The 70,316-nt window shown below is 36.7% G+C and overlaps 2 protein-coding genes and 1 long non-coding RNA gene across 3 annotated transcripts; 2 read left to right on the forward strand and 1 right to left on the reverse strand.

Annotated features, from left to right (window-relative positions):
• Positions 1 to 30,400: 30,400 nt before the first annotated feature.
• LOC149622082 (uncharacterized) lies at positions 30,401 to 31,475 on the reverse strand. Its single transcript, XR_016374991.1, has 2 exons — positions 30,727 to 31,475; positions 30,401 to 30,611 (listed from the first exon to the last, which is right to left on the reverse strand). It is a non-coding gene; the product is annotated as an uncharacterized LOC149622082 (long non-coding RNA).
• A 51-nt stretch (positions 31,476 to 31,526) lies between these two features.
• On the forward strand, positions 31,527 to 33,157 carry LOC149622083 (uncharacterized). Its single transcript, XM_089853667.1, has 4 exons — positions 31,527 to 31,803; positions 31,873 to 31,978; positions 32,046 to 32,260; positions 32,328 to 33,157. Exons 1-4 carry the CDS (start codon positions 31,527 to 31,529, stop codon positions 33,155 to 33,157), a joined length of 1,428 nt encoding a protein of 475 aa, XP_089709793.1.
• A 13,341-nt stretch (positions 33,158 to 46,498) lies between these two features.
• LOC149622084 (beta-1,4-glucuronyltransferase 1-like) lies at positions 46,499 to 47,210 on the forward strand. Its single transcript, XM_089853650.1, has 2 exons — positions 46,499 to 47,079; positions 47,154 to 47,210. The coding sequence occupies exons 1-2, from the start codon at positions 46,865 to 46,867 to the stop codon at positions 47,173 to 47,175; spliced, it is 237 nt and encodes a 78-aa protein (XP_089709776.1). The 5' UTR covers positions 46,499 to 46,864; the 3' UTR covers positions 47,176 to 47,210.
• Positions 47,211 to 70,316: the final 23,106 nt, after the last annotated feature.

Genomic DNA, 70,316 nt, shown 5'->3' on the forward strand with positions numbered 1-70,316 from the left:
CGTTGAGGGCTGCTATTATCTGGATTTGAAAACTACCGTTGGGGGCTGAAATATCTGGAATTTAAGAACCTGCCATTGGGGGCTGCAAATATCTGGGATTTAAGAACCTGCCGTTGTAGGCTGCTTTTATCTGGGATTTGAATCGTGCCGTTTGGGGCTGCTTTTATCTGGGATTTGACTCGTGCCATTTGGGGCTGCTTTTATCTGGGATTGGAATCGTGCCGTTTGGGGCTGCTTTTATCTGGGATTTGAATCGTGCCGTTTGGGGCTGCTTTTATCTGGGATTTGAAACCTGCCTTTCTGGGCTGCAAATATCTGGGATTTGAATCGTGTCGTTGGGGGCTTCTATTATCTGGGATTTGAAACCTGCCCTTGGGGGCTGCTATTATCTGGGATTTGACACCTGTCGTTTGGGGCTGCTAATATCTGGGATTTGATACCTGCCGTTGGGGGCTGCTTTTATCTGGAATTTGAAACCTACCGTTGGGGGCTGAAAATATCTGGAATTTGAAACCTACCGTTGGGGGTTGCTATTATCTGGAATTTGAAAACTACCGTTGGGGGCTGCAAATATCTGGGATTTGAAACGTGCCGTTGGGGGCTGCAAATATCTGGGATTTAAGAACCTGCCGTTGGGGGCTGCAAATATCTGGGATTTGATACCTGCCGTTGAGGACTGGGAATATCTGGGATTTTATTCCTGCCGTTGAGGGCTGCTATTATCTGGAATTTGAAACCTACCGTTAGGGGCTGCTATTATCTGGAATTTGAAACCTACCGTTGGGGCTGCTATTATCTGGAATTTGAAACCTACCGATGAGGGCTAGGAATATCTGGGATTTGAAACCTACCGTTGAATCTAGATTAATTATCTTGAATCTAGATAAATTATCTTGAATCTAGATAAATTATCTTGAATCTAGATTAATTATCTTGAATCTTGATTAATTATCTTGAATCTAGATTAATTATCTTGAGTCTAGATTAATTATCTTGAATCTAGATTAATTATCTTGAAGGTAGATTAATTATCTTGAATCTAGATTAATTATCTTGAATCTAGATTAATTATCTTGAATCTAGATTAATTATCTTGAATCTAGATTAATTATCTTGAATCTAGATTAATTATCTTGAATCTAGATTAATTATGTTGAATCTAGATTAATTATCTTGAATCTAGATTAATTATGTTGAATCTAGATTAATTATGTTGAATCTAGATTAATTATGTTGAATCTAGATTAATTATCTTCAATTTGCGGTCGTCACTTTAATTTGCGGTCGTCGTGAGAGTGAGTCGCACTGATTTGAGCTCCCGTTAAGCCTCGGCCTGTTTGTGAAACGTTCTTAATCTGATTAAGGCTTAGGAAAGGTGGATAATATATTCTTAATTTCATTATATTTTGAATGAGTTTATAAACTTAGTTACATTCTATTTTGAATGAGTTTTCAACAAATAATATACGGATGAAGAATACTGCCATGCCAGCCTGTAAAAATCCTTGTTCAAATTGTAAAGGCGAAGGTTACGATGGGCAAGAAATCATAAAATGTTCAAAATGTAACATTAGGATACATACGAAATGTATTATTAACAAAGAGCCGTCACATATCGAAAAGGAAGCCTTCGTATGCGCCGCATGTCCCAAAATGCCTTCGTTACCAAATACCAAGAAAGACGGCGCCGCTACTTTAACCCCTCAAACAACTAACATCACTCCCAGAAATCAACACTTGCCCTCAAAGACTACACCGACTACAAAAAATCCGCAGCATTTGAAGCAAATTTTTAAAGATGACCCTCTCACAGCTGAGGGAAGAGAAATTATCGCACAGTTAACTAAAGCTATACCTCAATTTCTCGAGTACGCACTCAATGGCCAACAAATGGTTATGACTGAACTACTGGAAGAGCTACAAGGAATGAAGTTAGAGCAGAAAAAAGTATCGGATGAAGTCACTCTGTTGAAGAATTTAATATTTCTCAACGTAGACAGAACGGAAAGTGTCGATCTAGAGGTAAAGATGGATAAATCAATTCTCACAATCGCATCACTTAGAAAAGAAATAGTAGTAACAACAGATCAGAATATCCAGTTACTTGAAGATATGAGTACTCTGAAGAATCATATACTCTCAAATGTTACGGAAAATGTCAGCGAATTACAACGCAATATGAGGGATGACTTGTGTTTCCTAATGCAAAAACAAAAACCGTAGCTAGTTGAAATCGTAAATTCAGTCGAAAATATGCCAACGCAAATGACAAAAACCCTAGACGATCTTAGAATAAATATAAAAAAGACCTGTTTCCCTAGAGGAGGGAATTGAAAACGTCTCAAGTGAAATTGCGGACCTCAAGACACAGAACCAGTCCATAAGAACTCTCCTGAAGAATATTAAAACATCGAATGACACCAGTCCAACCTCCAGAGATGATACACAAAAGGGAATAGACAGAGTAACGGCTGAACTGAAAGAGCCAAAAACACAAAACTCCGTCATAACAGGTCAAATGAGCATAATAGACGAAAAAATAGATAGTCTACAAACAAAATGAAAATACATCACCAATGATGTCCTACAGCGATGTAACGACCAGAAATGTGGATCAACTATCGGTATTGACTGCGAGGTCTCGCAATCAACCAGAATATGAAAGTAAACAAAGAACGAAAAATAGCAGCAAAAAAGCGCCAACGTTTGGAAAACGAATAGCTACAACGATTAAGGCAATACTACCAGAAGGCATAAAAGTTCTCAGAAAAAAAGCGGTGTTTATCACAAGACTAGATCCGCAATTAAAAGCGTCCCAACTTTGCAGTTGGTTGCTAAAGGAATACTCACTAAAATCAATAGTGGCAACCCGCCTCAAAACTAGGTTTCCAAGCTACGCATCATTCCACGTCGCAGCTAGCAATGCCGAATTTAACATTATAAATGATCCCGAAATATGGCCAGAAAATTCTATTGTTGCACCTTTCCGGGGATGGCTTCGAAGTAACCGCAAATACGGCGGACAAAAAGCTCAAATAATAACTTATACCGAAGAAGAATGCAATTGTAAACCGTAGGAAGATAGTGACCAGCAAGTCGAAGAGGGATCAAAATAGTAACTCTGACCAACGCAATGAATAGCACTATCGTAAAGATAAAATATCAAAATGTATGAGGACTCCGCACAAAGGTGCACATTTTAAATACATATTTAACTTCAAGCGATACTGAACTAATATGTCTCACGGAGACTTTCCTCAATGGCACTCACTTCGATGCTGATTTCCTACCTAACGACCTGGAGGCATTCAGAGCAGACAGGCAACAAAACTCTGACAATTCGACGAGAGGAGGTGGTGCTATTATTATTGCGAAAAAACACTAAACCTAATAAAACGATCAGATCTGGAGTTAACTAACGAATGCGTTTGGGTTGAAATTACTGGACACCGCGGTGGTAACATTCTTCTCGGCAATCACTATTTTGCACCACATTTTAAAGTCAGTATCTACGAAAACTATCTAACGCCTCTACAAGAGAAGCTAGAATCATATCAAGGAAAATAGTTATTGTCGGTGATTTCAATTTACCTCAAGTCGATTGGACAGTTTTGACATCTAATTACTGCAACAGAATGGTCAGACCAAAAGCCGACGTTCTATTGGAATTCATTCACGCACTAAATCTAACTCAGGTTAATTCCATTACGAACTACTCGGGTAATATCCTTGATCTGGTACTAACAAACTTGGAAAATATTAGCTGCAATTTGGACGTGACAAACATCATGCCAATTGATAAGTTTCATCCTCCATTTACCCTGGGAATCAAAATTGAACCAGCAAAAATCGCTCCGACTAAAACTAGAAAATTAAACAAACTTAATTTTTAAACAGGAGACTACGACAATATCTACAAATGCCTCAACGAGCATAAGTGGACGGATGTCACGGAAACTAAAGACGTTAATTCAGCAGTACAAATCCTACAAGAACAAGTGCAAAGAATAATAAGAGAATCGGGAAGGAGATGTTTAAAATATCCAATATGGTTCTCTAAAGAGCTGAGAAAAAGCCTCAACAAAAAGCATTATTACCATAAAAAATATAAACGCACAAACAACGCTGATGATCTTCTGAGATTTAAGGACAATAGAAGACAAGCACAGGGGCAAATAAAAATCGATCGTGAAATTTGGAGTTCCACAATAGTATCCAACATAAAAGAAAAACCGGGAAGGCTCTGGACATATGTAAATAACAGACTCAAACCTAAAGATAGGGAGTCTCTTATAATTGCGGACGAAAACGGTATATTAGTTACCTCAAATCAAGAAATTGCCAAGAACTTTGCAAAGCTGTTTGGAACGATAGGACGAACAAGTATTGGTGGCGAAATAACCTTACCTTCTGACTATGGAATTTGTGAATCTTTTCACCATTTAACCATTACTCATAAAGATGTTTATTCTGCCATTAAAAATTTGAAGCCCAATTAATCTACGGGTTTAGACCAAATACCAGCTTTCATTATAAAAGGCTGCATAGAAGTATTTACTCCGCTACTCGCGCATATCTTCAACCAGTCTATTGCCAGCGGTCAGTTTCCCGAAGATTGGATAACCTCCGTAATCTTTCCCATTTATAAAACAGGCCCTAAGAAAGACGTCCAGAATTATAGGCCAATATCTTTAATTTCCGTATTCTCCAAAGTATTTGAAATGGTGATGCACAAGTACATTCGTGCCTGGTTCAAGCCAATAATGCTTGCAGCTGAACAGCATGGATTTTGTAACTCGCGATCTACAACAACTAATTTAGCATCTTTTATAAATTACGTCGCACCACGACTTGAAAAACAACAACAAGTCGACGCCATCTTTATGGATTTATCCAAGGCCTTTGATAGGATGAGTCATCCGATGCTATTTAAAAAACTTGAACATTACGGACTACGCGGCAATATTTTCAATTGGCTTAAAAGTTATCTAACAGGAAGAAATAACATTATCAAAATCAACGGGGAATTAACAGAAGTCACATACAAAACGGAGCGTGGTGTACCGCAAGGATCATCCTTGGGACCATTGCTTTTTATAATTTTTATAAATGACTTATATAACCAACCAAGTTCGGAAACGCAAACAAGAGCATTTGCTGATGATAATAAGGCATTCCGCGAAATAAAAACCGTACAAGACTCTCACCATCTAGAAGAAAAAATAAAATTAATTACAAAATGGGGCAAGTCTCTTACTTGTATACTATTGTAAGATTCCCTCGAGTCTCTTACTTGTATACTATTGCAAGATTCCCTCGATTTTCTGTTGTTTAATTGCAAATTGCAAAAAAAACAAGGAAAAAACTATGCTGGTACACTCTAAGAATATGGGGTGTGCCTTAACACCTTTAAAAGTAGTTTATATGGGTCCAAATTTGACAACGTTACAGGTGTTCATTTACACCCCTAAAAGGGTTTAATAACACTTATTTGAGCAATTGGTGTCAAAGATAAGATTAAAATGGTGCAATAGAGGTGTAGTTTAACACCTTTTTAACTCTTATATCGAACTAAAAGTTAATTTTTTACTCTCATATGAGTGTTTGATTTATTCGCGAATAGCGCTATATTCATAGCAAGGTTCCACCTTGAGAGAACTTAAGAGGACAATTCTAACATGCAGAGCTATAACCCTTTAGACAAGGGTAGTTCTCTCATGCAATGTGAAACTTCACAAAATCCAGCGTGAAACTGCATGATATGTTGGTCATTTTCACTGACTTAATAACTTCTGAAATGGCAGAAAGTTTTAAATTAGTAAAAATGCATCGGGTGTTAAATTGGTTTAGGAGGCTATAATATCCCAGCAGTAGATACAGACGAACTCGTTAAATTTAACAATCTCTTTTCACGAAGAGTTTTTCTAACACCAGAAACGCGTTTGACCGAATCTACTCTAAAATATTTAAAAAAAAACCATTTTCTACTCTAATTTTACTCAAAATAAAGATAAGACATGTCACAAAAGCATGTGCCCCACATGTTGGCCTCTCAAGCTGGCGTCTATAGTCCATAACGGTGGAACGAATTCTACGCTACACCGTGGCCACAGGTCTCTTCAAGGCCTGAATATGTGGGTGCACAATATGCCTCTGACATTGGTGCAAGGATGTGAGCCCCCCTCTCCCCAATTGTAACAATAATAATAATAGTCGCCCTACTGTGAGGCCAGTACCTAACCTAGTTTCGTTTTTTTAGTGTCACACAATACTTTTAAGAGTATCGCGTAACACTTTCAAGAGTGCAATAGCGTTGCTAGGGCTTGAAATTTGAAGGCTTAATCTTATTATTCGTATATTAAAGATATACAAACTTTTATGATAAAGAGTACGGAACCGAGTTATTGACTATGAGACAATTGTAGATGAAAGAATTTCGCTCGTCTTTTTTAAGTTTAGTTTTCGTTTGCTTTTAGTCCCCACTACTGTTTGATATTGAAATTCATCTCTACAAAGATGAACCTTAACGAACTTTTCATTATAATTTATATACACTTTATTGTTAAAGAATTTTAGGGGGCTACGAGCAATTTTTTGGTATAGTTTACGGATTATTTTGAGGGGGCTAACTTTTAAATTTGGGGGCGCTATAGCCCCCATAAAAGGCCTAGCGACGCCACTACGAGAGTGTCGCATAACACTTTTAAGAGTGTCGCATAACGCTTTTAAGAGTGTCACCTAACACGTTTAGCAGTGCTTTATGAATGTACAATACCGTTGGATTAAGAATTTCCTTGTTAATTTTATTTAATGGATAAAAATATATTCTTTCATGAATATCATCTTTAAAAAAAAAACGTTTAAAAATTAAGGTTTTCAATGTTCGGATTGACTTTAATATTAAAACATTAATGAAAATGAAAGACCTTTTTTAAAAAACCCGCAGTATACTATAATTTTACATGTTTAATTTCAAAACGGTGTTTTAATGGTGTTATTTTACACTGAATTTACACTTTAAATTGGCCCCTAAAAACTAAACGTAATAAAACTCTCTTTTGGGTGTTTTTACGGTGTTTACACCATTTTAACACTTTTTTAACACTTCCATTTCTTAGAGTGTAGAAAGAATCTCTTTCCAATCTCAAAAACTAAGCCTTATTTGGTGAGATTAAAATGTGTCTTATAGGAGTCCTATAATAAGTCGCAGATTTGTGTTCTCAATCAATTCTAGAAAGAATCGCTTTCCAATCTCAAAAACTAAGCCTTATTTAGTGAGATTAAAATGTGTCTCATAGGAGTCCTACAATAAGTCGCAGATTTGTGTTCTCAATCAAGTCTAGAAAGAATCGTTTTCCAATCTCAAAAACTAAGCCCTATTTAGTGAGATTAAATTGTGTCTCATAGGAGTCCTACAATAAGTCGCAGATTTGTGTTCTCAATCAAGTCTAGAAGCAATCCTTTTACAGTCTCTATAACTGAGCCCGTTTATGTAAGACTAAATTTAGTCTCAAAGGAGTCCAATATGAAACCATTATATTTTTTACCAATTTTTGAGACAAGTTTGGTACCCAAATATCCTTGATCCTTATTTTAGACTTACTTTATACTAAAATAAGACTCTCATTTTGGTAAGGGGTAGGTCCGGAGTCAATCTCCGCTGCCTCTAAATTACAACCAGCATCTCATTGGTTAATGAAAACTCACGTCTGCCAGCGCGACGCGAATGAGGAAAATTACACTCATATTTTCCGACTGAGGAGAGGCTATGAAATAGCCCGGCCTCCTTTTACGTCCCCCCTTGTATTTTGAAAAAGGAGGGACTGGGACTATGGCGTGCGAATATTACTTGGGCATCTTATACCATCTCCCCAGTAAACTAGATATCACTACTTGTTTCTACTATAAGCTTCTAAACTTATAACTAAACAGAACTTTTAGAAAACTAAAGTCCAACTAAAACAGGTTGATGAAAAATCATTGATGTAAAACGAAACAGTTTTGAGGTGAACCTTGTACATGTTGTTGTTATGGTTTAAATTCGATACTAATACCAGAAAGAGTTAATACTTCTCCACTTCCACAAAGCGGCGTAATTGTAACATGATTCTTCCCAACATCATTAAAACATTGGTAGCAAGGTTACTTAACCGAATCACATACGCGATAAATAGTTCCCTCAAATCAAATTGCCTAAAAAATGCTTGTAAGTGAAGTCTTACTACCATGTCTTGGGAATCAACAAATAAACCAAGGTAAAATCAAATACACAGAAACAAATTACAATCCTCGCTTAAGTAAAGACAACCTTCAATTGCAGCATTGTCAATTAATTTAGCTCGGTTTAAGTTGGCCCCTGTACACTTGGTTTCACTTTCGCCTTAAAGCAAATTAAGCCTCAGCTGTGGTTTAGTTTGAACAAATGCTATACAAGACGCTACCATAGTCGAGGGGCAAAGTTGACTAAGCAAAGGCTAGTTTAACTAGTCCTGATTGGTTCCTGTTTTTGACAAGATAAAATGTGTGTGTAGAAGATTAGCCAGCGCCGACATTTGCTTTTACACAATCAAAGCGTTGAAAGATTATACTAGTATAATCCCAGAACACTACCCCAAAATCTTCGAACCGCGAACCCCATCCCCATTCTAATACCACCAGTAAAAGAATAACTGCATGAGTCTAAGATTCTAAACCCTTTTATTTACGTGAATCAAACAAAATTAAGTTTGGGTTGCTTGCTATGTTGGGCTTCCATTTGAAACACCACTAAGCAAAGGGCTCCCAAACCCCAGGCTAGCACCACCATCACCGCGTTAAACCCGGTTGGACCGTTGGGTTGGGTTGGTTATACGAGAATATTCCCAAGTGCTCAAATTTACCAAGCTACGTTACATGACAAGGAGATTTCATACTCAGTATAAAATTCAATCCCTTCTCCCCTCCCCCCGTCTTCCATTGTGGCCCCTCCCCCTTTGCTGGAGTAAATGAGATTTAACATTCAAATTTCTACCCAACCCTTCATCCAGTATGCGGACTGTACTCTATATTTATAGTTATGGAAATATATTCCACGTAACTTACTCTTCCCTTTTAAAAAAAATAGAGGATGGTATTTTTGACCATCTTGTTCTCTTAAGGCGGAGCATTGATGGGTGTGGGGATTCAAAGTTGTACCCTTGGAGGTGAATAAGTGTGCATAAGTTCATAAGATATGTTCACCATAAGTTTGTCACTGGTAACTTAGAAACTGAAGCTTGTCATGAAGTGAGGGAGGTAGGTTATAGATTTGAGGTAAAGTTGCCATGGTCATAATCCGTCACAGATAGCGAAAGCGATAGCATTTGGAAAAGAAAGAAAGAAGGGTCCTATAGGAAAGAGATTTTTTGATAACCCCTCGAAACATTTCAACGGTCTTACACTGAGAAAAGTAAAAGAAAACGGCCATTCCAGTTACGTAAATTCATCCCCCCTCTCTCTCTCTGTTTGAAATGGGGATGAGTTGATATATTTAAGGTTTATCGGGGTTGCTCGAATTTTAGGGATATGTCCAAAAGCTGTCGCCCGAAGAGATTTTTTCAAGGGGTTTATGGTTTTGATTTTGTTGGAAATACTAGTTTCCAGGCACTTTTTAGTAACTCTTTGGCAGTTTTTGTAGAATAAATTACGGGGTTGGGTGTGTCTCAAAGAGATGTATTCATAGAGTGCTTACAACATGGGGTTTGAATGAATACTTTTTAAAAGTGTGGGAATGTTTACAAATGTGAAGATTCTATGGGAATATTTATAGAGTAAATTATGGGGTTGGATTTTCCTCAAAGAGATCTATTCATAGACTACTTCTTACAACTTGGGGGTTGAATGAATAGTTTTTCAGGAGTATGCGAATGTTTGCAAATGTGAAGATTCTATGGGGATTTTATATTCATAGGCCTAGTACGGTAATTCTTTATAATAATGGTATTAGGATTTTTAGTCAAAGCCCTTTTGGTGTCTCTTTAAAATATATTCAAGAGGAACACAACAGAATACCTCGAAATAAAATTTATTAGTACTTCTCCCCATGGGAATGTTTGTTTCGAACCCTGCATCGGAGTTTACAATCCAAACCCCATGTTTTTTGTACTCTATGAAAAGCTGGCCTTATAAGGAATCCAGACCAATACCCCATTTGATCATAATTTGACAATACTGTTCTTTCTCTTTTTTGAGGGGAAGATGGGCATAGAACTAACTCGATACGCGTAATCTTGTTTCCTTTTAAATCAACCCCGCGAATCTCGAGTAAAGTGATCTGGAAAGTTAATCGATGAGCTATAAAACTGAGGGAGAAAGGAATATTTCAAGAAACCCAAGCGATAGTATGAAAGAGAGGATATTTTGGCGGGAAAAGGCGCGAGTTCAGCATCGTTCCAGCTCTAGCTTCTAATTGGTTGCTTCAGGATCATCCCGGAAACAAGATTTTTGTTGCTAAGCGGGTAAGACGAACCTCTTTCAGAAGGTATGTTATTGATTGGGCGTGTTATCAAAACAGCATTGTCCAAAACGGCTTTTTCATAAACGCGTTTGCCATTATAGCCATTTCTCGGTTTAGCGCATTTTGATTACAGCGTTTATATCTTGAGCGTACGAAAGTACGCCTTTTCCAAAATATTGTTGTTTATCTTCATTAACTTCCCAAAATAATATGCCTTTTCCAAAAAATTATATTTTATATTTACTTCCGATATAACATTACTCCTTTTTGCATAATATTGTTCTTTGTTCTATATACTTAATATAATAGAGATTTCCCTCCCTATCAATCACAGTTTGGGCGGAAACAGCATCCGCTGTTTTGGGAAATAGCGCTGTATTGAGAAACGCGGAAACAGAAACCGTGGTTTTGCTTGTACGCGGTTTTGCAAACCGCTGTTTTGGGAACCGCTTTATTCCAAAACGCTCTTTTGAAAACCGCTCAACTACCCGTGAACCTTTCAGAATCCCGTGTCCAAATTCCATCAAAACACGTGGAGAAAATAAAAGGGGATGCTCTACGCTTTAAGAGAGGAGCGTGGAACGCGTACAACGTGGGAGTTAGGTCTAACTTCACCTCCTTATTTAGTTAATCCATGATTCAAAGCCACTAAAGAGAGAGAGTGTGAAATTTACGTTCATTCTTAACCTAAGGAGTGTAGGTACTAGGTTGCCACGCGCCTTGAGTGTAAGGAAAAAGGCGGGAAACTGGGGAACCAATAGGAATCGACGCACCGTATTACGAAAGTAGCACGTGCGATGCGAAATTTGTTGAAAACTTTAAGTTCATTTGTGTAAAAGATTTTCTTAGTTTAAGGTGTGGGCTTTTAAAATTATTGATGTAGCAAAAGCAAATATACATAAAACTATATAATATTAATGGATGTATGTATACCAAGAAGATACACTTTGTATGTTACGTTACAAAATTAATATTGTATAAATAAATGTATCATACATAAAATATTAATTAAAATCCAATTAAAACGATCAGGTTTGTTAAGAAGTGTCAAGATCAAGACGGGTTCGATTTGAAACCTATAGACGTAAGATATATATATGTATACGTTAGTATTTATATCAAATATATGTAGGGGTGGGATTTAAATAACAACATGCAAGGTGCGACACGTGTAATTAATTAAGTACCTTGCTTGATTCATCCAGTTATTGGACACGATTGTTTAAACGCATATTTTCCATTGTTATATTATGCAATTGCTCTTCGCACTGCAAATATATATATACGTATTGCGTATTTTATATCATGGCCCAACAGTTGGTCTAAACCAGGGACCCTATTCTCTAAAGATCCTAATCAATTGGATGAGAATCCAAATCTAAACGTTTGGATCGGTTCCATTTGGATAGGGCGCTTAAAACCGTATTCTCTAACCCAAATCCAAATCGACATTTGGATCTCCCGCCAAACCGTTATCCAAACCAAATGTACGTAATTTTTCTTACTGTTTATTGGTCAGTTTTTTCGCAATGGTTTATATACAAAATTAATGATTTTAAGCCTTGGATTTTTGAATGTTAGATTGTAATAATTTTTTAAAATTAAGAAACCTCTTAATTTCATTAATAATTAATAATTAAAATTAATGGAGAAGTTAAATTTGAATGAAAAATAGGTGGATATCTTATATTAATTGAGAAATAATGCACACAATTTGCATTTAAATATGGATTTTGTCTTTGAAATTCACTCGGTTAAGTAACCTTGCTCCCATTGTTTTAATGATGTTGGGAAGAATCATGTTACAATTACGCCGCTATGTGGAAGAGGAGAAGTATTAACCCTTTTCTGGTATTAGTATCAAATTTAAACCATAACAACCACATGTACAATGTTCACCTCAAAACTGTTTCGTTTCACATCAATGATTTTGCATCAACCTATTTTAGATGGACTTTAGTTTTCTAAAAGTTCTGTTTAGTTATTAGTTTAGAAGCTTATAGTAAAAACAAGTAGTGATATCTAGTTTACTGGGGAGAAGGTATAAGATGCCTAAGTAATATTCGCGCGCCATAGTCCCAGTCCCCCCTTTCAAAATACAAGGGGGGACGTAAAAGAAGGCCGGGCTATTTCATAGCCTCTCCTCAGTCGGAAAATATGACTGTAATTTCCTCATTCGCGTCGCGCTGGCTGACGTGAGTTTTCATGAACCAATGAGATGCTGGTTGTAATTTAGAGACAGCGGGGATTGACAACGGACCTACGTTAGGACTGGAGATAAAGATAGAAATGTGGATGAATGAGATTATACCTTCTCGCTAGCAAACTAGATATCGCTTCTTACTAGAAAATAAAATGTTTTGAATATAACCAAACCAACCCTTACGCGTAAAAATTGAGGTTATCAGTTAGATTTCTAGTTGGGCTCATAAACTTTATTTAAACGGGCAAGCTGCGCCAACCAACGAAAGTTTTGGTAACATGGGAAATGATGACTCGCTTAAAAAAGGAAAAGAAACTAAAACGGCCGGCTTTGCAGCTGCGGTTTGGTTTTAAATTTCGTTGGAGGATGTTGGTTCGGTTGTAGCAGTGAAGAAAAAAAAACTAACTCCTTCCCAAAACTATCATTTCAAAGAAACCCTTTTTGAGGTCCATCGGCATAGCATCATCCTATTTCTCTTCTTTTTGATTCTTTTTACTGGCGTTATTAAGTTGGAATTGGAGACACAGTATAGTTAGTTAGATTTGTACTAAATTCTGTAAGGGGTTCTAATCTGAGCTCTGATTTGTAATAAATTTTAGTGATGGGTTAATGTTTATCCCCCCCCCCCCCAAGGAAATCGAAAACCAAGTTGCAGCTCGTTTTAAAAATTACCATCAGGTTCTCTGCGAATGCAGTTTCCGTATGTTTTTTTATAATTATAGGCGAGTTAATCTTATCCCGAGGTTTGGGAAGACCTCTGACCCATAAGAGATTACTGATCATCAAAAGGTTGGTAGAGTTAAATTAAAGGATTGGTCTGAAAAATAAAGGTGTATTATTAATTTTAATATTCATAATAACATACTTGTTTCCACGTATGTTTTAGAACTAAAGTTGATTTAAATTAATATCAATGTTTGGGATGACCCTCTGACCTTTGTAAGAGATTACTGAGTACGAAAAGGTTTGAAGAGTGAAATTTAAGGATTGGTCTGAAAGACTAAGGTTTACTATTAATGTTACGATTCACATTAACATAAGAAACAAGACACTTTAATTGAATTAATTAGATTAAATGTTTTCAAAGTTAAGGTCGATTTCAGCGGTTTCCAACCACGACCACCCATGCTTGCAGACTGCAGTACCGTGGTGTAACAGTAAGTTTATGCTGTTTGTTTATGTAGTTTACACCCAAATGTCACTCTCTTATAATATCACGCAATACTATCTCCGCCCTAAAGTCGGAAAACTTCCTTAGATGTACCAATAACTCTTTTTTGTAAGTTTCGTAAAGTTTTCTACATTGGTTTGCCTTTTAACACGCTGTAAAGCAACATTGGGCCCATTTTTTTGTACTATGCAAGTTTCAACTTGTAAACCTAAATAAGTATATAATTATAAGTCTTCACGCTAGTATAGGCGAACAGTTGGGTGGCAGAATTCTTTTTGACCTCGTCGGGGATGATGGTAAAGCGCTCCCTGATTGTAGGAAATCCAAGTATCTAAAACTATGAACACAGATATGACAAAAGAACGTATGAATAACTATCATAGGGATTCATACAATTATATCTTGGAGATGATTTGCCCAAAAACTTCTCTGGTCTACATAAATAAACTTCTTTTAGAATAGTTGCTACAGTCTGGCAGTGAGCATGTATACAAGAAGGAGAGGCTGAAAGCTCGCAGAGACCAAATTCTCCGTCATCCCCTCCCCTTTCATAACAGGTTCGGCACATGCGCGTTCGACGCCACAGAGAGGGAAAAAAATCAGAGAAATTTGTTTACGGTCACGTGACGTCTGGCTTCTCGGCGGTGCACGGAGGTAGGTGCGCGTGAGAGATAGAGAGATCAGGCTATCACAGTTTGATTCCCCTCCTTTTTAAGTGTTCACTGAGTCTGGCGCCATGTACGCCAGTTCTAGTCTAATAGAGACTTAAAGGGTCATTAGTTGCGCACTTATGTTCATAACCCTTTCTGTTTTTATTCGTCTGGAGCAGGAAGGAGGGGCCCTTTTGCTATTTTGATAATTTATAGACTTGTTTCTCATGAAAAAGAAACTCTCTCTCCCAGCCAGCTCCCTTAGATGTGGTATGGAATTTAAAGCAATGTGTTTAAATGGCATAAGCCATCATCTTTCAAAGATGGGGTTGGTTTCTTTCATTCTTAGCAATTTGGTATTCTTCATTTTCTCCAAAAAAGCTTAAAATCTTTATTGCACGTACTAGGCCTACTTCTTTCGTTCGCATGTGTATTTTAAAGCTCTACGAATTTAGCTAAAAATGGAAAGAACCCTTTTTTCTTTATACCATTTAGTTTATCTCTTAAAAGTAAAGAGTTCTTGAAATAATATTCCTGATTTTTACGTGCTTAAGTAGCGAATATTCAATGTTCTTCAGTATTTTCAAGGAAATTTAGATTTGGAAACATCTGAATCATCTATAAGCATGTTATTGTTCAAGTCTGAACGTTCGATACTTCGCACATTAACGAATCGCGTGACAGTTAATTTTGCAGTCCATCTAGTCCTATTAAGTCTGTACTACGCCTTGGACAGCGCCTCATCAGGCGTCTTCGCTTTACCTCGAATCTGACCTAACTCACTCACTTCATGACAAGATCCAGTTTGTAACCAGTGACAAACTAACGGAAGGAACATATCTTATGAATTTATGGTACCACGTACTGAGAAGTGTTGTTAATATTTTCTTAATTGAACTTCGTTTAACTTCTAATTAGTGATTTCATATAGTATTTTAGTGGCTTGGTTTCATTTAAAAAATTGCAACAACAGTGAATATTTTGCGTCAAACAAAATTTCATATAAAGACTTAATTTATTTCTATTAAGTTGATCGGTTTTCCATTGATTAAAGCCATATCAATCCCCAAATATACGAACAGGTAATGATTATAATTTTATTTTGGTTTAATTGACGATCCCCGAAGTTACGGAGGTCGAAATAAATAAATTAATATGACTAGAAATCTTTCATTTAATGAAAATTATAGTGGATCAATGATGCCTACTTTGTTGTTATCTAACGCCCTTTAAATTCAACGAGGCGCCCTGTACTTCGTAGCATCTGTTTGGGGCCCCATTGCGGATAAATAGTGGGAAAGTTCATTAGTTTGGCTCTTGTTTCTACGGCGACAATCAGTAAAAATGGGCCCCACGTTCGTTCATTGAAAAACCAGAAGCGGTGGGTTCGTTCAGCGGACGTTGGGTTTTATGGGAGCAGCAGATTGCTAGTTTCTTGACTCTTCCAACGGATTTTAAATAACTAGAGGTTAGTTACTACCGGAAACTCGAGATTCCCGTGGAGTGTAAGACACTTATATATGCTTGCAATAACTTTAGTTTCAACTTTAAGTATAGCGTGTACAATGATTACGTCGAGTGATTGTCGCCTTGTGAAATGATGATTAAGACAGGTCAAAATTCATATCCAATAAGTCTCAAGCTTTAATTTGAGTACAAACATGGCTTACTAACTCAAAATAGTTTACTAGAAAACTTGATTTAAGTTCTTGGTGGCTATCTTGGGAAATGGCGGCCAAATAATTTACCAAACCATTCAGGCATAACTTGAATTGTAAATTTTTTTGTTTCTTGTTAAAATACTTTACCTAAGTAATTTCGGTGAAAAAAAGTAAGATAAGAATATTTTAAAATAATTGATGTTTTATAATCATGTCATCAAAAGTGAATATTTGAATATCTGTTACTTCAGGCAGTTAATATTGTAGCCTTATCTTCTACACTTTCCGGTCTTTGTGTACAATGACAGTTTTATTAACTTAATATTGTTCCCTCAACATGTATTCCCTTTTAAATAATTAATTTAATGGTAAAATGTGTTCCGAAAATCTAATTTTAAATCGTGTTTTAAACAAAAAACACAATTTTTTTTTACTAAGTTTTTTCCAAAACCTGGCAAGGACCCTTTCTTACACCTTCAAATTTTAAATTTTAGGAGCTCTTGATTTTCGTACATGTTCTTGGTCCGTTGGTCTAGGGGTATGATACTCGCACTGGTTGCGAGTGGTACCGGGTTAAATCCCGGAGGGTCGCGTCTTAGAGCTTCATATTATAAATTTAGGAGTTTTTTTATATTCGTGTTTTACTTCTCAATACGTTTTCGTGGTCCGTTGGTCTAGATGTATTATACTTGCTTTGGGTTCAAGTGGTCCCTGGTTCTAATTCCACACGGACAATTTCTTACACCTTGAAATTCTAAATTTATTCAACATTGAACGCTCAAAATAATTAATATCATAAAATAATTTCGGAAAATCTAATTTGTTCTTGAAGAAGCGTAAATTCGTAATTTTTTCAATTAATTTGGAGGTAGTAAATCGATTAACTGTTAAATCAGTTGATTGAATTAAATATTGATGATGGATTAATTTAATATAAATAAAAAAACTGCAATATTGGGACTTCAGTCAATTGATAAACGTCACCCCCATCGTTTGTTTTTTCTGTCTTGGTCCAAACCAAGACCTTTTAGCCACATCGTAGTATACGATAGGCTCTTAGTTTGACCCGAGCCGTAAAAATAGTAGTAGTAGTAGTCGTAGTAGTAGTAGTTAAGGCCGGAGTTTTCGCTTCGTTATCGTCAGATTTTAGCTTAAAAGGAACTCTAAAATACTTTAAACCACCAATAGGGGTAACTGAGCTCGGAGAGAGATTTAATTTTATTAAACTTTTTTGAGATCGCAGCCGGGAATCGAACCCGGTTCGCCCACGCAGTAGTAATACATTCTACCACCGAGCCATGGAGACTTGATAATAGCCGCGAGGTTTTATCGTTTAGTTTTATCTCTAAAATGTCGGAATGATGTGGGGTGGGGTACCTCTTAATCTGTGGGGTCGGATACTTTTGAATTTTTTTCTGTGGGATCGGATACTTATGAATTTGTATGTTTGGGGTTTTTATATTTATTTTCTTTTTATTTATGTTCTAATTAAATAGATAACGATTTTCCCCGTTTCCAACCGCGCTCCTCGTGTGTTTCGTTCTCGTTCGGTTGCAATCGTCATCTATATTATGTTTGACTGGAACGTTTTGGCGGTTAATTGAAATGCGGGATTAGATTGAGCTAACATACTGTTAAATGAGCGTTATGCAATTGAACATTTTAGCATTGCTAATGGTAATTCGAGGCAATAATCACAAAAATGGGTTATCACTATAACTAAACTTTTTCTTTCAAAAGTTTCTGGGCATAAGTCCTTGTTAGAAATTTATAAGATGCGATAAGTGTGCAACGGCATAAGTCTATGTTGTAAACTCATCGAGGGGATTATCACTAAAACTATCTGTTCTTCGATTTGCCGGAATATTATAATTACAGCATAAATAAATTTATACGGTTATAATTTTATCACTGTTTAGAGTAGGGCATCGAGGGGCTATTAACTCTGATTTTATGAACGATAAATCATTTAAGCATTGTGTCACTCATTAGGGTAAGGTACAGAGGGGTTATTCACTCATTAGGGTAAGGCATAGAGGGGTTATCCACTCATTAGGGTAGGATATAGAGGGGCTATTCACTCGTACGATGTGGCTTCCATTACGAGCCCTTGGGCCGTCTTGTTTTAATCAAGTAGGCTGTGAAAATAAGCGCCCTGCGCTACCGGGAGTAGTGGCTTTAATGGAGACCCGCGATATAGACTATTAGATCTGGAAGAGGGATTTAAACATGTTTAAAACTAGTTTTTTTGTGTTTTTTTACTGTTTTTTCTACTTGTTTAAAAAACAGTTTAAAACAACAAATCGTGTTTAAAACAATAAAAAACACAACTTTTGTTTTTTTTTAAAAACTTAATTTTTGGCAACCCTGACTTCTTGATCCCGCGTCACCTAAACCTGTTTACGCTGTCACATTTCGTAAAACAAGATCTGAAGAGAGTAGATAGCCTAGTTTAGACATTCGTACGTCGTTTCTTACGGTTACCCAACTATTCACCGTTGGAGTTCTTTTATGCCAAGGTCCGGGATGGTGGCCTCGGAATACCTTGCTTCGCGACCAACATCCCGCTACACTTCGTTGCAAGGATCAAGAACCTGGAGACTTCGGCTAGCCCTGTAATAAACAACCTTTACCGTACTCATTATGTGACGTCTACGGTGAACCGCGTTATCAACATGGTCCAATCTACGGGCAATACCATGGAAGACGTTCAGATCTATTGGCGTAATCACTTGTACAATACGGTGTACGGAGCGGGTCTCTGTCAAGTTATGGATAGTCCGATTTCTAACTGCTTTCTAATGGACTTTCGCCGTGCAAAATCGTGTATGCAGTTCTGTGCTTGGGTCAAGACTCGACTCAATATCTTACCTTGCCGAGGTGCGCCATCTAATCAAGGGAATAAGATGTGCCGTGCGTGCCACACTAAAGTCGAGAGCCTGTCACATATATCTAATGGCTGCCCGCTCTCCAAGACCAAGATGATTGCCCGGCATGACAAGTTCGTCCCATTGCTTAAGACATCGGCGAGGCGGCCCAACACCCTGATTTCTATCGAACCTCGGTTAACTGACGCGGCCAAGAATGTCCATAAGCCCGACCTTGCCATCATCACAGACACCGAATTCCTGTTATGTGACGTTGTCTGCCCATGGGAAACACCTCGAACCTTGCAAGAGACTTACCAGCATAAGCTGAATACTTACGACATTCCAAAGGTCCGTGCTGCAGCTCAGCTTCTGTGGCCAGGAAAATCGATCCGGTTCTCGGCTTTCGTTGTCTCGGCAAGGGGCACATGGTGCCCTTCTAACGCCGAGATCTGTGACTATCTTCAACTTGGTCCGGGGTTCCGTCGTCTTAGTGTCAAGTTGAGTCCCATTTTTTTAAACCTAAATTGATCTTAATAATGGTTGCGGGTCGCGTCCCTATGGACGAAAATATCATGGGGAATTACCCCAGACGCTCCTCCGCTTATAATAGAAAAAATGGAGGATGATTTTATGCTCTATGAGGGAGTTGGAGTTATGATCATCATGATGGGAATGATTCCGTAAGCACGTTCCCAATTATCCATCCCGGGGATATGTAAGTGAGTTTTTCTGTTATTGTTGTTTAGTATCAATAATTAAGTTTTTTTAATGTAATTAGCGCCTACCTGGGAGATTTCGATGGGTTTAACGAGGAGATAATCTTAATTATAAACTATGACGGGTATAGGTAAATACATCCATAATTATACACCCCATCATAAGTAGCGCTAATTGATTTCGTTTAGCATCATGGATCCCGTCCGTATCCTTTTACTACCGAGTATGGCCACCCCCTCTATCCGAGCTCTTTAGGTCACACTCGAGGACATTATTACGGGATACATACGCCCAAGGTGTGTATTGAAAATTTAGCTAAGTTTCAGATTATTTATAAATATACCTTGTCAATATATAAATATAGCCCGACGAGAGATATCAATGGGTTTTACCCTGCCCCGGTGGATGGACACCCATCCCCAAACTGTGATGGCTATGAGCATGATACACTAACAAATATTTAATTATATTTACATTAATTACAATACACATATATTGTTTAGCATCCACCGGTTTTGTCGTTTGGCGTCCTGCGTTAGTTCTATTCCGGGGTAGGGCGCCATGAATGACCGCGACTCAACTCTGGGAGTTTTCTCAACACTTGTTACAGCTACCTCCTTCGCTATCTTTTTCCCGTCCATCACCCGTCGACAAAATCAAAGTCCACGACTATTGATTTCTTAAATCTAGCGGAGATAGTTAACAGTTAGAATTCTCGGCCCCCAACGACAGGTATCAAAGTCCACATATTCTCGGCGCCCAACGGCAGGTCTCAAATTCCACATATTCTCGGCCCCCAACAGCAGGTTTCATATGTCAGATATTTACTTTTTTCAAAACCGATTTCGAGTCCAAGATATTTCTATTATATGCAATTCAAGACATATATAAACTAGATTAAATTCCTATTTATTTGCAATATCAAAAGCTATTCTAATCCTTATATCTCAAACAAGTCTACTCATTAAAAACATTGCCATGAAACAAAGACTTTTAAATCGAAATTTATATTTTTCAATCAAATTGGAAGGGAGAAGTTTTAATGATTAAGTAGTATATAGTTTCGTGGAAGAATGAAGTATTGTTGCTTTCAAAACGGCAATAGTGACTCTAGATGCCACAAAGATAGTTTTTCCCTGTATCAAAACCTGGTAGAAACTTTGAAAAATACATTAAATGGATTAATGTTATTAACCGCCCCTATATTACGGTTGATAGTCTCAAACCTCATCACCGAGTTTGTGATTTACATTTTGTTGATGAGCGAGGACCATCTTTAGAAAATCCATATCTTATTTCATTAAACGCGTCTAACAATTCCACGAGTTCTAATGAAAGTGGGCCGTTAATCGAATTTAACTTAAAAAAACTTAAGAACAAAAATTACTCGAGAATGGAAAAAGAAGTGAATTGTTTTGGAGAGACGACTCTAATTACAACGAATTCATCGGTAAGAATTTTAAAATCGATGCTTTATTTTGAATGATTGTTTTATTTTCTAATGAAGGAGATTAAGAAGCCAAGTGAAGAAATTGCAATCATAACCAGCAAATCTGATAATGAGATGGTGATGGTAATAAATTTTAAATGTAAAAAACAATATTGGTTCTTAATAATTTTGAATTTAACAGACATTGAGTCCTCATAATAAAACCAACACTTCCCTTTTAAACGAACATCCTGCACAGTAGGTAAAAAGTGGGGCATCCAACTCACCCGGGAGTCGGGAGTCCAGGTTATTTATATGGGGAGTCGGGAGTTAATGTTATTTCTATGGGGAGTCACGACTCCCAGGTGAGCTGGATGCCCCACTTTGGTATACTATCTCTAAGGAGTTAATGTTATTTCTATGGGGAGTCAAGGGTTATAATGTTATTTCTATGGGGAGTCACGACTCCTACGAGTTGGATGCCCCACTTAGGTATACTATCCCTAAGGAGAGGAGAGGGGGGGTCAGACAGGGTGACAGACAGGTGGTAATATACTTCCGCGTTCTATTAGAGATTGAGTGTCCATAGGTGTATACTTTGCGTACGATCGAACAACATCTGTTTTAATAGGGGGGGGGAATGAACCCAAATCATTGAGGAGGAATGTCGTTTGTTTCACCTAATAATAAGGGGGGTGTATGAAATGTTTTCATTTAATTCGAGGTAAATAATCCCATCACCGTTAGTATATAAAAGAGTGAAAACGTGACTAGTTTTGCATTTAACAGTCGGATAAGTTGTTGAAAAGATGTCAGAATCCGGGGAAAACACTGCTGAAATGGAGAGGTAACTTTGTTAGCCTGCTGAAATTATTCGCGATGGTTTAAGTTATTATTACATTGAAATAAACACCTTTTTAGTAATGACGAATCAGCTAACACATCTCCAATGGCAAAACGGGTTCGATTTAATATATAAGGAACCTCTTGTTGACCCCTACAAAAAGGTGGATGGTACTACGACGAAATTTATAACTATCAACCGTCGACGTTGCACGAATGAATTATTTCTGAACATAAGAGTTTTTAGATATTCACTCCCCTTAAAAAAATACTTACCAACTATGGAGGGGGTTGTGTTAACTAAATTTCATGTCAATGGTCTAGTTAAATTGACGAGTAGTTTGTCCATTTGAAACTTTCGGGTTTCGTCAAAGTATAACCCCAAAGGAGAGAATGTTTTCTTTGTCTGAAAATTTTCTATCAAACGATGCGTGGGCGACTGTACTCGATGAATTGGAGGAAGATCAGGTGCTATTACTACGTCGTAAGAAGGACTCATCAAGTGTTTCCGGGTTAACTTTAACTCTGAAAGAGTGGGAGGCCCTTTCTCAGTCCATCGACATCATAGAATTTCTCTACAACCATGGCAATCTCATGAAGAATTTTGAGATTAAGGAAACTCTAACATATTATTTAAAGGCCGCTATCAATAAAATCGCGTCGAACGAGTGTAATGGTTGTCAACTGCAGATGGGGAATCAACTTGGCCACCCCTGTATCACCAATGATTGGGCTACTAAGGTCTGACTTTACTTCGAACCAGCCAAAGAGTCCTTAGAGTTAGAGGGAATATACGGCGTTATATATTTTTATCAGCATGCCCTTAATAGAACAGCTGAAGCTGCACGTTCATTCGTAGATGTTTCGACTATTGTAAAAACTTTTCTTTCATCTGGTAAACTTAAAGCTGATATCCTAAATCAGGAATCAACTGAGTGGGGTATTTCCCCTAGAATTATCGACTCCTATGTAAATCATATAAAGTCCTGATTGTAAATTTGTAAACCTTAATGCGAGTGAAAGTAAATAAAATGATTTAAATATCTTTATTTGTCTGATTTAGTTCATATATCAGTTAGCGGTTGGTTAAATAAGACGTTAACAATATGAGGGATTCGTTTTATTTGTTCGCTATATCTACAGCGAGTCTAAATGTATTTAAAGATAATACCCAGAGTCGTTTCAAAATGTTACTCCCGAAGGAAATAATTCTAAATGGGGAATATGAGGTGGGGTTAAAAGAGCTTATATTACCCACTGAATATGATAATATACCAATCACGGCAACGTCGTTCAATCTTTATAAACACCCTGTTAATCGTAGGAAAATAAGGACTTTCGAGTTACCTTATTCCGAGTGGGGTGATAGCGAACTTGATGGTTTAGATATTTATTATTTAATAGCAAATAGTTTTGTTTTCCATTTGGGGGATGACGGAACCGTTAACATAATTGACCATGGTGATGAAAAAAAGATGAAACTGGAGATTGAGTTAAAGCCGAATTTAGAACTTCAATTAGACAAACAACTAGCCGACTTCATAGGTTTCAGAGAGGAGTTGCTAACGGGAAATTCCAAATCAAAGCACTTACAGTTCATGTTTTTAAAACCATCCGGTGAGAAATATGACTTTATGAAAGCGTCAAACGTTATTCACGTTAATAGTATAAAGAAAGAGGAGGCAACAGTAATCAACCTTAATATTGATAAGGGATACTATAGAACTATTGAAGATCTGTTCAATAATATTAAGAGTAAATTACCGGACAATATCAAAAATCAGATACACTTCGAGAAAAAATTGGACGGACGAACACTGATGAGAGTTAATTCAAATTATTCTATTGAATTTCCCGCGGATTCTCCCGAACTAGGAAATATTTTAGGATTTACAGGGAACCAAATCGGTATAAGATTAACCGGCTCTGTTAAATCTAGAGGTATCCCCGACATCGCGAAAGGTGTTCAAAATTTATTCGTCCATTCATCATTAGTTGAGGAAACACCTGTCGGCGATACATATGCCCCAATATTAAAAATCATCCCATTTAATAATGTGGGGAAACATCGTGAAATCATGTCTTTGGAATATAATGAACCTGATTATTTTAAACTCAAGTCGAATATAATTGAAACGGTTGAAGTCAATATAAGAACTAGCGATGGGAGTTTCCTGGCATTTCACCGCGGACAGACCATAGCAAAAGTGCACATACAGAGACGGAACAAGGATGGAAAATAACCCATATGTTATATATTTCTCCCAAGTCGGGGTTGATCTACCTTATTTCTCCTCCCCACCTACACATTCCGGTGCCGGGTTTGGTTCCATTTTCAAAAATATATTTTCTTATCTGAAACCAATATTTGCACCCGCCGGACGTTTACTTAAAAACGAGGCTCTGAAAGCTTCAGCAAACGTATTATCGGATTTGGCTGAAGGTGCTAATTTTAAGGAGAGCGCTAAAACTCGACTCAAGAATGCAGGAACCAATATAATCAGTGGACTCCAATCAGGGAAAGGAAGACATTTAAAGAGACGACGAAAGACTAAGGAGTCCAGTTCTAACGTGAAACACAAGCGGGTCAGACGGAAAAAAGATTACTTAGATTAAGCAATGGCACTTTTGATGTCTAATTTAGATTTTTTCAACGAACCGATTACCAATCACTGCATTGAACAATCGGAGACTGTTTTATTCAAACCGTTAGGTAATTTATCGACGACAGGTGCGCCCATCGAGTATTTAGTTCATGGCACCCCGGATTATTATTTAGCTTTAGCTCAATCTTTAATAGAAATTGTTGTTAAAGTTACCGAGGAAAATCGTGATAATTTGCCAGCTGGGGAGCAAGTAGCCCCCGTAAATAAATTCATAAACGCGATTTTATCACAATTAGACGTTTATTTGAATGACACCTGTATATCTAACGGTCTCCCAACATACGCTTACAAAGGCGCGGTAAGCGATCTTCTTAATTTCGGTAGTGAAGCGAAGAAAACATACCTCGCTACACGTTTACTAACTGAAGGAAATGATGGTATTAACGTCAATACGGCATTTTCAAAACCGGAAAGCGGACTCAAAAAACGTCAGGAAGAGATAGCAGAATTAAAATCCGTACAATTAATTTCCAATATTCATCATGAAATCTTTAACTCTGATAAATTTCTATTGAACGGGGTATCATTGAGATTGAAATTCAGTAGAAGTAATCCCGCATTCGCACTCTCAACTCCAACTAATAATACAAAGAGTTATAAAATAAATATCATAGACAGCACACTGTATATCAGAAGGGTTAAAATTAATCCGGATATAGTACTCGGCCACTTAATGGCCTTAGAGAAAACAACAGCTAAATACCTGTTGAATCGAATAGAATGTAAACTGTTTATAATTCCCACCGGTTCCATGGAGACCCTACGAGACAATTTATAAATGGGGAAACTCCCTCAAAGACTGACCATAGGAATTGTGCGCTCATCAGCTTTCAATGGTCACTACCATCAAAACCCTCTCGCATTTGAACATTTAGGTTTAAATTACTTAGAGGTGACTATCGGTAATCAGAGATTCCCTAACGAGGGTTTCAGACCATCATTCGCGCAAAATATGTGTAAGAGGGAGTACTTGAGCTTGACTGAGGGATTGAATAATTATAAGAAGGACAGTGGCAATAATATAACATTCGATGACTATATAAACGGGAACACCCTTTACGTTATCGACTTAACTCCAGATCAATTATCGGGCGAAAGTCATAGAGAACCAGTTTGAACTGGGAATTTACGTTTGCATATGAAATTTAACTCTCCAGTAGCTCATAACCTATCCGTCATTCTCTTCGCTGAATTTGAATCACTCCTACAAATATCTCGGGATCGTGGTGTTATTTACGAACAGGGATGAATTCAAATGAAATAAGAAACATTTTAAAATGTACTGTCGGTAAACGCGCGATCGGTGTTTTTCCCTCTAATCATATACCCAAGTGTAACCTTAAAGAATACGGGTTGTGTCTTAACAACGAGGATTGCGCGAAACCCGGAAGTCACTGGTTAGGACTATACGTAAAAAATGGGAAAACAACTTTCTTCGACAGTTTCGGATTATCACCTGAAGTGTATGAACTAAGCTTTATAAGAAAACTAACCAAACATTTCGAATACCAGAAATATCACCTGCAAAATGTATCTACTAAAGTCTGCGGTTTACACGTAATATATTTCCTGTTACTAATGTCTAAAGGGTGGTCTTTAAAAAAAATTATTAATACCTATTGTAATAATACTATGTTAAATGATATTATGATAACTTTGCATATTTATCGGGAATTAAATAGGAAAAGAAAATGTATGCTTCGCCTCTAGTAAATAAATATTCTTAAACAAATACTGATTTTTTATCCCATCGGGAAAATATTTATTTTCTTAATTTGTTTTTATTTTTTATTTTATTTAATTTTTCTTTAAAAAAAACTTGAAATACCGTCACCGTCCACCAATCCATCCTCTAGGGACGGTCTAGAGTCCTCCGTTGGTTGTTGGAATCTTGGCCTTTTTTGAGCCCTAGACCGTCTTAGGGGTGGCGGCTGAGTTGGTGGTGGTGGTGCCATTGGTGGTACGGCGACTGCGAATTCCTGAGGTTGGGGAGGTGCAACAGGAACTACGGACAGGGATGATGTGGCTACATCCATCGATCCTCCGAAAAGGTTTAGGAACATCTCCCCGCGCGCTCGGTTCTCAGTGGAGATTCTCGGGTCCCTTAACTGCACCTAACGCACGCACACACACACACACACATATTTATTAAATTTTCATTCTCTTTATTTATAAATAAAAGTTTCTTATATTACTCACCTCCATCACCCCGCCGCAATTGCAGAATTTTTCCCTCAGTTTTCTTATATTCGGGAAGTATGGGAGATGCACCTCCACAACACCTCTTTCCTCCATGCATACCATTTCATTGAAAAACATGTTGTGCATGACTTGTATGGTGTTACCCATTTCCTGGTAGGTGAAATTTAACTCGGGACGCTTAGCCCCGAACCACGAGTAGATTAAAATGGCTTTCGTCTCCGTACTAGTCATTTTGCGCTTATGATTTTACTACCCAAAGTTCCGTATTTATATACAAAATATCCACGGCTTGTATAATATGATATATTATTTATCCCCACATGTGTTTCACGAACATTGAGGCTCTAAGTAACTATTAAGGATTGAATTAAATAAAAATTATACTAAGGATGTTATGTTTTGATGGGTGTATTCGAAGTTCCCCAACTTTCGATGTCTTTATTGTATTATTTATGTCATATTTATAACAAAATTAACAGGTGCTAATTGAAAGAATGAACGTTGAATTTCTGTTTTGTTCTTTTTCTTAATTCCCATCTTCTATAGTAACACGTTATCACCCTCCCCCTCTCGAATTGTATTTCACTGCTTCATTTAATTCTGTTCCCTCTACAGTAACCTAATATAATTTGCCAGGTGCTATATGAAAGAATCAAATATGTTTCCGCGTCTAAACATCAATCCTCCAAATTTTGTCGCGTTGTTTCCCTTAACATAGTTATATGAAGTAAACAAATATGTTTTGCGTGTAAACATGGCCCCTTCAAATCCCGTTTTACTTAATTTTTATCTTCTATAGTATCCTAATTCTTCTATACTCACACAACCTAATTTTGTCAGGTGTTACACGAACGAGCCATTTTTGTGGATCTGTTTTATTATTATTATTATTATTATTTTTTTGGTTTTTCCCGATCGTTTATTTTCAGGGTAATAATTACGTCAGACGTTTAATGAAAGGGGGAGTTTGGGTGTATATACTAATACGGGGTGGAGATATAATCCAATACTTTGTCTATTGCACACGTGAATCAAGTATTTTGATGTAGTTGACGTTGATTGATTAATCAGTTTTTTCCTATAAAATCGAATTCAGCTCCCCTTAATTATTTATATCCTGCAAACCATCCGGGAATCCCACAGCATCCAACCTAAGGTATGTCTCACATTTTCATTAGTCCCTCTGTTTCCAAAATCGCCCTAACCGGGAAAATAGAAATGAACCACGTGACATTATAATGGATGGATATAGGTAAGCCTGTATTCAAAACACTGGAGGAAAAAAAATGGAGAAATTCGCCTGCACCATTTGCGGGAAACCTTTCACCAAAAACTGTAACCGTCTACGGCATGAGCGAGAAACTCATCAAAAGTCGTCTTTAGTTTGCCAAATTTGCGGGGAAACTTTTAAACGGCACTATCTTTTTACAAGGCACATGAAAAAACACCCCGAAGTCTCAAATTTATCTACCCCTGCAACACCCTCGGTACCATATACATCGAGAACTTAACAGTAGGTAACAGCGGATGCACCAGTAACAGAAACGTCTTCCCACCCCTCTTCCCCTATTCCTAGTACCTCCCAACAAAACTCGAATACACAGCTGAACACCGACCCTCGAATAGAAACAATGAACGTTTTAGGGGGTGCTGCTTTCTTGGCGCGTTTTGACGGTAATGACGCGCTCGACTTTACATCTCTGATAAACGAGTACAGAGGGGAAATAATTAACTATCTAAAAAAACATTTAAAGGAGAAAAAGGGAATTAAGTGGTATTTAGTTGCTAAAGTCAAATCTTATAGACAATTAGCGAACTCGACTGATGAAGTAGAGTGTGAACCATATTTCCGCAGTTTAACCCAAACTACTATGATGATGGATGCAATCCACGGTCAATTAACGAGATGTATAGTAAAAATTTTAAACTCAATGAAAGCGTTTGAAAATCAGGGGTCAGGGTGGAAAATCAAAAACTTAATTTATATTCAATTGAACATTTGTTCGTATAAACCTCTTATAGGTGGAACGTACATTAAATTACCAAAAAAAACTTTCTGCTAAAAAGTGTTTAATAAACATTCAAAACAAAGACGGTAAGTGCTTTCTTTGGAGTATCTTAGCTAAACTCCATCCCGTGTCAGGGCATAACAAAGAACGGGTTTCTAAATATAAACGGTACGAACACTCGCTCAATACTTCAAATATAACCTTCCCCTTTGAATTAAACTCCGTGAGACTTAGAAAGTTTAAGGAATTAAATAATCTTTCTATAAATGTCTTTGGTTATGAGGAAAATATATTCCCACTATACATCTCTGACAATAAATGCGAAAAAGAACGACAAATTGACCTACTACTATTCGATGAAGGAAATAAGAAACATTACTGTGTAATTGACGATCTTGACCGTCTTTTATCCGGTTTCGCGAGACACAAGGGACCTTCATTTTATTGTAGATATTGTCTACACCGATTTAGCGGTATCAATGCGAAAGTAAGGTGCGATGAACATGTGAAGGTGTGTTCGGTTTATTAACCACAAAAGATCGAAATGCCTGAAGACAATATATTACAATTCGATAAATACGAGCTTCAAGAAAAAGTAAACTCCGTCGATTACTTTAAAGGACTGTATCTTCACCCATAATATTTTTAGGTTCCATGGTCGATATACGCCGATTTTGAATCGGTACTGGCGAAAGCGGATTTATGTGAAAAATCTCTTTCTGCTACAGTAAAACTTTCGGAGCATATTTGTTCGGGGTTTTCTTACATCGTTGTCCCGTCTAATGGTAGATATTTTTAATTCAGGTAACTCCGACGTGTTTTATTTATAGATTAAGGTTCGATATAGGTGTTCCGGCTAAACCCGTTACATATAGAGGGGAGGACGCCGTGCAAAAATTCATCGATTCCTTGCTAGTGGAGGATGAGATTATACAGGAGAAACTCCGTAATCCTGTACCTATAACTTTATCCCCTCAACAGGAACTCGCGTTCCAACTTTCTACAACTTGTTACATATGTGGTGAACTTTATGTTGATGATTTAAACAACCAACCTGTTCGCGATCACTCGCACATAACTGGTGAATATAGGGGTAGTGCACATTCATCGTGTAATTTAAAGCTTCGTCTGCCTAACTACATCCCCGTTTTACTTCATAATATGTCACGGTAATTAATACTCACACTTAAAATTATTATAAGCGTCTAATACATAATTCGTAGGTATGATGGTCATCTTTTAATGCAGAAAATAGGGATGTATAAGAACCAGCGTATACAATGTATCCCATCGAATTACGAGACCTAGGGTCAGCTGCCCTAATTTGGAACAGCTCTAATTTGGAACACTTTTTTTAAAATCGTCATAACTTAAGTTTGAGAGCTTCAAATGAATATTTTAAGGGCTCATTTGGAAGAATGAACATCCCTCTATCCATAAAACACGGCCTCAAGACTCTATCATAAATTCCAGATAAGATACAAGCATAATTAGACAACCTCATATTTTGCATAATTTATTTTTTCCAAAATGAAGGGAAAGTTCTCCCATGGGTCTCGGGAAATAAGCTTTCACGGCCAATGGGAGAAACATAGGCTTACGAAAATGATTCCATTGAAAACTTCGGATCTTTCTCTTCAAATTAAACACTTTAAACGCCAGGTTAGGCCCAAAAATTATTGAGAAAACTCGAATAGAAAATATGTCCTCATTTGCCTAAAATGGAACACCCCGATACACGAAAATTTAATCTATCTTTTTACATCCATAACTAATGTTTTACTCACTAAAGGACAACAAAAATACCTTAGAAGATGCGTTGATTCATTACCTGTTTAATACTTTTGGTCCCGTTAGCGTAGATTAAGATGCGGAAAAGATACGGGTATTATCAGCCCAGTGTCCAGATTTAGTCATAAACGTGATGCCAATTTTAGCTGATTTAGCATGTTTCGCCTAGTGATATTGGGTTTCAAACACCGTATCATGACTCATTTGATGTAAAATGTAGATTCGACACAATTACGCCACAAAAACATAACAGTGTAGGTTACTTTGATCTAACTTGGTAATTATTTCATTCGAAATACCGTTAGAGTGCATTTAATTTACAATGTTTAACCGTAGTGAACTGACAGCGCGCCAATTTTTGAAGCTTTAAGCAGATGACACTCAGTGCCCTTTAAAATATATGTACAGGTATAAAATGGAAAGCGTTGGTCGCTAGATGGTCGTAGCATCGCTAACAAATTATATTTGCTTATTATTAGTTGCAAAAACACGGATATTTTCGTATTTAAATTAGGGTGTTCCAAATTAGGACGGGGTGTTCCAATTTAGGACGGGGGCGTTCCAATTTAGGACGAACTGTTCCAAGTTAGGGCTGAAATCGATCTTTTTTAAAACCCATTTTGCAGGAAAAGTACGAGTCTTAGCAATCTGAAAATGGGTGCAATCGATCGGCAATAGTTCAAACTTATTGTAATGGTCTGCTTGTTCACTTCAGTAACTTATTTGTTACTGAAAAATCTGACTTTCCAAAAAGTTTGAGAAAGTGTTCCAAGATAGGGCTACTGACCATATATCTCCTTTTCTTTAGGGAATTTAAGGTTTTTAGATACGTATAGATTCATGCCGAGTAGTTTACAAACGTTAGTAGAAAATTTAGCGGAAGGTGGTTTAGCCTCCTTCAAAATTTTAAATTCAGTTTATGAAAAGGAGAAGGCTGAGTTACTACTACGTAAACAGGTTTACTGTTACGATTACATAAGTGATGTTGAAAAATTCAACGAAACCAGATTACCCTCAAAGGATAAGTTTTTTAACAGACTGACAGGAGAAAATATTAGCGATGAGGATTATAATCATGCATTTAAAGTGTGGAGTGTGTTTCAATTGAAAACCTTAGGTATAGACCGCTCTCTTCAGTTAAAAAATTGAAGTAATTTCAAGTAATTTTGAAACTTCAAACTCCTAGGTGATTATCATGATCTTTACGTGCAAGGTGATACACTTCAATTGGCGGATGTATTTGAAAATTTTAGGTCGATGATTAGCGATAACTACGGAATTGATTGTAATAGGTATATTACCCCTCATATTTTTGATTTAACGTATTATACCCCCCCCAAACCTTTCACCCCTCTACAGAACATATACCGGACCGGGGTTGTCATGGATGGCTGCCCTCAAAATGAGCAAGGTGAAACTGGAATTATTTAAAGATCCAGACATGCATCTGTTTATTGAATCTGGTGTAAGAGGGGGAGTGTCTGTGATTTCCCATAAATTTTCGGAGGCAAATAACCCTTACATTCCTGAATCTTACGACCCTTCTAAACCAACCAACTATTTGTGTTATCTTGGTACGAAAATAAGGGTGGACTATTAATGAGAAACAGATTTGCTGTAAAATATTTTATTTCTTTGAAGATTGTAATAACCTGTACGGCGATGCTATGTCAAAACCACTGCCTATAGATTCGTTTTCTTGGGTGGAAAATGATGAGCTAAAATCGCTTATGGATGAAATTAGAAATATACGTGATGATTCAGAGACGGGATACATATTACAAGTTGATCTCGAATACCCTCCCGAATTGCATGATCTTCACAATGATTATCCCCTCGCACCCGAGAAAAAAATTACTAGCTACGATGAACTCTCACCATTATCGAAAGATATTCTAGAAGCTACAGGGAGTGAAGGGGAGTTAAAATTCCCCAAGCTGGTACCCAACTTGTATGATAAAAAATATTACGTAGTTCATTACAGTAACTTAAAATACTACTTAGAACTCGGGATGAAACTTAGGGTAATTCATAAAGCTCTTAAATTTAGACAAGGGAAATGGTTGAAGCAATATATTGACTTTAACATCTTAAAAAGGAAGAGTGCGAATAACGCTTTTGAGAAAGATCTATATAAATTATTGAATAATTCAGTTTTCGGGAAAACAATGGAAAATCTAAGATGTAGGGTAAATTTCGAACTAGTCCATACACCCGCAAGAATGGTGAAACTAACAGCCTCTCCAGCTTTTGAGAGAATTACTGTTTTTAATGAAAACCTTGTCGGTGTTCATATGATTAAGAAGAAGCTAGTTTTAAATCGCCCCATTTATACCGGTTTCTGTGTTCTAGAATTATCAAAGCTCACTATGTACAAATTCCACTATGATTTTATCAAAGCGAAGTACAACAATAGAGCTTTGCTAAATTTCACAGATACAGATTCCTTATTGTATTCTATTCAAACTTAGGATGTATATCGGGATTTTAAGGAACATGTGGATAAATTGGACACCTCCGATTATCCAAAAAACCACTTCTTATTCAGTGAGTCTAACAAGAAGAGGTTGGGTGTGTTTAAAGATGAATTAAATTCCATCCCAATAATTTCCTTCTGCGGTCTTAAACCAAAAATGTATAGCATTAAATCCCTCGCGGGTGAAAAGAAAACAGCTAAAGGCATATGTAAAAGAATGATTCAAAGGCATGTACGTCATGAGGATTACAAAAAGTGTTTGTTTTTAAGAAAAGACACTACGACGGACATTATTCGCATAACGAGCCAAAAACATAAACTTTTTACAATGCATCAAAAAAAACAATGCTTAAATTCATTTGATTCAAAACGATATGTTTTAAAGGACGGAATTACGACGTTAGCATTTGGCCATTATAAAATTACGGATGAATTCGCTGATTATTAATTCGGAGGTGGTTCATTCGCTATTCCCCCCTCCCCCTTTAGTCCCATTATCTCTGTAAACTAAATCCCCCCTCTTTAGAAATAACACTATTTCAAATTTGACCAGGTTATTGTAGTTTCCGATGGTGGTGGTGGTGTTGGAATTTTTATTAATCTAGTTTCAGGGCCATAGAAAATGATAATGACACTCTTGAGACCCTGAAAAAACATGGATTCGCGCCAGTTCCTCGAACAGGTAGTCTCCTCTGCCCTCACTGCGAGGGGGGACTTAAACATACGCCTGGTGACGGCCAGTTAGATAATTTCTGCACCACTCGGAACTGCGTGAAATTTCGACGATGCGTTTTAAGCCAGACGAAAAAGGTGGTTTGGATGGCCACGCGAGCTACATCCCGTCGACTGTTGGATGAGAGAAACTTTTGCGAACACTGTGGAGGGTTCAAATATACAATTAGGGGCGAGTGTCCTTGTCATGAATGGCGAAATTCTGATTGCGATGATTCGCTGGAAAATGTAAAAAAATGGTTAAAGGAAAATATATGAAATTATGGATCATTAATAAAATATGGTTTATTTCTTGTTTTGAGAAAAAAATAACTTGTCATATTTTAATGTAGTTGTATATAACGCTATGGTAATTAGTTCTAGGAATCTTGTATATAATGTGATAGTAATTAGTTGTGGGACGCATTTCAAGAGAGGAGGATGAGGCGAACGTTAGTCATTCCTCTTGAAGTCGTGGAAAGGTTAGAAGCAGCTAGAAAAACTAGAAAACGTAGAGGGGTGAAGGGTATTTCTTTGGATTCTTATAAGTCCTTATTAAGAACATTAAGTTCAAAAACACCTCGTATTTTACATAAAACTAGAAGAAATCATAAATGAAGAATTTTCCTGAACTCGAGAAACTCTACCATGATATAAAGCCTACAAATCTCTCACTTTGTCCTATTATCTCGCAAGACGGTACGTTGTCAATAGATGTGGGCGGGTCCTGGGCTCCTGCTCCCCATTGTACATCAATTTCTTCGACAGAAAGAGCCGCTGCAGAACCGTTCTCCCTCTCCAAGGTATCGTTCAATAGTATCTCCTCTACGGGTGGTCGTTGATCTTTTCCGTCTAAAAACGCGGCTATCTCTTTGTCATATTGTGAATTGTTGAAGTCGGCGATTAGTGTTTCTTCTCGTATACCACGCTCAATTTCTGCTTGTCGTTTCGCCAGGCGATCTACATATTCAGTTCTTAAGGGACTCGGAATTAGATTACTTAGGTTTTCCAATTCATCTATAGTAGTACAGTCCTCTGGTGTTCGAACAACTGTTTTCATATACTCAAGTAAGTCGAGGCAGGCTTGAATGACATTTAAGTCAGCCTGTACTACGAGTTGTGGTAGAGTCTGAGGTCCGTACATCGGATCTATTCGCAGATAGGCGCATAGGTAGAAATAAAACTCATATATTAAACGTAACGGCCAGGGTCTATTTATAGTCAGTTCGTTCAAAGTTGTACTAAGAGTTTCAGGATCCATGTTTAGCTTTCGGTGTTTGAAGATCGACTGTGTATTTTGATCATTTCCTAAGCCGCTTTTATACTAAATTTCTTAATAGACACGCCCACATTCCTCAATAATTTAACAATAGCCTGATTTATTGCCTCCTCAGTCACCAGATGTTTTCTCACAATGCATTTCTGACACACGCCTGTTAATAGTTTTCCGATTTTATAATAAAATAACGATGGATTTGCTTTATGTCAAATAAATTGTCAAGAAAAGAGTGGCCTATAAATACATTTTTTTGTTACAAACACAGCAAATAAGGGACAATACTTGTAATAAATAAAAAACAGGGTGCGTAAAGCGTTTCTAGAGATTCTCAATTGTGAAAATATCCTTTGTTATCTTCACGTCTGTTAAATAATATGGTTCCGAATTTCCTTAATAGGTCATAAAAACCATTGTACACTTTTCAAAAAAATTCTAGCCTATGAAAAGATAGTTTCTCACGGTCATGAGTCACACTATGGTTGTGTAGGAGAGAAGTCAGCCTTCACAATTAAAAAAAAGCAATGAATCACAAAATTAATTCCGTTCATAACAATGCAATAGCACGGGTCAACCACCTCCTAAAGCCCTTGCCTGAACGTGTTTACGGAATAGGCAATAAAATATTTTTAATCAACCAGGTAGCAACTAGGCATTTAAATATAACATATTTAATTCCTTAAGAGGCTAAATTTCGAAAGTTTTATAGTAGAGACAGCGCCAATTGAGCTAGTATTCGTTATGAAAAGGTTTATCTGCGGATCAAAATTCTCAAAACAAGTCCAAACATTAGACGTCTTTCGCAAGAATAGAACAAAAGACCTTTCTCCACCGATGTGTATACAAAACTGGCATAACAAAAGGCGTATAACTCCGAAATGCTATTGATTGGGTTAATTTAGGATTAATGATAATTTTCGCTACTTGCTAGTGATAGATTAGTACCTTTAACAGGGACACAATTGATTGTGAAAGGTTTGTAAATAAAGAAAGCTAAACCCAGAGCAATTTGGTCCTATATGGACAAATAATTCCAGTATTCCAAAATAAAATTATGGTTTTGTCTGAAAAACGTCACTGTCCGTCTAACGAGGGATTAAGACTTTGAAGCACTTAATTTTAAAAATTTTAACGCATTCGTATCATGGGGACGATAGAGTCAAGGGATTTCTCTTATCATTCATTAATAAAAACGGCACACAACAACGTTTCGTCTTCTAACGTTTATTTGTAAACCCTGATTAAATAAACCTGTTAACCTCACTAAAAAATCAGAGACGTTGTGAGAATGACTGAAACAAACAAGGATTTGAGCATGATTTTTCTGCAAAATCAATCTTAATCTCGTCAAAGTTCTGTATGGGCGTAAATATCTGGCAAGGACTGTTTTACTCTACCCAACTTGTTAACAATGTTGAACCCCCAACCAGTATTTAAGATCTGCTTAAGAGACTTCATCAAGCGGGAAAATCACAATGTATTGTATGGTTTGCGATAAAAAAGGTTAAAAAATGTACTGTTTTTTAACAAATATTTTGATTAATCCTAGATTGATACAGCGTTTAGTTGTAAGCACTGAAAGTTTTTGATTTAGCTGTCAGATTGAAGGTAAAATGGGGTATTTAGGATTGCTTTGTTACATTATTTGCTACGTTAAAGATGATAAAAGAGCGTTATTTCGTGCATCTTTAAAAAAAGAACGAAATTAGTCTCCTAGCCTATAGTTCTGGAAAAATACTCATATATTTTCATGGTTTCGGTTAGCGCACCAAAAATATCCTTTCAAACTTGTCAGGATAATGCCTTTAAGGCAAACACCTAGAATCAAATGTTTCGTGGTAGGAAGAGTCACCAACTAACAAAGCAATAAATCACAAAATAAATTCCATTCATAACAATACAAATGGTTCGGCCATGCCCCTAAACCCATTAAGACACGTAGGGACGTGTTTAAGTAAAAATAAAAACGGATGGGGATAAATCCTTTTGTTATGGATCAAGTTCGACCTCTTCCCCCTAACTCTCATAAAACCAAGTGGGTGGTTAAATTAAGGAAAGGACAATAAATTCCAATGTAACTAAAAAACATCTATGAGCATCAGACAACAATCGAGGGAAGCACCACCCTAAAGTCAAGTTCTGAACATCTCAAGAATAAGCGACCCTAACCACTAATAATAGTGTTAAAGCAGGCGTCAAATTTTGTAACTATTGGTGTAAAAACCAGTATTTTTCATGATATTCAAATGTATTATTAAGGAACATTTTTAATGACGTAACTGAATGTTTAAATTTAACCATTTCGTAAGATTTCTCTCTTTTGTTAGTTCGTTTGTACGTTTCTGTTTGTAATATTCTCCGTTTGTATATACTCTCGTATTGTATCTAGACTCTTGTGCCATGGAGGGTGGTCGTACCCAAGCCCTGGGGGCTTCACGACCCTATCCCTCGAGCCTTATTAAATAAATAAATAAATTGCAACGATAAGTGTAAAGCTAGTTTTGAGGTATAGAAAATTAAATTCCTTAAGTCTGTAACACCCTCTAGTTATGTATTGAAATTAATGATTCTGAAATAAATGAAAATATGCTTTTCATCGAATCATTTTGATAAATATTGCGAAAATCATCGCAACGTTTTTAGTCATGTGATCTGTTTTTCAAATGACTCGTTTCGTCATTTTAAGGCAACTAAAGAAACAAAGTGAAATGGATTAACTGAAGTCAGTACTTTTTCAAATTTTGTATGCAATTCTTTGGGGAATTTAGGAAACCCAAATAAGCATTTTTATAGAAAAATGTTGGGTACAATATTTCCTTCTATTGCTAGAAATCCACGATTCATGCACTGGCATTAGCTAAATGACACTCTGTGTTGTACTTTGAACTTTTCGCTGGTGCTATATTCTGTTTTAGTATATAGGGATGTATGTCTTTTCTAAAGGTGTTAGTTAAAATCTGTGTTTTTCCCAAGAACAGTGTAAATATCAGTGAAATTCTAGTGTGAAACTATGTAAATGATTCGGCATTGTATGCATATACTTTGGTATTTTAATACTCGTGCTCGAATTGATTGACGTTTCCCTAGAAATATTTTGGTTAATTAGCTTAGCCTTTGTTATAGTAAAAGGTTGCTATACTAGAAGAGGGGGGGGGGGTCAAGAGGTAATAAATTTTTATTTAAATAGAAAAAAATTGGTGGAATTTTGCTAAATCAAAAGTGTTTTTGGTGAAACATAGAGTAATTTTGATAAATTTAGCTAAAATTTATCGAAACGTTTTTAATCATCTGAAATGTTTTTCAAATGACTCGTTTCGTGTTGCTAAAATGCAATGTACATGACTGTTTTCGTTTCGGTGGATTATTCATTTCCCCATGTATTCCCATGGGATTTTAGGAATTTTAAATTATCGTTTTCGTGTCGGTCAATTGTAACGTAGTTGATCAAAACGTTTCGATTGTTTTTTACTTCTAACACGAAATGCGTTGTGAATGATGCTTCTTTCAATACCGTTTTACGTTTTCCACAAATTTTTGATTACGTTGCCAATAATTTTGATAAATATAGTACGTTTAGGTTAATGTTTCGGTTTAAAGATATATTGCCTTTCTGTTGACGCAACGGAAACATCTTAAACTTGTTGAGACTTGTCCTAATAATGCACTCGGGGCAACCACCTGTAATCAATTAAATGCTTGAACCCCCTAGTAGGATGTGTCACCGCCCCCCTCAATGACATAAACTTGGACCTAACACATTTGTGTGAGTTATAAATCACTCTAAATATAAATTCCATTCATTCAATACAAATGGTTCGACCCCCCCCCCCAAAGCCATTAAGACACGCCTGGACATGTTTACATATAAATAAAAACTAGACGGGGATAAAGGTTTAACCCCCCCCTTTAATAAAACCTGGTGGGTGGTCCAATTAATGAAAAATAAATTACATTGATAGCAATGCATGGAATCTAGTGGCACTGCCACACCCCCCCCCACAAAGCCCTTTAGACACGTTTGAATAGGTTAACGTATAAATAGAAACAGATGGGGATAAATTCTTATGTTATGAATCAAGTTCTACCTCATCCTCCCCCTTAATGTCATATAATATATACCTGTTGGGTGTCCAAAAGGGAATTTTGTAAACTATAGAGAGTCATTTCACTTCCGAACTCTGGAGAGAAAGGTTGTTGACAAGGTTTGTAACAAATCATGTGTTGCGGTATATGTAATTCTTTTTTGGTTAAAATGTCACTTAAAATGTGTGCTAAATAGAAAATATACGAAACAGTCAAGCTATATTTGAGTGTACTTCTGTTTGGATCAGCATTTTAACTACTCATCAACTACCAAATCGTATTAAAACTAATGTGAACCTAATTTTCTGACTTTTTAGTAATATTTGTTCATTTTAACTAATTACCAGCTACCAAGTTGTGTAAAAACTGCCGTATTTCTTCTTTTTTGATACTAAATTGTATCGTTTTAACCCAGTAACTCGTTTTCTAACCAATACAAAACAAGAGAACACCTAGAACCGCATCGTAGCTTCATTTGTAACTGTAATTAGCAATGTAAACCATATCTCACTTAAAACTAGTTCTTTAGTATAACATAAGCATACATGGAGAGACCTTAAAATCATACAGAGAGTAGCATTAAAGGATGGGTGTGTGTAGAAAGGGTCTATTGAACATATAGAATTACCCGTAAATTATAACCTAACTGTACACAATATCCTAAAGATACACCTAATAATAGCAATACAAAACATGAGTACAATTAGAACCGCGTCGTAGCTTAATTTGTATCTTTTGCAATGTAAACCTAATCTAGTTCTTTAGTATGACATAAACATCCATGGAGACCTCAAAATCGTACATCATTACGGGAAGGGTGTGTATAGAAAAGGCCTATTGAACCTATAGAATTACCAAGAAATTAACCCCTAAATGTACACAATATCCTAAAGATACACCAAAATAATACCACTATTCACACTGAATGCCTTCTACACCAATAAATTACGTGACGTCATACCAATACACTAAAAATAAATTCAAAATTCCCAGCACACCATCAGGTGACACGTGACGTTATCAATTCCTCCCAATCCCCCACCCCCTCAGGCACGATACACAATTGGCAGTTAGTAATAATCAACCAGATCACCCGCCACCACCAGGGGGTATGACAATGGTTATGCCCCCCCTCCTTCCCACCATATTTTCCCCCTAAGGCACGGCACGACCTAGAGAGAGAAGAACGAAAAGGGGGAAGAAATGACCCCCCCTCCTCACAGTACCACCGTATACCGATAATCTTATCGGTATACGGAGGTCTATATTCTCTCTGTTAAGGTTAAGACATACGCGGCGATCGGCTAGGGTTACGAGAAACTCTCAATAACTTGAATAACTAGCGAAAAAATATATAATATTAATTATATTTATCTTTGTATGATAATCTTGTTTCTCAACTAAAAATTAACGCAGAAATAGCTCAGGACCGATAAATTAAAAATGGCCCGAACCCAAACAATTTTAGGTACAAGCTGAAATTTGGCACACAGGTAGTATTTGACGTAACCAAAAATATATTAAAAGTCCCCACCTCTAGGATGCTTGCGTCGTCGCCATTTTCTAAAATGGCTGCCAAAAAGTAAAAAAATCCAAAAATTTTAAAAATGTATATTTTTAAAACGGAAGTTCCTAAAAATAAATTTCCAGACGCAAACACAATTTATTAATGATTCTGACGTGTAAAAAATTAAATGAAGCTACAGATTTCATTTGGAAATTGGCATCGAAACTTCAATGCATGCGTGTTCGACGTTTCTTTGTATTCTTTGTATTAGGATTTTAGTTTCAATTGATTTATTGTACCTATAAACCGTTTTTAATACTCTGAGTCACATAAAGACTTTATGGACCAATCCATAAATTACATCCAGTGAAACGAACACGCAGTTTGTTTTCTTATCTCGCACCATGAAGCACCGTTAGAGGCAGTGCGAGTTGGCTATAGCCTCCCGCGTGTAGTGAACTTGGGTTCCGTCTGGCATTGCCTCTTGGAACGGGATAAAAAACCTTCCCTTCCTGTGTTTGCTTCCCTGGAGGAATTTAATAATGGGTCTATTGCATAGCGTGGGAACAAACGGTTTTGTTAAGCACTAGAGAGGAAGTTTAAAGCCCGAAATTCAACGTTTATGCCTAGTTTTATTGCTATGTACTAGTTTCACCACTTTAGTGTCTCAGATCTATTTTTAAGAAATATTTTGCGACCGGTCACTTTCTCCGTGGCTTGCGACCCCGAAAGTTTGATTTGCTAACGGTCCCGGGGATTTTGCCAACCTACTAACTTAGCTAGTCCGCCCAGCTGCAATGGACTGCCTAATTTGTGGCTCAAGCTTGGATATCGGCGAAACAGTTTGCGTCACTCGAGGCTTAAGTACGATCATAGAAGCCAGCGTTAAAAGACAAGATGGACTTGACCAGAAGATAGCTAATTTGGAAAATGTGACTTTACACAAAAATTGCAGAAAAGAATATACGCGTTCTACTTCGATTGCAAAAACTTTGACTTCTCTACCATCAACTTCAAAATGTGTTACAAGTTCAGCTCCATGTCTTAGGTCAACGATCAACACTTTCGATTTTAAAAAACTGTGCATTTTTTGTGGAGTCAACGCTGACCTAAATGAAGAAATGAAGAAACCAGCAAAATACAGAAGCAAAATTAGCGAAGTGAATACCCTTGAAATTATTGGCACGATTTAGTTAATTGCCTTGAATCGCAACGACGTGTGGGGAGCTCAAGCTCTCGCGAGAATCGGTGACACAATAGACCTGGTAGCTGCCGAAGCTCGCTACCACTCCGCTTGTCACAGAAATTTTATTAGAAGTACACGTCAGGCATCAAAAGAATCTACATGCACTAGGCCTCAATACTAAGCTGCTGCGAATGCATTTACTAAAATTTGCGATTATATTTCCAATAGTGACGAATGTCAATATACTCTTAAAGAGCTCTTTGACAAATTGCAAGAAAATTGCCACGAAGAGTTATGTTACACCGAGGCACATTTTAGTCGAAAACTGTCTGAAGCATTTGAAGATAGAATTTATATTACTGACCAGCCACCAAAACCAACCATAGTAACATACACAGAAAAGGGCAACCACATTTTACTAGATACTTGGCACAGCCAAAGAAAAGAGAATGATCACGAAGAACGCCTTAGAATTGTTGAAGCTGCCGCTAATATTTTTCGTGAAGTTTATGACACTGCTAGGTTAAAAGTTTATGACACTGCTATCTATCCCAGCGAAATTGAAATTAGAAGGGGCAATCCAGAACTAATTCCAAATTCCCTTCGCCTATATATAGAAACGGTAACGAAGGCACCTGAAAAAAAGTCTATCGCCCTGGAGCACGCTATTATATGCGCGGTTCGTCCTCGGTCCTCTGTTTCTTCTGTACAAATTGGTCTGGGGGTTCACCTTCACCGCAATTATGGATCTAGACATGTCATAGATATTTTATCAAATCTTGGATAGTGCTCATCCTACAAAGAGGTTCTTCGATTTGAAAGGGCAGTGGTACGAAACCCTGGTTCCACAATAGTTGACGAAAATGCCTACTTGCAATTGGTATTTGACAACGCGGATTTTAACATTCGTACACTCGATGGACATGGTACATTTCATTGCATGGGCGGGATCAAGTGTGTTACACCTTCAACTGCTGTCAGTGTTTCTACAGCAGCACCAAGAATTCTGACAGAAACCACAGACATAATGTAGAAAGAGACAGAAAAGATAACTCTCATAGCCTACAAGCCCCGAAAGTCAAAGGTCTAACGAAGATTGTAGCGAAAGCCCAATTCACTGATGAGGAACCAAGTGCAGTAGTTGTTACTTCTAAAACTCTACTTGATATTTTATGGGCTATCGGATCCACGTAGGAAGAAAATAACACTTCAGGCTGGAATGGATATATGCAAAAGTCGTTTTCAACAAATGAAACACCTTACCAGATATCGAAGGTCATTCCTGTACCATTCATTACGATGGATCCTAGCAATCCAACGACAATTTACACTGCTCTAATGTTTGCTGCTAAAGAAGCGCGAAGTCGTGGTCAAACGTGTTGTCTCGTCACATTCGATCAGCCATTATACATGAAATCAGTAGAGATCGTTATGGCAGCGGAAAAAGAGAGTCCACTCTCCGTGATTATTCCACGACTGGGAGGATTTCACTTGCTGATGTCTTTCATGGGAGCTGTAGGAAACATCATGGCCGGTAGTGGCTTACTAGAACTATGGTCCATAATTTATTCCAAGTCCTCCGTGGAACGTATGATTACAGGACACGCTTATGCTCGGGCCCTTCGAGCACACTACCTCACATAACTTGCACTCACATCGATCCTTTTAGAGGATATTGAAAATAGTGAAGATGAGCTTAAAGACGTTTGTGAACTATACAGAAAGGTTCTTGAAAATGATGAGTTAGTTGTGAATGTTGAAAATTCAACCTCACTTTGCCACATTCAAGATCAGCTAGCGAACTTGATTACGGCGCTTAAAAAAAAGCGAAACGTCTAAGCTCTGGCTTCAGTATCACGAACAAGTTGCATTGATGAATCGCTTTTGGAGTGGTGTTTGGACAGATATGACCATAGAGCCGGTTTTAATGCGATCCATGAAAGTCACGGGTGGCCTTACTCAAGGAAGAGGTTTAACAGAAAGTACATTAGCAACATGGGTACAGGCCATGCCAGCTTGTATTCAAATTAATGATGCGGTTGAAGATTTAAGTGTGGTTTCAAGTAACACCTCTGAGCAACACGTCGAGCTTCGTGACAGTAGACAGTCACGTGACAAAGCTGACACCAAAAGGCTTGTGAATTGGCTAAAAGTTCACGATCCTTTCAAACAGTCTAAAAATCTTGTGTCTTTATTCAGTGGAATGGTGGCTGATGAAACTATAAACTGCCATCATGCTAAGCAGGTTGGAATGAGAGTAATGACTTCCATGGTTGGAGTTAACTTTGCGGAGCTAAAGTTGAAACGCACCAACAAAGTAAAAACTATAGCTTCTATGATGAATGGAGTTAAAATAAGGGACGAGATTGTGGATGTAAATTCTCAACTGCTTTTTAATAGAATTACGTGTGTAATTGACTCAAGTGATAAAATCAAAGATTATTTGACTTATGAGCTCGCTCCTCGAGAACCGTCTCTGTTTGACGATGTTTCTATGAGGAAAGGAAACAAGGCTTCTCTGGAAAAGCTTTTGTTGGATGTTGCGAATAAAGATTCTCCTGCAAGAAATGAAGGGATTCTTTACAAAGTTGATGGTGGCCACCTACTGCATAAGGTGGTTTCACCAAAGCCAGCCACATACAAGGATGTCCTTGACATATACAAATCTTACTTGCTTTCTCACTACGGCTCCCAAGTTGTAGTAGTAATTGATGGTTTTAGTAGCAGTAATTCTACCAAAGAAGTAGAACAGATGAGAAGAACTTCCAAAAATATTTCAGCAAACTTAGAAGTAAAAGAAACAACTTTTGTTTCCACTACGCAAGCCGCTTTTTTAAGCAATTCGCACAATAAAGGTCAATTGTTGCGTGGAAAACTATCTAAATCAAGAATTAAAAGCTATCAAGCAGAAGCGGACGCTGATAGACTAATTGTCACAACTGCAATTACAGAAGCACAAACACTTAGTATTCCAATCACCGTTGCTGCAGAAGATCCTGATGTGCTTGTACTTCTAAAATCACTCGTTACTACAGATTTGAATATGTTTTTCTTGAAGTCGGGATCTAAAAACACTTCCTCTACATTGGTTAAACTGTCTTGCCTTCAGAACCGATTGGGAGAACTTAAAGATCATATTCTTTTTGCTCACGCCGTAACTGGTTGTGATACCACATCAGCACTTTATGGAAAGGGCAAGAAAGCTGCGATGAAACTTCTGGAAGTAAATGCAGAGTTAAGAAATCTTATGTCTGTATTTAATCATGCTAGTCAGTCACACGAAGAAGTAGCAAAAGCCTTAGAAAGATTTTTGGTTACATTTTACGGCGGTAAAAAGTCAGACACGCTCGACCAGTGCCGATATTACATGTATAATCGGTTTGTGGCACGTCTATCAGTCAAATCAGCGTTCGAGTTTGCAAAATAACCCCCAACATGTGCGGCAGCAAGACAGCATTCCTACAGGGTGTACTTACAAGAACAGCAAAGTAGTATATCCCCCCACTTCGTACCTCCGTAGGTGTAGAATGTAGGTGTAGAATGTAGGTCAAGGTCACCAGTGTAGGTCAATGACCTATGACGTAATGAGTGACGTAATCAACGCCCCCTCGCCGCCGGGGAAGCCCCTCGCGGGGAAACCCGCGCGCCCCCTCGCGGGAAAATACCGCGCGCCGCCTCGCGGGAAAACCGCGAAATTTGAAAACCGCGCGCAAACTCGCGGTGAGTCTGCGCATGCGTATGACGGTCTCTTCAACTGTATCTGTGACGTCATTTCTGTGACGTCATTGGCGAGAAAACACCGTGCGCCGTCTATTGGGAAACTCCTCTCTTCTACAACTGTATCTGTGACGTCATTGATAAGAGAGAGATAGCTTTAAACGTACATTGACAAGGGTTAAATCTTCTACAACTGTATCTGTGACGTCATTAATAAGAGACGAGAATGGATAGCTTGAAACGTACATTGACAAGGGTTAAATCTTCTACAATTGTGACGTCATTGATAAGAGACGAAGATGAATGGATAGCTTTAAACGTACATTGACAAGGGTTAAATAGAAAATCTTTCTTTGAGAAAGTGTAATTATGGAAAATAAGTTAAGCCGAGTGTATTATAACAGTGAAAGTCCTCTCAGTTACGGTAGCGCAAAGAAATTGAAACAAGGAGTGAAAAATGTTTCGAAGAAAAAAATTAAGACATGGCTTCAGTCTCAGCCAACATATACCATTCACAAAGCAAGGAGGATATACTTTCCAAGAAATCGTACTTACGTTACAACAGTCAGTGAAGTATTTCAGTGCGACTTGATCGATCTACGAAATCTTAAGAAAATAATAAAGGGTTTCAATATATTCTAACTATTATTGATATCCTCTCAAAATATGCTTGGAGTCTTCCTTTGAAAAATAAAACTAGTAAAGAGGTTTTGAAAGCTTTACGGAGAGTTATTAAAGAAAGCCGATACGAATTAATGTTGATCAAGGTAGTGAATTTTTATCAAAATTGTTTAAAGATTATTTAAGAAAAGAGGGAATAAGTCTTTATACTAGTGTAGGTGCGATTAAATGCGGAGTAATTGAAAGGTTTAATAGAACTTTAAAGGATAAAATCTTCAAGTTGTTAACTAGAACGAAGAAACTAAATTACATTGATGCCTTACCAAAAATAATGAAATTCTACAATGCAACTGTACATTCAAGTACTGGTTTCGCTCTTATTGATGTCAATGAGAAGAAATTCCACCACAGAATTTGTATTAGTCTTAGACGTCGATATGATGCCCAACGATAACCTCCACGAAATGTTCCTGGAGTATGCCTGAGAAAATAGGCTCTTTCTCGAATCTCGAAAAGATGATAAAACTGTTTACGTTGTACCCGCATTCGAAATGAAAGAAATAGCCCAAATACCCAAGGATAAAACGGACAACGTTTGGAAATGATGGACGCCCACCTCTTTTACATTGAGCTTTGTTGGAAATGTCAGAAACATATTGACTACGAAGCCTGGTATAGAGAACCAATGACTAATAAGTTAGCTGTCATTTTTGAAGTCTTGTGGAGAGATCCTTGGGAACCTTTCTTCTTCAGCAGAAATTCAGCGCCTTATCATGATGAATGGTTTAGACAATATGGCTTTAATTTAAAAGTCAAGTAAGACCAAGATACCACCGTGTCTAGAAAGAAGAAACCATCGATAATTAACCCATTGATTAATATCTTTGCAGGTTTGCGAATTACACGTTGTAGGATACAAATTTTCAGTTTTAAATAACGCTTTTGTCATCCATAAGGGCCTGAAAATGGCCAACTCATTCTATAAAGAAAAGGATACCGATCAAGAAAAGAACCGTATCTTATTTCGACAGTTTAAAACTGAACTAAAGGAAAAATATCCAGACTGATCCAGGAGGTGTTACTGATCTCGAAGCTTCCATTTACATGAAAAATATAAAACGTACAAAAAAGATGTAATTTATCAGGTTAGTTTTAAAGAGTAAGTAAAAAGAAAATCAAATCTACCTTACATTGTGTATAAAAACAATGGTCCCGGAAGCTTTGGAACAGATTTTGGCTGTTATGAAAAAACTGTCTCCATTGAGGAACTCTATTTAGATAATATAGGAGTTAAATGGTGTATATTCGTACAAGTTATTCTTATAATGACGTTATTTAATGTAAAGATTTGTATTTAAAAATAGGGATTTTGCTCATAAACTTGCATTGGTTTTGATAAGTAATCCAAATGTACCTTTTCATACTTTGGACCTATCAAATAACCTAAAAGAAGATAAAGGTAATATATTTACTAACGAAAAAAGAAATATCAAAGACAAATAAATAACAACAACAGCTCTTCATTGTATTTCTTAATGAAATATCTGAACATAAAATAAATGACACTATTAAACATTGTGGTGAACTGTTTTATTATTAATTTTAATTTTCTTAACCAATCAATTAAGTTATTAGGATATTATTTCTGCATTTTTCATAATAGCGCTGAACTGCCTATCTGTACGAGGTTGAATTCAGGGTTCGTACAAACCTGGGAAACTGGGAAAACTAAGGCAAATAAATAACTTTCAAAAATTCAGTGTTTGTTCTTCTTGGCGGTCTAGTGTAAACATGTTTTACTGTGCTTTGGTGTGTTTTATTGTTGTGGTATAGTGTAGTTTTAGAGTGTTTTATTGTACTTTTATTGTGTTTTATTGTAGTTTTATTGTGTTTTACTGTGTTTTATTGTAGTTTTATTGTACTTTTAGTGTATTTTATTGTGTTTTACTGTATTTTATTGTAGTTTTATTGTACTTTAATTTATTTTATTGTGTTTTATTGTACCTTAGTGTATTTTAATATGGTATAGTGTACTTTTAGAGTGTTTTATTGTACTTTTATTGTACTTTTAGTTTGTTTCACTGTGTTTTGGTTTGGTTTTATTGCGTTTTACTGTGTTTTTATTGTAGTTATAGTGTATTTCAGTGTATTTTGTTGTAATTTAAGTTATTTGTCATAAATTCACAAAGTTTCTGTAAGACTCAATATCATATTGATCATAATAATACGTGGAACAAAGTATTTAGTTTATTATTAGTTTATTTAGTTTATTATTTCTATTAGTTTATTATTATTATTAGTTTATTTAGTTTATTATTATTATTAGTTTATTATTAGTTTATTTAGTTTATTATTATTATTAGTTTATTATTATTATTAGTTTATTATTATTATTAGTTTATTATTATTATTAGTTTATTATTATTATTAGTTTATTATTATTATTAGTTTATTATTATTATTAGTTTATTATTATTATTAGTTTACTTAGTTTATTATTATTATTTATATATATTGTGCATTTATAACATTAAAGTAAAACGAAATAAATTTCCTTACCTACATCCAAAATATCACTCCAAAATTATTACGATATTTTTCGTTTGAATCAACTAACCATTCCACGAACATCTGTCACGACAAAACGGAAACAGTAGGTGTACCATTTTTGAACGCTTTTCTCCCAATACCAGTTCAGTATAAATCTCTTCAACTAGAAAGTGTATTTTATTGTACTTTTAGTGTATTTTATTATGGTATAGTGTACTTTTAGTGTATTTTATTATGGTATAGTGTAGTTTTAGAGTGTTTTATTGTACTTTTATTGTGTTTTATTGTGTTTTACTGTGTTTTATTGTAGTTTTATTGTACTTTTAGTGTATTTTATTGTGTTTTACTGTATTTTATTGTAGTTTTATTGTACTTTTAGTGTGTTTTATTGTAGTTTTGTTGTGGTATAGTGTAGCTTTAGAGTGTTTTATTGTACTTTTAGTTTGTTTCACTGTGTTTTGGTTTGGTTTTATTGCGTTTTACTGTGTTTTTATTGTAGTTTTAGTGTATTTCAGTGTATTTTGTTGTAATTTAAGTTATTTGTCATAAATTCACAAAGTTTCTGTAAGACTCAATATCATATTGATCATAATAATACGTGGAACAAAGTATTTAGTTTATTATTAGTTTATTTAGTTTATTATTATTATTAGTTTATTATTATTATTATTAGTTTATTTAGTTTATTATTATTATTAGTTTACTTAGTTTATTATTATTATTTATATATATTGTGCCTTTATAACATTAAAGTAAAACGAAATAAATTTCCTTACCTACATCCAAAATATCACTCCAAAATTATTATGATATTTTTCGTTTGAATCAACTAACCATTCCACGAACATCTGTCACGACAAAACGGAAACAGTAGGTGTACCATTTTTGAACGCTTTTCTCCCAATACCAGTTCAGTATAAATCTCTTCAACTAGAAAGTGTATTTTATTGTGTTTTACTGTGTTTTATTATAGTTTTATTGTATCTTTGTGTAGTTTTATAGTGTTTTATTTTACTTTTAGTGTATTTTATTGTGTTTTACTGTATTTTATTGTAGTTTTATTGTACTTTTAGTGTGTTTTATTGTAGTTTTGTTGTGGTATAGTGTAGCTTTAGAGTGTTTTATTGTACTTTTATTGTGTTTTATTGTAGTTTTATTGTACCTTAGTGTATTTTATTGTGTTTTACTGTGTTTTATTGTAGTTTTATTGTACTTTATTGTGTTTTACTGTATTTTATTGTAGTTTTATTGTACTTTTAGTGTATTTTATTATGGTATAGTGTACTTTTAGAGTGTTTTATTGTACTTTTAGAGTGTTTTATTGTACTTTTAGTGTATTTTATTGTACTTTTAGTGTATTTTATTTTGGGATAGTGTACTTTTAGTGTGTTTTATTTTACTTTTAGTGTATTTTATTGTGTTTTACTGTATTTTATTGTAGTTTTATTGTACTTTTAGTGTATTTTATTATGGTATAGTGTACTTTTAGAGTGTTTTATTGTACTTTTAGAGTGTTTTATTGTACTTTTAGTGTGTTTTATTGTACTTTTAGTGTGTTTTATTGTACTTTTAGTGTATTTTATTGTGTTTTACTGTGTTTTATTGTAGTTTTATTGTACTTTTAGTGTATTTTATTGTGTTTTACTGTATTTTATTGTAGTTTTATTGTACTTTTAGTGTATTTTATTGTACTTTTAGTGTATTTTATTTTGGGATAGTGTACTTTTAGTGTGTTTTATTTTACTTTTAGTGTATTTTATTGTGTTTTACTGTATTTTATTGTAGTTTTATTGTACTTTTAGTGTATTTTATTGTGTTTTACTGTGTTTTATTGTAGTTTTATTGTACCTTAGTGTAGATTTAGAGCGTTTTATTTTACTTTTAGTGTATTTTATTGTAGTTTTATTGTACCTTTAGTGTATTTTATTTTGGGATAGTGTACTTTTAGTGTGTTTTATTGTAGTTTTATTGTACTTTTAGTGTATTTTATTGTATTTAACTGTGTTTTATTGTAGTTTTATTGTACCTTAGTGTAGATTTAGAGCGTTTTATTGTACTTTTAGTGTATTTTATTGTGTTTTACTGTATTTTATTGTAGTTTTATTGTACTTTTAGTGTATTTTATTGTACTTTTATTGTACTTTTAGTGTATTTTATTGTGTTTTACTGTATTTTATTGTAGTTTTATTGTACCTTAGTGTACTTTTAGTGTGTTTTATTGTACTTTTAGTGTATTTTAGGTTTTCGTGACACCTTAAGCAATATGGTTTTTTGTTGGGGCATGCAAATCTAATTTAAAATAGTCTTTTACAACGTGATTACCGTGACGCCAATCTGGAATATTGTGCGGTAATTGTGAGGGGCGCGTCATAACATAATTGTACTGAAGAAATGAAAGTTTATAATGTGCTCTAACTCGAAAACCTCTTGTGCCGAAAGATAGTTTAAAGTTTTTGAATCGAGATACTCACCGGTTGTAGCAAGTGACTCTTCAAGTTCAGTAGCGATATGACTGGGTAAACAACCCGAATAAAGATCATGCCAAGAAGCGAGTTCATACTCGTATAGTATATTAAAAGAGAAGGTATATTCGACAAAGACATGACTATTGTTATGGCGGGGAGAATTTAATAGTTTGTAGATCTGAATACAGTGAATTATTGCTATTAGTGAAGTTGGTTATCCAGCAGATATACTTTTCGTCACAACCGAATATAACCTCAAGTATCATTGGTTCGCTCGTTAACGTATCTGCCTTTAAACTCGTTGTTCTATGTATCACGAGTTCGAATACCCTTAGCGAGGGTCCTTAACAAGCGAACCAAGGTTACTTTTGTAAAGGATATATTTTTATCTCTTATAATAAACAGTTGTTTTCATAAAGCGAAAACAAGGTTGGTTGACGTCAAAGATAATTGGAAATATATTTTACTCTCTTATAACAGTTGCTTTTATAAAGCAAAGACAAGGTTGGTTGACGTCAAAGATAACTCGAAATATACGTATAGAAAATATATTTTGCTCTCTTATAAGTAACAGTTGCTTTTATAAAGTAAAGACAAGGTTAGTTGATGTCAAATATAATTCGACGTATGACGTCAAGGTTAGCCATGATAAAAATTTATTTTGCTCCTTTATAACTTACAGTTGTTGGTTATAGACTTCGTTCCATAAAATACTATCAAACTAGCTAGGACCCAAGGATTCGTTATACCTGAAGGTGAATAATATAGCGCCTATACCGTGTTATATTTTGCTTCGTTATAATTAACAGGTGTTTTAATAAAGCGAAAACAAGGTTGGCGTCAAAGGTAATTCGAAATATACGTATGACGTCAAGGTTATAATATATTTTTCGCTCTTATAACTAACAGCTGTTTTTGTAAAACGGAAACAAGATTTTTTTACATCTATGATAGTTCAAAATGTACTTATTTTAACGTGATACGTAGACCGCTTTAGATATAGTATATAACCCCGCAAGTCGCGGCGTACAATCACTTGAGGCAATATCTCTCGACCATAAACTAAATTCTCTCGATGCCTTTAGACATGGTAAGATTTTTTTTAATTTTCCACGTTTTTAAAAACTGCATGTCCAAATGTATCATTATTGTCTTTAGACGGCAAATCAAACGTGGGAAACTATCGAAATTAAATTTAACGAGAGCGACAATATCGGTGTAAAATTAGTTAAATTAAACAATAAATTATATGTAGATATTAGAAGATACGCTTTTAAAAAACCCCTTATATATGGAATATGTATTTCGATAGACGTGATAGAAGAAGTTAAAAAAAATTTAAGCAAACCATGCGGTATCATAAAACAGACCCTATGCTTCCCAGGAATGTTGGAACTGGAAAATTTTAAAGATACGGGTTATTTATTGACAAAATATAGGGGGGAAATGCGCGAAAAACAATTAAATTTAAAGTTTGATGAAATACCAGAGGTTGTCAGTCTTATAGATAAAGTTTTAAAGAAAATACCTGTAACTGAGTAAGAAATTTGTAAATTTAAACAATAAAGAATTTTTAAAACGTATTTTTAGAAAATTAATACTTTTTTTATTTTAGAACTTGTAGTGTGTATTATTTTAGATATTTTAGTTTGTTTCCTAGGTATACGTCAAGAGTTTTATCTCGAGTCGAGCCTAAGATCAAATAGAAAACATGTCATCATCCGAAGAAGAGCCTTTGGATCTTTCCTATTTTAATCCTAAAAGGTTTTACGAATTATCAAAAGTTAACCAAACTGTCTCTCGAAAGTTCAACTGTTTAGCCTCTGAATATAAAATTATTTTTAAAGACCTTCATATGCTCAAATTGACAGAAGTATATGAACAATTGATAAAAATCTTTCAATACATTATAGAGACAATTTTAGAATCTTCTCAAGGTTACAATAGCGTTAGATTTTGTGTTAGATCTGACTTACTGGAAAATGCTATAAATTTAAAATTTATGGCCCTAAATGAGTTAACGGCTGAAAGATTAATGACTGCCATTAGTCAAGTAAGTCAAAGCCGGCGAAATTTTTTTCTCGAGGGTGATGTCAGGCTCGACGCTATATTTTTAAATGTTAATGTACCAATATCAGGTCGTCGATCTGTTAAAAATAGATCGATGATAGCTCTCGACAAATATATTCAGAAAGGAAGGACATTTTTACCCATAATTAACGATGATGAACTATGCGTATCAAGAGCAATCGTTTGCGGGACGATGGTTGCTGATTTAACATATTTAAAGAAACAAAAGCTTAGTACTTTGACTTTTGATTTTAATCGTTATAGACGTATACAACTAGGTCATAGACCTTTGCAAAAAGAAGAAGCGTTAAAGCTTCATGGCAAGGCTAATGTGCCTATTGGTCCCGTTAGTTTAGACAAAATTTCAATGTTTCAAAAAGTATTGCAACCCGAGTACCAAATAGTTATTTTCAGTGCTAATGATAATTTCAAAAAGGTTTATCAAGGTGAAATGTTTTCGGAGAAAAAAATTTTTTTATTACAAATAGATCAACACATGCACGTCATCAAAAATTTAGCCAGTATGTTTGGGGCCAAGTCGTATTGCAACACGTGTTTAACAACGTTTACTAAATTTAATGATGCAAAAAAACACAAATGTTTTAATCAAAAAACCAAATGTTGGCGTTGTTACTCTGAAACCTTTCACGAAGACCCTCAGCTTGAAATATCTCGCTGTCAAAACTGTAATAGATACTTTAAAGGGCCTGAATGTTTCCAATTTCACATAGAAAATGACACTTGTTTAAAAATTAAACGGTGCTTAAAATGTTGCAAAGAAATTCGCGATGACAAACATAAATGTCTTACATCTTGTTCTAGATGTAAAATTGAGCACCCTCCCAAAATGTGTTACGTTCAACCCCTTGATGATACTTTTAAAGAAACTAGATTTTGTTATTTTGACTGTGAAACTATTGATATGAACTCTAAACATACCCCAGTTCTATTAGTTTCGGCCATGCAAATTAATGATACCGAATACGATTATCAAATTTTTAGAGGTTTTGATTGTGTTGATAAGTTTATGAAATATCTGACCCAAACAGAAGATGAGACATCTTATACAAGGAACAATAAACGAATAAAAATAAGTAAACCTAAATTTAAAAATTTGACTATAGTGGCCCACAATTTTAAAGGTTTTGATTCGTATTTTATATTAAATTGGTTAATTAATAACCATGTAAAACCAGACGTCATATTCGACGGCTCTAAAATTCTAGCTCTCTTTATTAAAAGTCAAAATTTTAGGTTTATTTGTAGTTATTCATTCGTGGCGCTTCCTTTGAGAGCCTTTACAGAAACTTTTCAATTGGGTAGTTACAAAAAACAGTTTTTTCCTTATATTTTCTTAAAAGAGGACACTTTAAACTATGAAGGTCCGTTACCTGAAAAAGCCGTATTTCAACCTGAATTTATGAATGAAAAGGACCGACAGGCCTTTGATTTATGGTACAGTGAAAAAGGTAAAAAATCCACGTACAAAATAATGACCGAATTAGAGGAATACGCTGTACAAGATGTGGTAGTTTTACAAAAAGGAGTTACAAAATTTAGAGAACTTTACAAAAAGGCATCGGGTCTAGATCCTCTTAATTGCGGAGCTATTACAATATCGGGGGCCTGTACTAACGTGTTTTTACACAAATATTTAGAAAAAAATACATTGGGTGTAGTACCTAGTCCGGGTTATCGTGGATCATTCAACCAAAGTAGTAAAGCTATCAAGTGGTTGACTTGGGTTAGTAAAGAAATGAAGGTAGAAATACAGACAGCCCTATCTCCTGAAGGAGAAAAAAGAATTGGACCTTATTTAGTTGATGGTTACTCAAAGGATCCTGAAATTATCCTAGAGTTTAATGGTTGCGTGTATCACGGTTGTCCGAAATGTTTAAAAGGTAGTGAATGGAACAGTTTAGTAAATGATACAAATAAAAACTGTTACGAAAAGGGCCTGGATAGAATAGAATTTATAAAAAAGTTACACCCCAATGCAAAGTATATAATAATGTGGGAATGCGAGTTTGAAAATTTGTTAAAGACAAATATCGCTTGTAGTACCTTTTGCGAAACTGTAGAGGTGCCTTCACCAATATTAGCCAGGTCGGCTTTATACGGTGGAAGGACAGAAGTCTTCAAATTATATCATAAACCGGATGAAGCAAAAAACGAAAAAATTTATTATTACGACCTCATGTCACTCTATCCCGCTGTCAATAAATACGGAATCTACCCAAAAGGACATCCCAAAATTTTAAATAGTAACTTTAACTATGAAAAAAATGCCTATTTTGGTATAATATCGTGTGAACTCTTGCCCCCGACTGATCTATATATCCCAGTTTTACCATACAGGTTTAATGGAAAATTGTTTTTCCCCCTGTGTAAGTCATGTGCCCTTGAATCAAATAATGAAGCGTGTCAACATTCTGACAAGGAACGAATTATTTCGGGTATTTGGCCCTCGCCTGAAATTTACAAAGCCGTAGAAATGGGTTATAAAATTATAAAAATATACGAAGTACATCATTTCGACGAGACATTTCAGTATGAAAAACATGTTAACGATGGACTATTTGGAGGTTATGTTAACAATTTTTTGAAGATAAAACAAGCTAATTCCGGCTATCCGTCTTCCGTTAAAACTGCCGAGCAAAAACAAAAATATATTGAATCGATTTATGAATCTGAAGGTATTAGCATCAAGATGGATGAAGTAGTCCATAACCCCGCACTGAGAGCTATTTCAAAGATTTGTCTCAACAGTCTTTGGGGTCGTTTTGGTATGAATACAAACAAAACCAAAACACTAATTGTTAACGAGTACACAGAACTTGTACGTATCTTATCTGATGACACAAAGGAATTGGTAGATTTAAGACCAATTAATGAAGAAATGTGCTTATTATCGTACAAAAACAAAGATGAATTTGCACCAACATATTTCAAAGGAAATCCGTATGTGGCTTGTTTCGTTTCGTGTTACGGAAGATTAACCTTATTCGAGACCTTGCATAAATTGGGTAAAAGAGCATTATACACAGATACGGATAGCGTTTTATTTGTGGCGGGGGAAAACGATTTTAAACCCCCCACGGGTAACAATTTAGGATGTTGGGTTAACGAACTAGGGGACGCTACAATTACAGAGTTTGTTTCAAATGGGCCCAAGAGTTACGGTTACAGAACTACGGACGGTCAATCTGTCGTGAAGGTTAAAGGAATTTGCCTTAATCGTGTTAACGAGAAAATTATAAACTTTGAAGCTATAGTGGACTCTATAAAAAATAAATCCAAACGTCTAAATGTGGACGTTCCTTTCAACGTCATTCGAAATAAAACGTCGATCACTCTTTTAAGTCGAAAACTAGAAAAAAGCTTTGGATTTACGTTTAACAAACGTGTAATTAAAGGTTGGGACACTTTGCCTTTTGGTTTTAAAGCGGACCCATGAAAAGTATTTTAGAACTTTGTGTAAAAGAAAAAAATTAGTAATTTTATCTTGTGTAAATAACAAATCAAATAATCATAATAATTAATAATGTATAGTCTAAAATTAACAAAATAGATTAATGTAAAAATAATATATGTAAATAAGATAACAGCTTAAAAAACCTCTGCTGTTCTAAGATAAAAAACGGACACGTGACCTATGGGGTCCCGCGTCTCTTGCTAGTGGACTTTTTTAGAATCACTCTCGAAATTACCTCCAACGCGAGAAGTTCATTTAATTTTATCCTTGCTAAAATAAACTATTTCTTGCAAATAAAGTCTCAAAGTTTATTCATTTACAAAATAACCAACAAAAGTATATTAAGACTAGTTAATTTTCAGTCGGTTAATTAGTTCTTTTAGATAATATTAGTTCTCCCAATAACCTAAACACCAACAATTCTTATCAATGACGTCACAGATACAGTTGAAGAGACCGTCATACGCATGCGCAGACTCACCGCGAGTTTGCGCGCGGTTTTCCAATTTCGCGGTTTTCCCGCGAGGCGGCGCGCGGTATTTTCCCGCGAGGGGGCGCGCGGGTTTCCCCGCGAGGGGCTTCCCCGGCGGCGGGGGGGCGTTGATTACGTCACTCATTACGTCATAGGTCATTGACCTACACTGGTGACCTTGACCTACATTCTACACCTACATTCTACACCTACGGAGGTACGAAGTGGGGGGATATACTACTCAGCAATGGTTAGGAATTGATTTGAATCCCGAAGAATGGGGGTGGCAACGAAACTCAAATGGTGGTTTAAGACCAATTGTATCAACACTTCCACCAGCTCCAGATAATCTCTTAAAACTGGTAACGTGTGCGTGCAAAGTATCTTGCAAAAGGAAATGCGAATGCAAAAAGGCGGGAATTGTGTGCTCAGCCATGTGCGCACACTGTCGGGGAAACAGTTGTGATAACGGTGATTCAATCACTTTAAATGAAGAGGATGAAGAGATGGTTTAAAAGTTTTTAGGAGGAATTGTTTCATTTTATATCTATATCTATATAAATCAAAGTCCTGACTGACTGACTGACTGATAATCAACGCCCAGCCCAAACCGCTAGCCCTAGAAGGCTGAAAATTTGCAGGAACGTTACTCATGAGTATTAGGCGCGTACTAAGAAAGATTTTTCCAATCCGCCCAGAAATGTAAAAACTCTTCTCTATGCAACAAAGTCCGCGCGTTTCAACCGATTTCAAAAATATTTAGTACACGGGTTTCCTATAACCTATAGACGGACTGAATGGTCTTTTGGGTTCGATTTGTTGTCATCTTTTTAAATGGCGGCCAAAAACTTAAAACCATTCTTTATGGAATAATGTCCGCGTGAAAAGTAATAAAAAATGTTCCGACGGGCTGACGGGCAAGGCCGAGTGCCTAGGGTGCTACAAAAATATTAGTCATCATGTAAAATCTACCCATTCTTTGTATCATTTTGATGGAAGTTCTTATTACACGCGAGCGACGCCGCGGGTAACAGCTAGTACTGTATATGTAAGCAAATTTTTAGTACTTAAAATTTTCTGTAAATCATTTTCACAAAATTTTACTTAAATGTCTATTAAACCTTATTTTGATATGCTTTATATAGCTGTTATGTATTTTAAATTCTAAACCGATGATAAGATTAGTTGTAAGACTTTTTGTGAATTGCCAGCCATATTTCAAGATGGTGCCCTATATTTGTTTTTCGTTCATAATATTTTAGACGTCGAAATCATTAATAAATTTGCCTCTGGAAATTTATTTTCACGAACTTCCGTTTTAAAAATAATTTTTTTTTTAATTTTTGGGTTTTTTTCCTTTTTGGCGGCCATTTTAGAAAATGGCGACGACGCAAGCATCCTAGAGGTGGGGACTTTTAATATATCTTTTGTTACGTCAAATACTACTTGTGTGTCAAATTTCAGCTTGTACCTAAAATTGTTGGGATTAAACTCTAAAGTGCCTGTACTATAAGACCATTCAACACGGGGGGACTAGAATGGAGATACGGCCGGGAGGCGCGTGGTTCTTTTAGGGCAGCGCCTCTCTAGCGCCGCCACCCCGCGACCAAATGACCAATATTGAAACTTGTTCTATTTTGTCAATTTTATGTTGATGAGCGCACCTAAGACCATAGAGCTATCTCAGAAGCATTAGTGTGACGTCACTCATTGAACCAAAGCGGTAAAAAAACATGGCCGCCGCACACTGAAGAAACTAATCCCTGGACGTTTCACCTAGACACTGACGTCACAACTGAGACAGGAGGCGTGGTTCATTCAGGGCAGCTCCTTTCAAGCGTCACGCCCCGACCAATATTGAAATTTTTTCGACTCAAACCACACAGCCATAAGGCTTACGAGTCGAATTAAGTTTCGGGACTGTCCGTCTCTCCCGCTAGGGGCGACGACAGGCCATGCCAATAGAAGAACGGGGTCCGTTTTAGCTTATAATTTGTTCAGTTCATCCGTGTTCAATGGCCTTAGATATAAACAACCGAAACATATCAACTTACTTCGTGTTGTAGATCATTGTTCTTCGAAGTAAGGCCTGTTAAAAAAATAGAGTTACGCTAAATAATTTATAACCTTGAGTAATTAAGAATCTCCGTTTTTGACTTACTTTGGATTGATTTGTCCTTATCTCCGTTTTGCTTACGCAGCTTTGTGACTACATTTTCAAGCCTGACAAAGTACATAAATACTATTAAAGCGCCAAAAAAAACCCATGCTAATTTAAATCAGTTTTTTAGAAGCATTTCTACGCATGACACTTTATCATTGCGTGTTACTAATTTTAACCATAAGTTCGTAAGATACGTTACAAACTGGAGTTTGTCATGAAGTGACGCGGGTCATAGATTCTCGTAAAGCGACGCCTGCTGAGGCGCTGCTATCATAGGCTTAGTAATGCTGACTAAAGCTAGATTCCCACTCGACGGAAAACCCGGCAGAAAGGGGTTCGACCAAAAAATCTTTACGCCCGACGAAATTGCCGTTTGGCCGGGTGTAAGTGGTGTTCTATTTTTTTCGGTGTCGCAGCCAATCAAATTATTCCACAGACTACGCCATAAATTTCAAGAGCGCACGCGTACGCGAGATAGATTTATAGCCGCCATTTTTTTGTGGTAGACTAAGGCTTATCGGAAACATGCATCTAAGAAAGAAAAATGAAACTAATGGAAATAAAAAGAGATTAGAGGTTAATAACGAAGACTTTATTGAGGAAGTTAGAAAATATCCCTTCTGGTACGTTCTACGCGACAAGGGGGAGAAAGATACCAATTCAGAGTGCAAAATAGAAACCACTCAAATCTGTCACGTGACCCAAAACTATCTTCCGCCAAACTCAAAATTCAGTCGTAGTGTGAACGCCTGAACGGTCTAACGCCGGAAGATAATTTATACCGTCGACAGCGTGATTTCTGCCGGCTTTTTCGGTTGAGTGGGAATCTAGCTTAAATTGGAAGATGGACTGCAAAACCGCGTGTTGTCTGCAATTCTCAAACTAGCTCTCGGTAAAGCATGGTTTTCACTTGGCGTATATCACGACTTTTCGCCCGACGTCAAGCGACAACCGAAAAAAGAAAACATAGTTACGCTGGACAGAAATTACGTTGAGTTAGCTCTCTATTTTTTCGGCCGCGTTCACCGTTAACGCTCTGCGCGAGCCAATCAGCAATAAGCTTGAGTCGGGACGTCATTTTCGACCACGCAAGAGGACGTCCGCGGTCCGCCATGTTTTTATTTATTTCGTTCCTAATCGAGTCAGTTACTATCGCTGAATGCCGAAAGTTTTATTGAAGAGGTTCGGAACCTTCCATATCTTTAAGATGTGGGAAACAAATATTACAAAGACCCAAAAAGAAAGGCAATAGATGGGCCGCAATTAGTGCAATATTCAGTTTTTGTCTGGTAAGCCTTGGTTCCGTTATGCGCGGGAACTGTGTACGCTAAGTGAAAACGCTATAACGCTGCCGCTGCCGCTGGGCGGCAACGTAAAAAACTTATCCGACATTTGACGTCCAGCTGCAAAGCAGTTTTTTTTCGGTCAAGTGAAAACCATGCTTTAGTCTCTAGCATTACGAAGTATAGGAAGTGTCATACTTAATCTTATAAACTTATGTTTTAAACCATTATTTCACTTTTCAGGTGTTTAAAAGCTAATTACTTTCTAACTATAAAAAAAGCTGCTTCTTTTTAGGCCCAATTTTTGTGCTTAAATAGCCGGGGACACTATTTAGGCCCAAAATTTTGGGCTTAAATAGTGTACATGATTTGGTGAGCTATTTAAGGCCAAATTTTGGGCCTAAATAGCCTATTACTTTATCAGTACTATTTTCAGGGATAAGGGAGTTGAGATGGATTGGAAATCATGATGGGCGACCTGCGGCACCGTATCTCTCCCAGTGTACCTCGCTCGCACACGCCCCTACCCTTCGATTCGGTAGGCGATTGCTAAGTGCTGCCGCGTAGCCCTAAAAGAATCACGCGCCACCCGTATTTAATAGTCTTTGGGCAGACTCAGGGTTCGGACAAAATCTTTATATGGAAAATCCCCCACTTTTCACGCAGCTTATCCCTGACGGCCCATATTTATTTTGCATTACTCGAAGCAATGGTAGTATGACATACCTAACGAAATCCCTGACTTTTTTTTAAAAAACAGCTTTAAATCCCTGACTTTTCCCCCATTTTTTCATATCCCTGACTTATCCAGGTTCTGTTCGAACCCTGGGACTGACTTAAAATCTTTCTATAATCTACAATTATGTCCATACAAACTTACTGAGTTTCAAGCTCTTCAATATGGGAATCTTTAATTTGTATTTCTCGGGCTTGCGCCCTCACTTCTTCGCGTAACATGGAACTTTGGTCCTCAAGCGAGGCGCGCTTTCCAATACTATCTTGTAGTTCATGGATTAAACGTGCCGCCTAGAATTAAGAAAAACAAAGTATATAGTTGAACTGGATAGTGAACTCCGTGCTGACGTCCCCTTAGAATAGAAATCGATAGTAGAGAGTTGAGGGTATAGATAATTTTCAATGGAAAAACACGAGCGGCTCCGAGACCGAGGCGCGTCTTTCATCTATCCAGTCGCTCCCGGATTGATCGCAACCGCTCCGACACGAGAAAGTCTGATGACGTCACAAAACCGCTCTGAAAATACTTTCGTCTTTCATTGGGAGCAACTAGATCTGTTCCTCCGAGGTAAAGCGATGACGGAGCGATCTCCGAGCGCTCTCGGTCGATCCCATTGGAAAACGTTATAACACGCACCACGAGACGAGCAGACAACTCGGAAAATATAGCACATAAGTGATCTCGAGAGCGAAAGAAGAATTTTTTCCACTCAGTAGTTCAAGCCAATAAAGGGACAGTAAAGTCATTCGGTAGTCTACACTTATCTCACTCACACCAATGGAGATAGTTGGGAAACTCACCTCAGCGCTGCTTTGCACTTGCTGCGAAGAGTACCTCGCGAGTAATTTCATTTGATCTTTAAGCGCAAGTTCCAAACTAAAATACGCTTTCGTGAGCGTTTCCTTTTCAAGCTGAAATCAATTAGAATCCACTTAGAAAGGACTTCAGACTGAAGTATTTTTTCTTTCACGTTCAACTCCTTGCACATTCGAGCTAATGTAAAGAAAATTTAACTCACATAGTTTTCGTGGAGTCGCCTTTCGTAATGTTCTCTTAAACTTACGCTTACATCCTGAAATAATAAAAATAAAATATGAAAATTTAACCTCATACAGCCACGCAATAGTCCATCGCCCCCGCGTCCTTTTCTTAATACTCTCGTCGCCAGTAAAGAATCTCTCTTCGCTAGCATCATCTAGTTTTTAGAAAGTAAAGGAAATGTTAAGGTGACATAACTGATTAGCCCTTAAAAGGAGGACTATTCTCTTAGGAAAATATTAAAAAATAAATGACAATCTTACTACAATATGATAATTAGTGGATTTAATTAGTCTTAAAAACGATCAAGGACTACTGCCTCGCCATCCGCCATTGGTTTAGGGGCGTCTGCTAAATCAAACCTCCTACCCCTACGGGATTGGTTGAATTCTCACAGGCTGAGGGAGAGAGACGTAGAAGGGGGGGGAAGAAGAAGTGGTTCGATTTAGCAGACGCCACTAAAGTAGACGCCACGGATGGCGAGGCAGTAGTCCTTGATCGTTTTTAAGACTAATTAAATCCACTAATTATCATATTGTAGTAAGATTGTCATTTATTTTTTTAAAAAATATTTAATTCCACTTATATTTTGAAAAAAAGCAGTTGTTTTAAAGTATAATCAGTTATGCAAGCTGCCCTTTTCCTTTAATTAATACTGAATGAAATATACACAATAGCGCGAGGCCAAATGGCGCTACATCGAGTGACAGATGATCACTAATTTACTAAACCCCTTTTTAATTGTCGCGCTCTACAGTTCGTGACTGATCTTTTCAAACGCGCGCTTTCACCTCTAGATCTTAAGTTCTCTGAAATTTCATAAGTTCTCTCCGTCATACGTTCATTCCATAAGTTTGGGCTCTGGGTACATACTGGAGATTCTCACGAAGTGGCCTAGGTAGGTCATAGATTCAGGGTAAAGCGACGTACGCCTGGTGAGTGGGGCGCTGCTGTCAAAGGAGGCTTAGTAATGCAGACTAAATAGGACATAGATGCGGAAGTCCTGCAAAATTAACCACCACCACCGAGTGTAGCCCTAGTCAATTGACTCGCTTCCGTCGTTCTTCCTCGAACTAGTTATCTCGAGTACTGTAAGTCTCTCAGTAGCGTTACGAACTTGTATAGGAAGTGCACTCATACTTATGGAAGGAACATATCACTTATAAACTTAAGCTTGACTTACTTCATTAGAGAAATCATCTTCAATTGTTGAATTTGATAAATAAGGACTGATCCTAGAGAGCGAGGAATCATTGGAATTTTCGGAGTTGTTTTCAATTACCTTTTGGAGAATTGCCCTGAAACGAAAAGAAAATAATTCAAGTTGAAATTGAATTTAAGAGTTTCAATGAATATAAATAATTATCGTACAGATAATTAAGTGACGTGGGTTGAGAGTTTTCCATGGCGGAAATCAAGCGTGATGACGCAAACCTCAGGACAGCAGGTGAATTGTTAGATAGACCCAAAGCTAATAGGCTTTCCAATTCATTTTCCTAAATATAAATTTGAAAATTGTAACACAATTTAGAATCATAGGTAACAAAATGCCAGGGAGCCCAGCCAAAAATTTAAATTCCTTACAGGAAAAAAATTGGATTTTTTCCCCCGGAATTATGGGATTTTATAGGAAAAAAAAGTGTTTTTTAGGAAAATATAGGACCAACAATGCTCGTATAATATTCCTGAATTTTAAGAAAATCGTTTAAAATTCCCAGAGTTTTTAGTCAAAAATGTATTTCCAGGTTTCCATGAATCCTGGATTAAGCATTGCTTAAAATAAAAAAAAAAACTTTCACTTACTTCGTTAAATTTTCTTAGAAGTTCTTGAACCTCAGGCGTGAAGATATCCCTGGCGTTAATTAATATATAAGATGCTTGAAGAGCAATGACCATGCTAGAATTAATGAACAATTAAATTTTAGAATTTTGCAATACCTTACGCCGTAATTACCCCAGTTCGCACTTCTTACTATGGCAATTAAAAATCAATTTCGGCTCGAAAACCGCGGTAATAAAACTATTTAATCCTTGGGCTACGACCTTGCGGGATTCTATATTTTGGCCAAGAACTAAAAAAAATCAAAAGATTTCTTTCAGAAGTTCATGGCATTAACATCATCGACGTAAGTTTATAAGTGATATGTTCCTTCCATAAGCATGACTTCACTATACCTATACAGTTCGTAATGCTACTGAGAAACTTACACAGCTCGAGATAACTAGTTTGAGGGAGAACGACGGAAGCGAGTGAATTGATTAGGCCTACACTCGGTGGTGGTGGTTAATTTTGCAGAACTTCCGCATGTCCTATTTAGTCTGCTTTACAGCAGCGCCCCACTCACCAGGCGTCGTTTTACGAGAATCAATTCATGACAAGCTCCAGTTTGTAACATGCAGTGACAAACTTCTGGAACGGAACATATCTTATGAACTTAGGCTTCTAGTAACTATAAGACCAGTCCGCATAATGAAACGTTCACGAAATATCTCCAAATGATGACATTATAGGATTATATAGAACAGGTTGAAAAACAAAGGATTTTATAGGAATAATAAAACTCGGTATTTACCCGAGACTAAATTTAAACATTCTACTTGAATATTTAAGACATTAGTCGCTGAACTGTTTATTTCCTTCTCGAGAAAAAACTGGTTGATTACTTCAAGAAGCTTCACTTTCTTAACAGAGGCCAGGATTTCATTGGTGACGCCATTAATCTATTAATTAGCATCGCATTTAATAGAAAAGTGCAGGTAACAAAACTCTATACCTTAAAAGAACGGCCTTTTTCTAAACATATAAAAGGAAGCAAATATTAAAATGAAATAAGTAAATGATCTCTTATTATAATATGATAATTCAATTACATTCAATTAGTCTTAAAAACGATCAAGGACTACTGCCTCGCCATCCGTGGCGTCTGCTTTAGTGGCGTCTGCTAAATCGAACCTCTCTTACCAAAAACGGCATTGGTTGAATTCTCACAGGCCGAGAGAGGTAAGGGTAAGGTAAGTTCGATTTAGCAGACGCTACTAAACCTGCAATGGCGGATGGCGGCGCAGTAGTCCTGGATTTTTTATAACTAATTAAATGCTATTGTAATTTATTAATTTAATTTTTATGTTTAATTCCTTTTATATGTTTAGAAAAAGGATTCCGTTCTTGAAGGCGTAATCAGTTATGTTAGCTGAAGTTTTCCTTTATTTTTCTTCAATTTGAAAATATTATTAATTTATTATCCATGTTATAAATACCTTAATAACTTCTTTAATAATTTGAATAGCGAGGAGTGGCAACTTGTCATCAACGCCTTCCTTTAACCCTTTTAGCAGCCACGTTTTTAAAACTTTGAAGTTGGAATTACGTCGAGTAGCGTTTAAAAACAGTTGTAAAAACTTTGGGGTGCATTTTCGTAAAATACACAGAAGGAACTCGCATATCTGCAAAATAATTAGAAATAAAAAAGTACTTCTTGAACTAGTTCCTTATAAAGTACCAATTATTAAGAACACAAATTCATAAGATTATGTTCATCGATAAGTTAGTAACTGGTTAAACATTATAGCTCGTCATGAAGCGAGTGAAGTAGGTCATAGATTCAGGGTAAAGCGACGCCTGGTGGTGAGGCGCTGCTGTCAAAGGCTGAGTAATGCAGACTAAATAATAATAAGATGGATTGCAAAATTAACCACCGTCGTTCTCGAACTAGCTCGAGCTGCAAGTCTCCAGCATTACGAACTTGTATAGGAAGTGCACACGAACTCGAGATTGCCAGTTTAGGGACCTCAGTCTGTCTTCACGCCTAAAGGCTTTCAGCAAATACGAGATCTTTGGAAGCCCGGGCTTGAACATCCTCCAGAAGAGTTATGTCCCGAACACGATAGGGGTTCCATAGGCAAGAGGCTGATTCCAGTAATGGTCGAATAAAGGTCGTGTAGATTGAGGTCAGAGTAGTTAGGGACTGGCCAGAAAGGTTTTAATTACGGCCAAGAGGCAATTCGCACGGGTCACCGTGCGAGGGACATGGGAGTGTTGGTCAAGGTTAGCCATTATAATTGTACCCAAGTCGCTGTGTTCGGTAACACGTCTGTATTTTTGCCCACAAGAAAATACGGAGATGGCGAGGTACGCTGAATTTTCTTGGCTTGGATACTCTGAACAACCGATTTTGAATCATTGAATGAAAGTGCGTTTGCATACGACCAAGCCTCAAGAGTCTTCAAATCATCCAGAAGAGTTTTAACGTCGGAAAAAGAATTGATGACGCGGAATAGTTTAAGATCATCAGCAAACAAACGACATTCAGATTGTAGCCGTTCTGGTACGTCGTTAATGTATACCAAGAATAAAAGAGGACCCAAAACGCTTCCCTGTGGTACGCCACTATAGACTGGTAACGGGTCACTAAACGTCTGATCGACACGAACCATCTGCATACGATTTTGCGAAAACGCCGATATCCATTGTAGTACGTTATTGTTAACTCCATTCATCTTGAGTTTGGACAGAAGACGGGGATACGGGACCGTGTCAAAGGCCTTGGGCACATCAAGGTACAGGACATCCACGCGCTTCTTATTTTCATAGGCATCCATCCATAGGTGAAGTGAAGAAAGCATATTGATAACTGTAGATTTATTGTGTAGAAACCCGTGTTGGTAAGGGGAAAGAAATGGCTTCAGGTGAGTTGTTAGAGCAAATTTGATACACTTTTCCAGTACTTTGCATATAGTGGACGTGAGGCTTATTGGACGATAGTTTTTTGCATTGGATTTTTGACCAGAATTTTTGTAAATAGGAGTAATGTGTCCCATTAGCCAATCTCTGAAGAGACTGCCTTGTAGCAGCGAATTGTGAAAAAGGGCATGTAGTGGGCGAAAAATAGTCGAAGAGCATTTTTTAAGGAGTCGATTGGGAAAGGCATCCGGGCCGGAAGAGGATTTAACGTCCAACTGGTCGAGAACTCGACTCATGTCCTTGAAGGAAGGCACGAAGTCATCCATAATGTTGACGGTTAACTGAGGTAGATGAGAGTCGTCCGTAATACGCCTGTTGAAATTATGAACGAACGTTTCATTGAGGCAGTTTTCCATACGCAAGTCAGAATCTGTTAAATTATTTCCATCCACCAAAATGCTGAGACGAGATTTTGGTGAGATTAGTTAGCGGGAGGGCTAATTCGGCAAAGTGGTCTATAAACTCGCGGTACCAGCCGCTCATTCCTAGAAAGGACCTGACCTCTTTCAGAATAGTGGGACGGGGGTATTCTGAGTATTCTCTAAAAGCCAGTGTCTTGGATGGTTCCGTTTCAATTCCGTTTTCAATAGCTAATAAACCTAGGTATTTCACTTTTGTCATTAAGAAATGGCCTTTCTCTCGTTTGCACGTGAGACCATCTTCACGCATGCGTTCGAGAATCTTCTCAAAGACGACCACGTGGTTTTCTATTGACAGGGTTTTGGTAAGCAAATCGTCGAAGTATATTTCGGCGTGGGTTGTAAGAAAGTCCCTAAAAACTGATTCCATGAGTCTTTGGAAGGTCGCCGGGGTGTTTACCTAACCAAAGGGCATGACGTTGAACTCAAACAGACCTTTGTGTGTCACAAAGGCTGTGTACTGCTTACTTTCTTTACTCAACTCCACCTGCCAAAACCCATCTTTTAGGTCAAGGACTGAGAAGTATTTATTGCCTAATAATTAGTCTAGCTGTGCCCTAATTAGCGGAATCGGATACACATCCGGTACTGTCACACTATTAAGTTTTCTAAAGTCCCCACAGAAACGGTAGATCGGTTTACTGTTTGGGTCTAGGCTTTTCTTTTTGATTAGTAATATGGGGGATGAAAAGGGGGAGTTACTTTTCCTAATTAACCCATCTTGGAGCATTTGGTCCAATTGTTTTTCCAAAACTTCTCGCTTGGGAGGAGAAAGTGTATATGGGCGCGATTTATAGGAGGTTGGGTCAGATAGTTTGATTACGTGTTCGACTACTTTTGTTCGGCCAGCTTTCCCTGAAAACAAATCGGGAAAGCTTACTACTATCTTTTCGATTTGTGCTAGCCCTTGCAGCTCCTCGGTACTTTCCCACCCACGAATAGTAATTGGTACGCGTGGTCTTGCACGTGACGTTGAAACGCAGCAGCTAAGCCTCGCGTCTTGCCTAACATGATGGGTATCGCTTTCACCCTCTATAACCTCTTTGTCTATCCTTGATTGGTCATCCCAATGGTCAGATTCTGGGTTTCGGGGATTAAGCGACTTAACAGATGTATGGGGGTCTAAAATTGTATCCTTCGCCTGATAAACTGGGCCAACCACTATCACAGCAGCGGAAGCACGTGGTCCAGACCGAGATTGGACGGCAGCGCCATCTAGTTTTAAAATAAAGAACTAAAGAACAATTTTATAAAAATTTCGGGATGTTGTAATTTTTCTGTGCTTTATAAAATAAATGAAAACTAAATCTTGGATTTTAAGCTTCTATCTCCCCTAGAAGTACCTTAGAATTTTGATGATCGGTGAGTGAGTGACAAAATAAGGTAGATTTCACCTTCGACATTTCGAAAAGTATATAGGGTAGTAACTTGAAATTTGGAAACTGTAGCTAGGATTGACCGTCCTCGCGACAAGCAAAATTTCACACATTTACCTATACCCATCATGAAGTTACAGTGGACTTAAAAGTGCCGTGAGTTGCTTCGAGAAAAGGATGTCAGTGCTCGACTTGGCGGTGCTCCCAGATTTGTCGTTCATCCGGAGATTTCTACGTTTTTAAAGCTAAAATGCCCTTGATAAGTTCATAAGTTTGATCCTTAAGTTTGTCACTTGTTACTGAGAGGTTGTGTTGTAGTGACGTAGGTCATAGATTCGAGGTAAAGCGACGCCTGTCAAAGGCTTAGTAATGCGGACTAGATAGGAAGATGGAAGTCCTGCAAAATTAACCATCGAGTGTATTCAATTCTCGAACTAGCTACGAAGTATTTGTAGTGTCATACTTATGGAACATATCTTATAAACTCATGTTTAAACTTAAAGGGTCGTTGTAATTGCATTCTATCTACCACTACTACGTAATACATAAGAAGAATAAAAACATTTTGAAAGAGTCTTGTTTTACATGGCAGGTTGTATTCATTTTTACGACGAAAAGATTGAACCACGCGCTGTTGTAGAAAGAATTTCTCTCTTCGCGTTCACGATCCTATGTTATGGTAACGCCATTTCAACCGCAGACTGCGGTAAAACGAATGTAGTCTCTATGTTAAATAACTTCTTAAATTTACCTTCCAACCTATTGCAGTTTGAATTTGATTTTTTCTGAAGAAATCTTTTCAATCGTTTTATAGAATTTATTTTTCGTCTTGTGGAAAGGTTGCGTGGCTTCCTGAACCAGGGAACGCGTTCTGAGCTTATGACCATGGGGGAATAGATTGCTTTGATGTAACATAAGCGTGTTGCTTTTCCAAATGATGCAATCTGCTATAAAAATAAAGTGATTGTTATTAAATGATGGTTGGGAGGAAAATGAGTAAATGACCTTAGTTAAATTGTTGAGAGGAAAAGGTAAGGGTAAAACTGAATTACGGGCACAAATGAGCTAACCAAAACCGAATGTACATTAATCAAAAGTTATATATTTTTCTTACCATTCTTGATTATTACGAGACCAAACTTCGAATCATCATTTGGTACCCGCTAAGTTCAAATTATTGGAACGTTAAACAAGGTCAGGAAAGTCAGGAAATTTGAAAATGGGTTTACAATGAAATTCCCTTCATATGAGGGACCAAACTGCG

The sequence above is a fragment of the Phalangium opilio genome, unplaced genomic scaffold, assembly GCF_054372755.1.
Source record: "Phalangium opilio isolate 3A_F unplaced genomic scaffold, DU_Popi_V2 ptg000200l_1, whole genome shotgun sequence".
Classification (NCBI taxonomy): Eukaryota; Metazoa; Arthropoda; class Arachnida; order Opiliones; family Phalangiidae; genus Phalangium; species Phalangium opilio.

What these genes read in the sequence shown, in the direction of transcription:
- LOC149622083 (XM_089853667.1), top strand. Translation starts at nt 31,527, where the DNA reads ATGCCGAGTAGTTTACAAACGTTAGTAGAAAATTTAGCGGAAGGTGGT. An exon ending in GTTTCAATTGAAAACCTTAG is followed by an intron (nt 31,804 to 31,872) that starts GTATAGACCGCT and finishes TCAAACTCCTAG; the next exon opens with GTGATTATCATGATCTTTAC. An exon ending in CAACTATTTGTGTTATCTTG is followed by an intron (nt 32,261 to 32,327) that starts GTACGAAAATAA and finishes ATTTCTTTGAAG; the next exon opens with ATTGTAATAACCTGTACGGC.
- LOC149622084 (XM_089853650.1), top strand. Translation starts at nt 46,865, where the DNA reads ATGATGGACGCCCACCTCTTTTACATTGAGCTTTGTTGGAAATGTCAG. An exon ending in GGCTTTAATTTAAAAGTCAA is followed by an intron (nt 47,080 to 47,153) that starts GTAAGACCAAGA and finishes ATATCTTTGCAG; the next exon opens with GTTTGCGAATTACACGTTGT.